Genomic DNA, 72,089 nt, shown 5'->3' with positions numbered 1-72,089 from the left:
GTGTCTACTAAATAAAAAAAGGATACATCCAGAGAGCTAGAAATTTAAGCTCATTTTCAGAATTACTATAGTGTCAGAGGAATGCAATATTATCTATAAATTTTCTTCTGTATGATAAAGTAAAGGGAGACTAAGAGGATAAAGTTAAAAGCTATCTCTATCCATTCTCCTCCACGCAGGTACCACTGGGTCCACTGCACAACAAACAGTATCTGGTTCTCCTCTGCAATGACAGGAATTTTTTTTATAATTATAACAGGTTTAAAGAAAACCAGTCAAGGTGAATTTGTGTTAATGTGAATAACAAAGGACTAGCTTAGGAAATACTGTGAGAAAGTTGACCGTGCTGTTACACACTATGATCCTGGCCTTACTGAGTAAAGGCAGGAGAATTTCAAGTTAGAGGCCAGCCTGGGGTACATAGTGCAGCCTGTCTCAACCTACTCCCCTTAAGAGAATTGTTATCAGAATTGAGCTATACCCATTTATAAACTCTAAGAGAATATATTGCATGAGTTAGTTGCTTAACAACACATTTATCATTATTTTCAGAATAGTGGTCAGAGGTGACTTTTGTGGAAATGTTAAGGCCAACACAGTCATTACCATTACATTAGTGAAATCAATATTATATAGTCTGTGGGTGCAGTCAAGTGGTAGAGTGCATGCCTCATATGCATAAGATCCTGGGCTTGAAACCCAATGCTCTAAGAGTGTCATTTAGGTTAGAGAATGCAACAGACCTCAGATGATCACACTCCCTGCCAGTTTTTCTCTCTCTGATTTTGTGAGACAGGGTTTTTCTGTGCAGCTCTCCTAGAACTCACATTGTAGACCAGGCTGGATAACAATTCAGAGATCTGCATGCCTCTTCTTCCATCTTTTGGAATTAAAGGCATGACCCACCACTGTCTGTCCCTTCCTGTCTTTTATAGGCAAAGAAGAGCTTTGTAGTCAGCCAAGTGTACCCTGTCCAACAAATGATTTGTAGTCCAACACCGGGTTGCCTCTTGTGCTTACATCACTTATTTTTCTTACTCCGTAGCACAGGCTAGCCTCAAACTTGTTGCACTGCTGCCTCAGCCTTCTAAGTGAAGGCCTACAGGAACGAACCACTATGGCTAGCATATTCTCCCTCCACTTGGTTTCTGCTTTCCCCAACGACAACCACACACTCTTCCACTGTTTACCTTCCGATTTTGCATTCAACTCCTTCCTACTTTACTGGGTTACACACCCTCGTTGTCTGGGCTTAGTGTACATGTGTTATTTATTGGTTTCCTTTGTAACAGCAGTCATTCTGAATGGTCAGCCTTGCAGTAGAGAACTGATTCTATGTTTTCTCATTTTTCCTTTCTTTTTCTCATTTTTGAGTATTTACTGCTGCCTTTCATAAGGTAGGCTTTGCCAATTTCTGGATGGCCGATCAGCTGAACAGCCTGTCAGTGATTCACATGGACCTGGAATATATGATCTGCTTTTACAATTTGAACTTAAATGGGATGAGAATAAGGGCCTGTTGCCAAATGATCTGCAAGATACAGTATGATTTTGTATTCACACTAGTGAATGCCAGCATAAACAAAGAACTGTTGGGAATGATAACTTCGACAGTTAATGTCATGATGAAAACTCATCCAATAGCATTACACACAGAATTAAATGTGCTTGGCACCCTGTTAGCAATCTCCTTATCTGAATTCATTTATTTGGCATTTAAGTTGTGTTAGGATTTTAGTCAACCTCTTGCCAAAACATTTACAACTTACATTTAAAGAATTCTGCAGTTATATCTCAACGTTCATATGTGTTGGTAGCTGTATCACAACTGCTAGAGTGCCAGCAGCTAGTCCTCATAGAAATGCTCAGGATGCCATTGTAGGAGCCAGTGGTCCAAGTACTGATTGCTTAGAATCAGGTCGAATGCCTGAGAAAGAACATCCTGGTCAGTTCAGAAGTCTTGACCTTCTTCTGGCTCTTTACCCATGCTTAGGTGACACCAAGTTAATTTAGTTAGGAAGTTTGCATTAATTACAAAGATCTAAGTGTAGAGAGACCTAGCATGTACTCACAAAAGATAATGATAAATTGGGTATGGCAGGCCACCACTCACCTGCAATCCCAGCACTGAGGAGGCTGAACCCATAGGATGGCCAGTCATCCTGGGGTGCATAAATGAAATCCTGTCCCCAAAACAAAAACTACTGCAGAGCAGCAATAAAAAACAATAATGAGCCATAAGCGTTCTATGATTATGAGGAGGCCATAGAGCGTGTGCTCTGGGTGTATGTTTATAGTAACTTGCCACTTACAAAGCTGTCTCTGTACCCGTAATATTTCTACATTTTCCTATGTTTAAAGTCATAGAACAAAGCATGTGTTTTTCTTCCTTTTATTCATAGACTCTTTTCCTATAGTTTTATTACACTTGAAAAAAGTACAAAATTGTTTGAGTTGGTTCTAGGATATTCAGAAATCGCAAAAAGAATTGCCCAGTAGTCACCTCAGCTTCTCTCGTTTTCTCAGCCACTAATGAGGTTGTGCAAGTAGTGTCTGCATAGGAGAAAGTGACTGTGAACCCACGGGATAGGGTTTTATGGATATGCTGATGGGTAGTTGTACTGTGTGAATAAATGGTATGAACAGTTAATTTATTTGAATTGCGATATTGTTTTCGTTCTTCTTTGAAATATTCACAGAACCAGAATTTTGCAACAGAAATACATACAGAGTGCAAGCCACTGTTCAGTGCATTCCTGCTTGGCTTCGCTTCATCCAGTGCCTGTGCTGGTACCGTGACACAAGAAGAGCCTTTCCTCTTCCAGTAAATGCTGCCTGGCAAATACTCTACAACTTTCTTCACCCTGACATTTCCAGCCCTTTACAACACTCACAAAGGTAGGCTGAGGTCTCCCATCTGAGCCCTTACTACTGCTTTCTGTTGCCCTGGACTCTGCCGTCGCTGCTGCTGGTTCTGCTGAGGCTTCAGAACCCGGACATCTCACTTTAGCCTTGAATATAGTTTTACTCTCATTTCAATTAACAGTTATTATCACTAAGATTTTCAGTCAATTGGTTAGAATTGTGATGCTGTTTCAATCCTGTCTGTTGCTCAGTGGCTTTAACCTATGGGTGCGTTGGGTTTTAATTTAGTGGTTTAGAGTGTTTTTTTTTCTGTTTGTTTTTGAGGATTTTTTGTTGTTTTTCCTTGGGGGGGTTGGGGAGGTTGAAATTTCCTTGTTTATTAGTGAAGTTACGAAATGGTTAGGTGCACAAGAATCCCTCTTCCAACCAAGTATTTAATATTTAAGTATTTTCTTTGATGAACATGTAAGGATTGTTTACAGCCCATTTAACTGCAAATTGAGTTCTCTGATCGCTTCAGTTTCTCATTTCTATGGAATCCTGCTATGACTTGCTACTGATCTTCTGTTGGGAATAGAAAAAAAAAGTCTTTTAAGTTTAGAACCAAATGCAGACACTCAGTTTGAATTTTTACCATTTCCGATGAACTGTCAGTGATTTTCCATCCTTGCACTAAAATGTATTCCTTCTTTGTCTGCTGAGTAGAGAGTATCAGCCCACACCTTACAAAGTGCAAAGAGCTTTGACTAATGCAGATTAGTAAAGAGCGTTTTAAATACGCACGTAAATTGTTCTCAGTAAACTTTTCTGTGCGGCTCTATTGGGAGATATATTCAGAAGTACAAAACTACTGTTGCTCTAACATGTATCTGATGCCATGTCAGATGAGGTCACTGTTAGTTCCGTGATATTGGTGTCCCTGAACTTTCACAGTATGACATAGGGTCTGTGCTAGAATAGTAATGATAAATGTAGCCATTCTTGTTAAGTGTTAGAATTTAATTGAGTACCTCAGTGAAGGAAACACATCCACAGGAATTCCATAATTTTAGTTCTTGCTAAGGAATGCCAGTACTCAATACCAGTATGCACCTTGATTTATAGATTTGACAGTTGATTTGGAAAAAAAAAGATGTGATATGGCTTCTTTTACCAAATTATCAGAAACATCTGCCTCCTGTCTTAGATATAAATGAGTGCTGGGGTAGATTATACTAGTAATATATTTATTAGGAAGTTAAAATTGCTGGAAGGTACTATTGACACAAAATACAGCACTTACCTCAGGAAATAAGGAATAGTTAAGTCTTGAGGCAAACCTAAGTGCTAGTAGCCTGGGAGCACAGACTCAGGTTATAACCACCGGAGGTGATCACATAATATTTTATTTGATACAAAACAAAGAGAAACATAATTAAGTGCATTTATCACATTGATGATCACTGCCAATAAGCAGGCTACAGCAAAACAAGTGGAACTCTGTATAAATCTAGGATGTCTGATAACATGTTTAGCTTTCAGATTGGTAAAGGATGGTGCCCTGCTGAGCATACATTTTAGGGCTGTAGTGAATTTGGTCCCCAACACCCATGTAAAGGCTGTGAAAGGCAGCAAACACCTATAACTCGAGCTCTGGGGAGATAGACACTGTGACTTACTTGCCACTCCTATTATGGTATCATTGAGCTGCAGATTCAATCAGAGACCTTGTCACAAAAAATAGGGTGGAGAATGCCTGGGAAGACACTGATGCCAAGCTTCCCACACACAGAGAAAACATTTGACAGATTTGGATAGTCACAGGCCCATTCAGATAAAGGAGTGAACAGTGAGTGACTTTCAAAGGGAAAGTCTAAGGTAGTCTGGTTAGGTTCTTCACACCATCTTCAATCACGAAGCTCGTTATTGAGACTCAGCCTTGAGGAACTTATGTTTACATAAAGACCTTTAACAACACAAGAGGATTACAAGTCCAAGCCTGTCTTATTTACAGAGTGAGTTCAGGCCAACCTGGCCGCATAATAAAATCTTGTCCCAAAATAAGTAATATAGAGCTTACCTCTAATTCATAGAACTCTGTGGTCTGTCCTTAGCACGATGTAAGAAGAATTACAAAGAAGGTTGGGATGAGCCAGTAAAAATGGCTTCACAAGTAAAGGCACCTGAAGCAAAACTTGACAGCCTGAGTTCAGTCCCTGAGCACGATGGTAGAGAAAAAGAACTACCTCCATGAGGTTGTTTTCTGACCTCTGTGTTTGAACAGTTGGACTATGAGGAAATGGATGCTTTGTCCCCAGTATCACAGGGGGCTGGGGTATGTGAACAGAACTTTGAGCCAACATAATTTACCTATACATGAAGCAGTCCTGTACTAGTAAATACATATATTTCCTATTCAAGTATAGTTTAAATTGGTACAGTTTTACATTGATATATTTGATGCATTGATGACTTATCTGTTATATATATATATATATATATATATATATAATTATATTCTTTTCTCAAAAACAAAAAAATATCAGATTACATTATTCTTTCATTACAAGGTACTAAGAGAAGTTTCCTTATATCTGATTTAAAATTATAGAGGTTTGTTTAACTGTATATACTAAGGAATGGTTAAAGTGGTAAATTTATGGAGGTTTAAAACCACATATTTTTGAAAGGCTTCAATTATACTATTTTGTGTAAGCAGTGATCAGTAAAACCCTTAGCACAAAACTCTCACACAGCTTGCTAGGCCACAAATAAAAGTTGACATTCAGAGGACATGCAGGTGAGAATGACCGTGAAGGTCTGATCCTCCTGCCATAACCACTCAAGTTCTGGGATTACAGAAGTGAGTAACCCTGCCTGGCTCCTTATTTTTATTTTGTGATACCAGGCTCGTTCTCAGGGGTCTGAGTGTGATGTGCCATGTGGTCACTGTGCCATGGGGCTCATTCAGCCCCACCATGCAGTGTAAGAGGTAATTCTGCTTCCTTCTCCTGTTTCCCTTGACCCCATTTGTCATGGCTGTGTTTGTCTTACACATTGCTACATCTTTTACTTCACATAATCATTGTAAGAATTGTCCTGAAATCATGGTATAGACTTTATAGGTGTACATGCTGCATGAATGCCCTGGAGAGAAAAATGGTGTGGCCATTTATTAATTTTGTTTATCATATCCCTAAAGTTTTAAATATATTTTAATATTGCTACATATTGGATACATAAATAATTTTTGTACCAAAAAGTCAAGAACTTGGCATGGCAAAATTTTGACTTTGAATCGTGTTCAGGTTTCATTTTCTTCCTTCTTTTCTTCCTTCCTTCCTTCCTTCCTCCCTTCCTTCCTTCCTTCCCTTTTTTCTTTCTTTAAGATTGGGTCTCATGTCAGGTGGTAACAGTGCATCCCTTTAATCCCGACAGAGGCAGGTAGATCTTTGAGTTTGAGTCCACCCTTGTCTATAGAGAGAATTCCGGGATAGCCAGAGTTACGCAGAAAAGCCCTGTCTCGAGGGAGAAAACAAAAAACAGAACAGAACAGAACAAAACAAAACAAAATGTGCAAGTCTCAAATAAAAATTAAAAAAAGACAGGGCTAGGCCACACATAGGTCTTACTAGCTTCAAATTCATTATGTAGCAAGCATGACTTTGAACTTCCGACTCCCTTCCTTCTATTTCCCTCTTAAGTGGTGGGATTAGAGGAATGTGCAACAACAACATAACCAGTTTTATATGGTGATGGATATCAAACTCAGGGCTTCAGTTTGCTAGGCAGACGTCCTACCAGTTGAGCCATCGCCCCAGCCCTAGTTAGGTTACTTTATTGGACAGTGTCCTAAAAAACAAAGTCTTTAAAAGTAATTACTGAGACAAAAGAATCTAGTCAAAATTACTAATTATCTAGATACTGTTCTATTGAGGCTGTTGCAAAGGAAACATTTGTGAGGAAAAAAGAGTAAAAGACCATGACATGACCTTGTTTAGACTCTGATGTGATTCTTTCAAAGAAGTAGTCTGCCTTAGTTACCATAGTAACAGCACTGTACTAAGTGAACTTTGAAAATTGCTACTGTGCTTTTTTTTTTGTTGTTTTTTTTTTCTGCTGCCTGATTTGTTAAGATGGAGGATTATGCATTAACTCTGCACCTAGAATCATTGTAGGTGAGGATTTAGGTAAGCTATTTAGAAAGATTAATCATGAGGGCCCAGGAGCGGCAGGACACCTGCCTGAGACACCGATGGAACCTGAAAGAAACAGACCGGATAAACAGTTCTCTGCACCCAGATCCCGTGGGAGGGAGAGCTAAACCTTCAGAGAGGCAGACAAGCCTGGGAAACCAGAAGAGACTGCTCCCTGCACACACATCTCGGACGCCAGAGGAAAAAGCCAAAGACCATGTGGAACCCTGGTGCACTGAAGCTCCCGGAAGGGGCGGCACAGGTCTTCCTGGTTGCTGCTGCTGCAGAGAGCCCCTGGGCAGCACCCCACGAGCGAACCTGAGCCTCGGGACCACAGGTAAGACCAAATTTTCTGCTGCAAGAAAGCTGCCTGGTAAACTCAAGACACAGGCCCACAGGAACAGCTGAAGACCTGTAGAGAGGAAAAACTACACGCCCGAAAGCAGAACACACTGTCCCCGTAACTGACTGAAAGAGAGGAAAACAGGTCTACAGCACTCCTGACACACAGGCTTATAGGACAGTCTAGCCACTGTCAGAAATAGCAGAACAAAGTAACACTAGAGATAATCTGATGGGAGAGGCAAGCACAGAAACCCAAGCAACAGAAACCAAGACTACATGCCATCATCGGAGCCCAATTCTCCCACCAAAACAAACATGGAATATCCAAACACACCAGAAAAGCAAGATCTAGTTTCAAAATCATATTTGATCATGATGCTGGAGGACTTCAAGAAAGACATGAACACACTTAGGGAAACACAGGAAAACATTAATAAACAAGTAGAAGCCTACAGAGAGGAATCTCAAAAATCCCTGAAAGAATTCCCGGAAAACACAATCAAACAGTTGAAGGAATTAAAAATGGAAATAGAAGCAATCAAGAAAGAACACATGGAAACAACCCTGGATATAGAAAACCAAAAGAAGAGACAAGGAGCTGTAGATACAAGCTTCACCAACAGAATACAAGAGATGGAAGAGAGAATCTCAGGAGCAGAAGATTCCATAGAAATCATTGACTCAACTGTCAAAGATAATGTAAAGCGGAAAAAGCTACTGGTCCAAAACATACAGGAAATACAGGACTCAATGAGAAGATCAAACCTAAGGATAATAGGTATAGAAGAGAGTGAAGACTCCCAGCTCAAAGGACCAGTAATTATCTTCAACAAAATCATAGAAGAAAACTTCCCTAACCTAAAAAAAGAGATACCCATAGACATACAAGAAGCCTACAGAACACCAAATAGATTGGACCAGAAAAGAAACACCTCCCGTCACATAATTGTCAAAACACCAAACGCACAAAATAAAGAAAGGATATTAAAAGCAGTAAGGGAAAAATGTCAAGTAACATATAAAGTGAGACCTATGAGAATCACACCAGACTTCTCGCCAGAAACTATGAAGGCCAGAAGATCCTGGACTGATGTCATACAGACCCTAAGAGAACACAAATGCCAGCCCAGGTTACTGTAACCAGCAAAACTCTCAATTAACATTGATGGAGAAACCAAGATATTCCATGACAAAACCAAATTTACACAATATCTTTCTACAAATCCAGCACTACAAAGGATAATAAATGGTAAAGCCCAACATAAGGAGGCAAGCTATACCCTAGAAGAAGCCAGAAACTAATCGTCTTGGCAACAAAACAAAGAGAATGAAAGCACACAAACATAACCTCACATCCAAATATGAATATAAAGGGAAATAATAATCACTATTCCTTAATATCTCTCAATATCAATGGACTCAACTCCCCAATAAAAAGACATAGATTAACAAACTGGATACGCAACGAGGACCCTGAATTCTGCTGCCTACAGGAAACACACCTCAGAGACAAAGACAGACACTACCTCAGAGTGAAAGACTGGAAAACAACTTTCCAAGCAAATGGTCAGAAGAAGCAAGCTGGAGTAGCCATTCTAATATCAAATAAAATCAATTTCCAACTAAAAGTCATCAAAAAAGATAAGGAAGGACACTTCATATTCATCAAAGGAAAAATCAACCAAGATGAACTCTCAATCCTAAATATCTATGCCCCAAATACAAGGGCACCTACATATGTAAAAGAAACCTTACTAAAGCTCAAAACACACATTGCATCTCACACAATAATAGTGGGAGATTTCAACACCCCACTCTCATCAATGGACAGATCATGGAAACAGAAATTAAACAGTGATGTCGACAGACTAAGAGAAGTCATGAGCCAAATGGACTTAACGGATATTTATAGAACAGTCTATCCTATAGCAAAAGGATATACCTTCTTCTCAGCTCCTCATGGTACTTTCTCCAAAATTGACCATATAATTGGTCAAAAAACGGGCCTCAACAGGTACAGAAAGATAGAAATAATCCCATGCGTGCTATCAGACCACCACGGCCTAAAACTGGTCTTCAATAACAATAAGGGAAGAATGCCCTCATATACGTGGAAATTGAACAATGCTCTACTCAATGATAACCTGGTCAAGGAAGAAATAAAGAAAGAAATTAAAAACTTTTTAGAATTTAATGAAAATGAAGATAAAACATACCCAAACTTATGGGACACAATGAAAGCTGTGCTAAGAGGAAAACTCATAGCGCTGAGTGCCTGCAGAAAGAAACAGGAAAGAGCATATGTCAGCAGCTTGACAGCACACCTAAAAGCTCTAGAACAAAAAAGAAGCAAATATACCCAGGAGGAGTAGAAGGCAGGAAATAATCAAACTCAGAGCTGAAATCAACCAAGTAGAAACAAAAAGGACCATAGAAAGAATCAACAGAACCAAAAGTTGGTTCTTTGAGAAAATCAACAAGATAGATAAACCCTTAGCCAGACTAACGAGAGGACACAGAGAGTGCGTCCAAATTAACAACATCAGAAATGAAAAGGGAGACATAACTACAGATTCAGAGGAAATTCAAAAAATCATCATATCTTACTATAAAAACCAATATTCAACAAAATTTGAAAATCTTCAGGAAATGGACAATTTCCTAGACAGATACCAGGTATCGAAGTTAAATCAGGAACAGATAAACCAGTTAAGCAACCCCATAACTCCTAAGGAAATAGAAGCAGTCATTAAAGGTCTCCCAACCAAAAAGAGCCCAGGTCCAGATGGGTTTAGTGCAGAATTCTATCAAACCTTCATAGAAGACCTCATACCAATATTATCCAAACTATTCCACAAAATTGAAACAGATGGAGCACTACCGAATTCCTTCTACGAAGCCACAATTACTCTTATACCTAAACCACACAAAGACACAACAAAGAAAGAGAACTTCAGACCAGTTTCCCTTATAAATATCGACGCAAAAATACTCAATAAAATTCTGGCAAAACGAATTCAAGAGCACATCAAAACAATCATCCACCATGATCAAGTAGGCTTCATCCCAGGCATGCAGGGATGGTTTAATATACGGAAAACCATCAATGTGATCCATTATATAAACAAACTGAAAGAACAGAACCACATGATCATTTCAATAGATGCTGAGAAAGCATTTGACAAAATTCAACACCCCTTCATGATAAAAGTCCTGGAAAGAATAGGAATTCATGGCCCATACCTAAACATAGTAAAAGCCATATACAGCAAACCAGTTGCTAAGATTAAACTAAATGGAGAGAAACTTGAAGCAATCCCACTAAAATCAGGGACTAGACAAGGCTGCCCACTCTCTCCCTACTTATTCAATATAGTTCTTGAAGTTCTAGCCAGAGCAATCAGACAACAAAAGGAGATAAAGGGGATACAGATCAGAAAAGAGGAGGTCAAAATATCACTATTTGCAGATGATATGATTGTATTTTTAAGTGATCCCATAAGTTCCAACAGAGAACTACTAAAGCTGATAAACAACTTCAGCAAAGTGGCTGGGTATAAAATTAACTCAAATAAATCAGTTGACTTCCTCTATACAAAAGAGAAAGAAGCCGAGGAAGAAATTAGGGAAACGACACCCTTCATAATGGACCCAAATAATATAAAGTACCTCGGTGTGACTTTAACCAAGCAAGTAAAAGATCTGTACAATAAGAACTTCAAGACACTGAGGAAAGAAATTGAAGAAGATCTCAGAAGATGGAAAGATCTCCCATGCTCATGGATTGGCAGGATTAATATAGTAAAATGGCCATTTTACCAAAAGCAATCTACAGAATCAATTCAATCCCCATTAAAATACCAATCAAATTCTTCAAAGAGTTAGACAGAACAATTTACAAATTCATCTGGAATAACAAAAAACCCAGGATAGCTAAAGCTATCCTCAACAATAAAAGGACTTCAGGGGGAATCACTATCCCTGAACTCAAGCAGTATTACAGAGCAATAGTGATAAAAACTGCATGGTATTGGTACAGAGACAGAAAAATAGACCAATGGAATAGAATTGAAGACCCAGAAATGAACCCCCACACCTATGGTCACTTGATTTTTGACAAAGGAGCCAAAACCATCCAATGGAAAAAAGATAGCATTTTCAGCAAATGATGCTGGTTCAACTGGAGGGCAACATGTAGAAGAATGCAGATCGATCCATGCTTATCACCCTGTACAAAGCTTAAGTCCAAGTGGTTCAAGGACCTCCACATCAAAGCAGACACACTCAAACTAATAGAAGAAAAACTAGGGAAGCATCTGGAACACATGGGCACTGGAAAAAATTTCCTGAACAAAACACCAATGGCTTATGCTCTAAGATCAAGAATCGACAAATGGGATCTCATAAAACTGCAAAGCTTCTGTAAGGCAAAGGACACGGTGGTTAGGACAAAACGGCAACCAACAGATTGGGAAAAGATCTTTACCAATCCTACAACAGATAGAGGCCTTATATCCAAAATATACAAAGAACTCAAGAAGTTAGACCGCAGGGAGACAAATAACCCTATTAAAAAATGGGGTTCAGAGCTAAACAAAGAATTCACAGCTGAGGAATGCCGAATGGCTGAGAAACACCTAAAGAAATGTTCAACATCTTTAGTCATAAGGGAAATGCAAATCAAAACAACCCTGAGATTTCACTTCACACCAGTGAGAATAGCTAAGATCAAAAACTCAGGTGACAGCAGATGCTGGCGAAGAAGCGGAGATAGAGGAACACTCCTCCATTGTTGGTGGGATTGCAGACTGGTACAACCATTCTGGAAATCAGTCTGGAGGTTCCTCAGAAAATTGGACATTGAACTGCCTGAGGATCCAGCTATACCTCTCTTGGGCATATACCCAAAAGATGCCCCAACATATAAAAAAGACACGTGCTCTACTATGTTCATTGCAGCCTTATTTATAATACCCAGAAGCTGGAAAGAACCCAGATGCCCTTCAACAGAGGAATGGATACAGAAAATGTGGTACATCTACACAATGGAATATTACTCAGCTATCAAAAACAACGGCTTTATGAAATTCGTAGGCAAATGGTTGGAACTGGAAAATATCATCCTGAGTGAGCTAACCCAATCGCAGAAAGACATACATGGTATGCAGTCACTGATAAGTGGCTATTAGCCCAAATGCTTGAATTACCCTAGATGCCTAGAACAAATGAAACTCAAGACAGATGATCAAAATGTGAATCCTTCACTCCTTCTCTAAAAGGGGAACAAGAATACCCTTGGCTGGGAAGGGAGAGGCAAAGATTAAAACAGAGACTGAAGGAACTCCCATTCAGAGCCTGCCCCACATGTGGCCCATACATATACAGACACCCAATTAGACAAGATGGATGAAGCAAAGAAGTGCAGACCGACAGGAGCCTGATGTACATCGCTCCTGAGAGACACAGCCAGAATACAGCAAATACAGAGGCGAATGCCAGCAGCAAACCACTGAACTGAGAATAGGAGCCCCGTTGAAGGAATCAGAGAAAGAACTGGAAGAGCTTGAAGGGGCTCGAGACCCCATATGTACAACAATGCCAAGCAACCAGAGCTTCCAGGGACTAAGCCACTACCTAAAGACTATACATGGACTGACCCTGGACTCTGACCTCATAGGTAGCAATGAATATCCTAGTAAGAGCACCAGTGGAAGGGGAAGCCCTGGGTCCTGCTAAGACTGAACCCCCTGTAAACTAGACTGTTTGGGGGAGTGTGGCAATGGGGGGAGGGTTGGTAGGGGAACACCCATAAGGAAGGGGAGGGGGGAGGGGGATGTTTGCCCGGAAACCAAAGAATTATTATTAAGTATTAAATAAATAAAAAAATTGAAAAAAATGGGTCACAATGTATACCGACCTTTCCATGCTGCTATGCAAATGGAATATTTTGATAATGTGACAGGTTTATAACTATTTCATCTTAGTTTCTCAGTAGTCTGTACTTTATGCCTCTGAACAATAAATATGTTGCCCTATTATACACACAGAAAAAAAGAAAAGGAAGTTTCTTTAAAAATATTTCAAATTATAAAAGTATTCATTTTCTGTGTTAGCTGTGGGAAGGTTGTTCATTTGTTTTTGTTAATTTGTTTGTTTTAATTGAAAATTGAGAAATATTTACAAAACATCAAAATAAGTGTGAAATCCATCACAGTAGAATCCTCTGCATTCCAGTAATTTTTCTACAGGAGCAAAGTCCACTGAGAGGTCAACTATGTACAACAAACATACTGCTTAATAATTGTCAGAGCTTTAAGTCTGTCTCATGTTCTCTACACTTAGATTTTTATAACTTTTGCATGAATGGGTGCAGATCTAATGTAATAGATCTAATAAGCTAGTATACGTGATTATGTCTCCTGCCCCCATGAGAAAGTACGTATTGTTTTGCTCTTTTGTTGTTGATGTTTGGGGAGCTATCTTTTTCATTATCCCCAATAGAAAATTAATCTAGTGATGAATTATTGAATAGAAACAAAAATTATGTATGATGATGAGAAGTTCCCCAAAACAGAGTGTACACAAAGTTAAATCTGAAATGTGTGTTGGTAGACATGCACACATGCTCTTGACTCATGTAGCTGACAAGCATTCAACTCCAGATCAACTTAAGTGATTTGGAAAATTAACTTATTTCACATAGAAGCAATCCAATGGGGAATATATTTTTTCTCAGTCGCTTCTTTAAGTGATCTAATGGTGAAATGGGATGTAAACAAATACTGTTATCCTGCATTTTTGTTTATACTAACATTTTAATTCATGTACAATCTCCATGTGCTCTTTCTCTATTTTGTTTCTCTGTGTCTGTGTTTTGCATGAATATATAGGCACACATGTGTATGTGGCATACATGTGAGTGCATGTGCATGTGTATGTGTGTGTGTGTGTGTGTGTGTCTTAAATGGTATTTGTAAACATAGGTAACATGTGTATATATAATTTGGATATACTGAAACTCACGTTTGATTTGTGGATCAACCATGTGACTGATCTACTCACAAATCTCTGAAATCCCATTATATCAAGTGAATAGAGAGAGAAGCTAATAGGCAGGTGGTATCTCCTATTCTACCTTTGTAAGGAGAAAGTATTTTTTGGCAAGAAAAGCCAAACTTCAGCAAAGACATACACACCCCCAAAAAACAGGTAAGGTTATGTCATTTGAAGAGAAAAGATATCAACTGGGAGAAAAATGAGTTTGACACATCTTCAATGCTTGAGAGACATGAGATTGAACTTCAGAAGATATAATGGGATGGGACCGACAGAATCTCTAAGGAGCCAAAATAAGCTAAACACTGGAAATTCTCATTACATGAGAGCTCACGGATTGGTAAGTATGGTAAAAATAATGATAAGAACTTTGCAGACCATATTCAATATCCATATAAGGCTACAATTTGAACAAGGTGAAATGTAGTCACCACTACAGTGCTAACAACTACTTTATCAGTTACAGTGTGAAATACAGAATTTAACTGTAGACAGAAGAGAAGGATGATATCTGAAAACAGACAAGGCTGTGCTGGAACTGAACAGTTTTCCATGTAAGTAACCAAGCAAGAATACAGCAGCTGCCTGATGCAAAAGTGAGCAAAGAGGAATGAACTGCATAGACACTATGTGTACAGAAATACAGGCAATTTGGTAGAATTTTAAGATGTTGAGATGAAAGAATGGGAAGAAATTTCTATCAAGCAAGGCACAATGTCTTGCTCTTACAATACCCACATTTAAGAGACCGAGGGAGAGGAATTAGGAATTTCAGGTTAGCCTGGAATACATATCAAGACACCACCTCTTTTTTCTCTTTTTTTAAATTTAAATCAATAGTCTGATTGATAGAATATCATGAACAATATTAAGAAAACAGAAATTTAAACCTACGCAATCATACTCTCTCTAAGAAAACATGTTCTATAAAGAGACTGGAGGGGTTGGGGATTTAGCTCAGTGGTAGAGCGCTTGCCTAGGAAGCACAAGGCCCTGGGTTCAGTCCCCAGCTCCGAAAAAAAAAAACCAAAAAAAAAAGAGCCTGGAACTATTAAGTTACAGATAACAGCTGCCATATTGAACGATGCATCATGAAGAATTATGGTGTTGTTTGGTTGATTCTTCTTCTCTTTCATGGCTCATTTTACACTTCTTAAGATTTGTTTCTGTCCACATCATTATTGTGCAGACATCTAGATGTTCACTGCCTTTAAATTTATGTATGTAAACCAGTAATTATTTATTTATCCAATGATTATTTGATTTTAATTCATCTTCAAAAATGATGAGTCTTGAGGAAATGATAACTTTATTGTGTGGGTTTGAATATTCATAATGGCAAACAGAGAAAAATCTGGGCCCAACACACACACACACACCCACACACACACACACACACCCACACACACACACACACACACACACACACACACACACACACAGGGTGGTTGGAGAGACTATACCTGTGGCATCAGGACAGCATAGAGATGAGTGGGTGGATCAGTTTTTCTGTATAACATTGATAACTAGTTAATGATAAGAATGTGTAAAAATCGAGATACACTCAAGGTTTTCTTTTCCTTCGTTTGAATGATTGCTTATACAGCCTGTGAAACTGAACTTAAACCGAAGGTAAATCTTCCGCCTGAGCATCATTAGTCCAGGACTACATGTTTCCAAATTCTTTTGTAAATATTTGGACACTTGGCTCAATGCTTAGCACACTTTGAAAAATTCCCTGGTGTTAAGAGAGAAAGTATAAGATATGAAATTATGTGAGAAAAAAATCTTTTCTAAGCTTTGATTTTTGTAACTGCAGACTGACTTTGACTCTGAAGTAACTGAGGCTTTAAAATACTAAAAAATTAATATCTCTCATCTACAATAATCCTAAAAATTGCTTACTGTTCTGTGTTTCTGGAGATGAGGGTCAATTATGTCAATTGCTCTTTGTGGCAGGAGAACGGCTTGACTGTCAAATGCTTTGCAAATGCCAAGTTCTCTGAGGTCCCTGGAGAATGCTTCCTTCTGTTCACCCACATTCTTCTCTCATTGCCTTAGCTATCTTCACCAGTCCATCTCTACACACCCCCATGTACTTCTTTCTGGTGAACTTATGTATCCTGGAAATTGGTTACATGGGCTTTGTCACACCTAAGGTGTGGAGAGCCTTGTACTTACGACTCTCTCAGGAGGGATGTACCACACAGATGTTTTTCTTCACACTTTTTGGTATAACTGAGTGATGCATATTGGCACCCATGCCTTTGCCCAGCGTATGGCCCAGCTTCACTATGCAACCCAAATGAGTCGCGGTCTGTGTGTCCATTTGGCAATTATTTCATGGAGAATGGGATGCCCTGTAGGTTTGGGACAAAACTACTTGAGGCCCAAATCTAATCACCCATCAGGAGTTGATAATCTCTTGGTCTATACAGCAGTGACATTCATGCTGAACACCATCATCTAAAGCCTAAATAAACAAGAAGTCAAGGCTGCATTGAGAAAAACTCTGGGTCTGAAGAAAGTTGTGATAACAAATAGGTAATTGAGGATCACAAAGTGCTTTTTCAAAAAGGTGCATAGTCTGTGAAAGAAAGAAAACAAAACCACTGTGCTCTTTCTGGCTGTCTTGAAACAAACTTTTAGAAACATAACTTTGTTTTAGAGTGTTCTCTACATTCACCACCATTCTTAATTGCAAACAGTGGTAAAGTACGATTACTATTAAATAAGTTTAGTAGATTAGTCCAGTACTTAAATATATTGATCTGGGCAGAGTTTAAACCACATGCTAATGTCTCAGGGTCCTTGAAAGTTCTCTGTATCCTTTCTTAGCTATTTGGAGATCTTCCAAGAAATACTTCCAAGTGATCTCAGCTCATTTTGCTACAATTCCATACTCCTCAGTACATGTAAATTCATTTCACTGGACTGGAACTCCTAAGTAGTTCTCAGGGGAGTGAATTGTTAGACTCTGCTTTGTGTACCATTTGGTCAGTCCACATGTCAGATTTGGGCACCCAGCGCCTATGATTTTGGAACAGGAGTAATCATTCTTCCCTTTTATGATTTCTAACAGGGTGTTGGAAAAGAATTTCAGCCAGGTGATTCTCAAAATCAACATCATAGTTTCAGATAAACACAAACACACACACACACACACACACACACACACACACAAACACATCTGCATGCATGCACACATTATAAAGGAAAATAAGTGAGTTTACAAGTGACAGAAGACTAATATAAAAGGTCAGCTAGTGTTAGAAAATTAGATACTGGTTGTTATTCCCCAATAAAATAAAATTAGAATCTTGGGTCTTTATGTGTATAATGAAAGAAAAATAGAATTCCATTTTGGTGTGCAGACAATATGGAAGATTTTAAAATATAAATTACAGTGATACTAAAACTAGAGTATTGTTTGAGTCATGAGTCACCCAAACATTAAGACATTGATTATATTTTCCTCAGAAGTCTTGTTTTGAGTCTACTTAGAGGTAGGAAGGACCATTAAGGCCAAAGTTTTGGAAAAAAAAATGACCGAGAAACTGAAAACAAAGCCTAAAATTTTGAAGAGACACACAGTCTTTTCATAGTATTTAAGTAATTCTTCTAAAACTTCTATTACTTTAAAAGGAAATCCAATAGAAAAATACATTAAAATATTTTTTAACTATCAAAGGAAAATAATTTAAAATAATTTCATTGCTCCCTAATGGGGCGATATTAAGATGCCAGGTGTCCACCTAGTGCTGAACTGAGACAAAAAATGCAGGAAACAATTTTTGGTTTCTGCATCAAGTACATACAATCTCAACCTAAAAAAGAAAAAAAAACGCTAGGCAAATCCAAAATCAGAGACATTCTACCAAAGTAATTATTTCTCTTCAAAGGTCTGGTCATAGAAGATAAAAATAGTAATGAATTATCACAGAATAGAATAACGTACAGTATGTAATAATTGAATGTCAATGGATTTCTGGATTGGATATGGGCATAGAATATAGAAAGTGTACAGTAGTACAAACATTGCTTTTATGATTTGGTCAACCTACTGTGGTACTTGTAATATGTTTTTTTTCAATTATCTAATTTTTGAGAATTAGTTATTAGATGGATTATGTAATATAAAATTCAGGAGTGGGGTACGATACAAAAGAGTATTGTTTCCTATCAATTAAATCTGATATTTTTCTGTATACTTTGACTTCTGCTTATTTTTTGTATTTATTCATTTTATTAATTTCTTTATGTCTCAAATGCTGCCCTCCTTCCTATTTTCCCCCTCAGAGTCCCTTACCTCAACCCCCATCCCTTTCACATTTCTTCTTTTAAAAAGACAAAACAACAGTAACTAAGGCATGTTTACTCCCTGAATAGCCATTCATTTGAACATGTATTAGAAAGTCTACAACATTGATAGTGCAGATATCAGAAATAGTTCCTAAAATGATCTTCAAAAATTATATATTCTCCAGTTATCAGCTATCAGCTATCAGGTATCAGCTTGACAAAACTGGAAGAAATCCAGAACATGAATATCCTTGTTCATATATACATAGAGAAAAATGATCAGACAACAAGAAAAACAGATAGCAGCATTCCTGGATTCAACAGAAGAGGACCTCAGTTCCTGTAATATATTCTGCATGAGTTTAGAGACTCTATGAGCTAATACTTGAAAATAAACACCTACAATATCCAACAAAAACTAACCACAAACTGCAACCTTTATAAAAGTTAAACAAATATGTGGAAAGTATAATTTTTCAGCTATGTATGAGTATACTAAGGTATATTATATGTATATTAATAAAATTTAAATTTTATTACTGCAAATTTTTATTACAATTTTTTAAATAAATAGATTTAAAGTGACTCAGGTGATTGCTAACTTTTTCTGGCTTTGATTATTATGGATCAATACAATTTTTATTTGACTGTGATTATCACTTTGAATATTCACGTAAATCAAATGATTTCAACAAGGAACAGCTTAGTACTTTTTGTTGTACTTATGTAAGTGTATTACCTGCTTGTCTACATGTGAGACATATGCATGCCTTCTGCCCAGGAGGTTGAAGAGCATGTGAGATTCCGTGATGCTGAAATTACAGCCACCTGTAAGCTGTAACATGGGAGCTGGGGATTGGCCCTGGGTCCTCTGCAAGTACAGATAGTGCTATTAATCACCGAATCATTTCTTCATATTCAGCAAACGCCATTTTTTTTGTAAATATAGTGCCTAAGCTGCCTGTCTTCTGCATAGACCACTGTTGTCTCAAATGTGATAATTTAATATTAAATTCACAGAATTGCTTCTTACCTTCATATATATATATATATATATGTATATATATATATATATATATATATATATATATATATTCTCACACAGACAACACATTCACACACACACACACACAACTGCATCCTTCCTTCAAGTAGACCTAGTTATTTATATAGTTATTTGTTTATTTATGCACTTTACATACTGCACTCTGGCCCCCTCTAGTTCACACTTCTCACAATCTATCTCCCAGCCCTTTCTCCTCTAAGGAGTTTCAGACCCCACAGGGTTATTCTTTCATGATGCATGTCCAGTCTCTGTGATGCTAGTCACATCCTCTGCCACTGAGTCCAGACACATCAGTCTAGATGGATAGGGGTGGGGAGGTTGAGGTCATATACAGAAAGAGGCCTAGACCTGGGGTAAGAATGTTGCCCATGAATCAATGGGTTTTTCCTTACTTGAGACTCACAGCCTCAGTGATATCCACCTGAAGAGCCCTCCTCCTGTAGCCAGAGAGCAACCAAAATGGAGTGATAGAGACACTAACTTTTGACCCAAAATGTATTCTGACCACAGGAAATGCAGGGTCCGTGCATAGAGCAGAGAGTGAGGAATGGTCATCCAATGGTTAGTACAGATTGAGAAGTCCCCCATGGATCAGCACCGATCCTTGACACTATTAATGACACTCTGCTATGCTTGCAGACAGGAGTCTAGTCTCAGAGACTCCACAAATCTGCTCACTCAGTCAGATGCAAAAACCCATTAGTCAAACCACAGTTGGAGCTTGGGGATTCTGATGGAAGAATAGAATGAAAAGGATTATGGCCTCTAAGGACATAGGCACTCCACAGTCTTTGTCTTCATGCGGATACCTAACAACTAGAATTGGAATTTCCCAAAACATATTGTCTGTTGATGGGATATCTGTTTCTTTAAAATTCATTTATTTACTTACTCACTTTACATCCAAAAATCGGTGCTCCGTCTTCATGGGATGGCAACACTCATTTTCGATGGCACCTGTAAAAAGACAAAGCTACACATTTGCTACCTATGTCCTGGGGGCTCAGGTTCTGTCCACTTTCACTCTCTGATTGGTAGTTCAGTCTTTGGCAGATCACAAGAATCACTGTGAGTTGACTCTATTATTCTTCCTGTGGAGTCCCTCATATCATCTGGGCCTCAATTCTTCACCTGTTTTTCTTTGTTTTTTTTTTGTTTAAGATTCCCCAAGCTCCAGCTAGTGTTTGGTCATGAATCTTTACACTTGTTTCTCTCAGCTGTTGGGTGGAGTCACTCAGAGGACAGTTATGCTAGGAATCTGTCTACAATCACAATAGAGTATCATTAATAGTGTCAGGGATCGGTGCTTGACCACGAGGTAGTTCTCAATCTATGCTAACCATTGGTTGGACGTTCCTTCCATGTCTGTTGTATCTATATTTGTCTCAGAAGATCTTGTAGGCTGTGTTCATTTTGGTTTGAACGTTTTGTGGGTGTGTTTTCTTCCGTGTCACATCATTGGGAGTCATGCCTGGCTACAGAAATGGCAAATTAAGGTTCTGCATCTCTATTGCTAGACTCACCCCAATAGACACCCTGGGGATTCGCCTTTTACCATTCTCTGGAAATTTCTAGAGATGTGCACCCCACACTTGTGATTTCCATTCCCTTTTCCCTGCAATCACTATACCTAATTCTTCCAAACTCACTATACTTAATTCCTCCAACATACTCCCTTCTCTACCTCCCCTTCTATTCAGTTTCCTCCCTCCCTCCATCCGCCTCAATATCTATTCTGCTGAATGCATTTTAAAGTCAATATTTAGGAAAAAACACTAAGCAAGTATAGGATGTATTCCATAAGTACTTGTGGTGGAAGTTTAGGCAAGACATGAACATATTTAATTTTATAGAGGCCAAAATTACAACATATATTGTTAGAAGAGACACTGTCTACATTATATTCAACATGAAGGAAAACCATTTATATATTCTTTTAAGTTATACAAGAGAATCTATTAAAAGTGTTACACACATCACACAACTTTATTACTTTGAAAACTCTCTTTGTTGCAAATATTTACACAATGAAAAGTACAAAGGTTTAAACTCATGTGAGTATACTTTGTTGTAAAGTTAAAGTTTATATATACGGGTTGATGACAACAGCCATCTCAGATTCACAGGGGATAAATACATCAGGGAGTTCTCTATTACCTTACCTGTCTTCTTTCCTTTATTCCTGATGAAGACTCATCTCATCGGCAGCCCCTGCTGTGAGAGATAGATCATAAAATGCCTAACGGTCTACAACCCAGAGTACATCGATAGAAAAGATAAAAGACAACATCTCCAAATAGTATATGCAATCGAAACTTTCTTGTAGTTTTAAAAAAAAATTCAAAGAACAAACCACATCCGAGGTTATAACCACATATTGGAAACGGTAGCTGTAGGAAGCATTCAGGGGATTTTAAACATCTGCACCTAAGATCGAAACTGCCTCCGTCAACATGAAGATTTATTCCTTTGGCAAGAAAGTCAGTCTTTCTCTTGACAGTCGTGCAGTCTGTCCTTCACTAGAGTGATGGCCATGCTATATGAATGTGTACAGATAAACACATACCGGTTTTCACATCTTCAAATAATATCAAGAAGAACCTGAAAGAGAATATATAATGTTCCAGAGAAAAAAATACATGAATTTAAATTAGCCAGCATTAATATGTTGTTAAAATTTTCTGCCTACAATATTTTAATAATTTTGACTCTTCCTGCTATAAATGAAAAGATGGTTATGTAATGTCTACCAACCCCCAAAACCTGTAATATTGTGAAAACTGTCTTATTTCTCCATAACTTGGGTATTTGGTCACCAACCTTCTCATTGCCTATCTAAATTCTGTTCCTCAAATAGATCAGAAGACTATGTGAGGGTGTCACTCTCATGTAGAAGACCAAGGAACTTTCTGTACTTGCATGTATTTGCTCTTGGGAACATGTAAATGAAACTTTCAGTTTCAAAAACTAAAACATGGCCGTTGAATGGGACACACATGGAAAATAATCTTCCTGCCATCAGTGAACATTAGCACACTGGTAACAGCACAGACAATAAAATAATGTAATAATCCTGGAATAGTAATAATAATAATAATAATAATAATAATAATAATAATAATATAATGATGATTATTTTAATAATAATAATAATAATAATAATAGAATAATCCCCTCAAGGGATCACAGACTAAGTAAAGTAAATATTGAGACATGTTTTTCAAGGGTTATTTTACCCATGAAAGCTATTTTCACTAGGACAGACTCCTCATACATGAAAATCACTCAACCTTTCATGACTTCACAGAGAGATTTGAGAACCAGGGTGGTCTTTTCTTAGGACAGGAGAAAGATTTGCCAACTTTCCAAAAAGAAAAGCAAACCAGACAGTCTGTGTGAGGATGGTTAGCTTGTGCATGACTAACACACACACACACACATACACACACACACACACACACACACACACACACATAAACACACATATCCACACACACACAGACACACACACATACACACAGACACACCAAGAGAGACACAGACAGACAAACAGACAGATACACACACACAGATACACACACATACACACACATAAACACACATACACACACATACACACAGAGAGACATACACACATACAAACACTCACACGCATAAAAATACACACAGAGAGACACAACACAGGAACACACATACACACACATAAACACACATACACACACATACACAGAGATAGACACACACAGATGCAAACACACACAAACACTCACACACATAAAAATACACACACAGACACACAGACAGACACATAGATACACAGACAGACACACAGATACACAGACACACACACAGACAAATAGACACACACACACACACACACACACACACACACACACACACAGACATCTCTGATGTATGCTTCTTAGAGTGTCCAGGTGCAAAAGGATGAAGTGGCCTCTGGAACTAGTCGGTCAACAGAATCTTGGTCTGCCTGCAAGTGAGTTGGGGGTTGCTCCAAGGTATTCAGTGTCACAACTCTGTTAGAAGGTATTCAGGGACGCGCTGTGTGCATATATTTTACTCAGGTTGAACAAGGGCTACACAAACCTTGAAGAGCGGGAAGGGGTTTTCGGGTGGATTTACATCGATGGAGGCTTAAGGTACCAGAAGGGCTCATTTGCTTGAGCTTTTATAATCTTTTTATAATCTCTGTCCCAGCATCGGTCTGTTATTCAGGGATCTCCATTTGACCTCCTCAGAAACCGACTCCACTGAATGTGCCCCATCCCAAAACCTGAGGTTCCACTTGCTTGATTTCAAAAGATTGAAGGTTCGGACTCTGCGTTCTCTATCAGATTAAATACTCGGGAGGTTGTTCTCTAGACGCCATGAACTAACAAGTGCATCCATTGAGTTTCTGCATTAACCTATATGTCCCCCAGTTCTGGCCGGTTCTCTCTGCACAGCTCTATCCCTCCTTCTTCCCCACCAACCTTCAGCTCCTGTCTCAGTCGTCAGCACTTCAATCACAGTATCTGTTACAGTTTTCCTTTCAGAGAGGTTGATGCTTTCCCTCTCACCGGCCTTCTCCTTTCCTTTGTCCTCTCTCCATTTGTGGATTGTAGATAGAATATGATTTGCCTCACACCTGATACCATCCATAGGTAAACACGCGCCATGTTTGTGTCTCTAGGTCTCAGCTCGCTCTCGGGCTGTTTTTTTTTTTTTTTTCTAGTTTCAACTATTTTCCATGAAGCTTCATGATATCATGACCCCATCCCCATGAGGATATGCCCCACTCCCATGATGTCATGCCCCACCTACACGATGTCATGAGCCACACCCATGATGTCACGCCACCATCCCCGTGATGTCATGCCTGTGCCCCTTGCAAGAATGGTTGTATATATTCACCAGGTAACATTCTGAATGCTGCACTGTCACCACACTCCTCCAGGCTCCCACCATTTACAGTCCCTCTTTCTATCCTCTCCCCATCTTCTCTGAGCGAGTGGAGTGCCCTAATGGGTGCACCCTCTCCCCTGGCACATCAAGTCTTTGCAGGGTTAGATTCATCATCTCCCACCAGGTCCTGAAAACGAAGCTCGAGTAGGAGAACAGGATCCAAAGACAGGCGACAGGTTTAGTGAACCCTCGTGAAGACCACTGTGCTCCTCTGCCTCTTTCAGTCCTTTCCTCAGCTCTTTGGTTAGACTCTCTGAGCTCTATCCGATCTTTGGCCGTGCACCTCTGCTTCTGTGTCAGTCGGCTGCTCGGTGGAGCCTTGCAGAGAACAATAATGCTATCTTCCCGTCTGCAAACATGTCAGTGTTTGAGGTTTGCCCGTAGGATAAGTCTCACATCCGGCTACTTATCCTTTGTCCATTCCCTCATTTCTCTTCCATCTCTGTACCTGTGTCTCTTATAGAGAGGGCAATTTCTGTGTCAAAATTTTGGGGGTGGCTTTGTGTCCTTATCCTTCCACTTTTAGTCCTCTGTGGCTATGGAAAGTGACCATTTCAGTATTTGTATCCCCACTGCTCCGAGTCTCAACTAAAGTCACCCTCATACACGCTAGGGTAGCCTCACCAATCCCAGATTGCAGGCAAATCTTAGAGATAGCACCCACCCTGGACAGTCACTGATTTCTCTTTATTCTCTTGGCCCTCTGTCCCTCTTGCTCGTCTCTCTCAAGAAATGATTCTCAAACCCCATTTCCCGTCCCATCCCCTCAGCCACCCATTCCTTTCCTTCCATCTGCCTCCTCTCATTATTTTATTCCTCCTTCTGAGTGAAATTCAATAATTTTTCTTGGGTCTTTCTTCTTGTTTAGCCTCTTTGGTTCCTTAGATCTTAGTGTTTGAATTCTGTACTTTATGGCTAATACCCTCTTTTAAGTGAGTATGTACATGTTGTTTTGGGACTCAGTTACCTCATTCAGAACAATACTTTCTCATTCCATCTACTCCACTGCATCTTCACAATGCCCTTATTTTTCATAACTGTGTAGTATTCCATAGTGTAAATGAACCACATTTTCTGTAGCCATTCTTTGGTTGAGGGGCTTCTGGGTTATTTCTATTTTCTGCTCATTATGAAGAAAGCAGTTAGAACGTTATGGAGCAAACGTCCTTGCGGTATGGCAGAGGTTTTTTCAGATATAAGGCCAGGAGTAGTATAGCTGGGTCTTTAGGAAGAATATTCCCCATTTTCTCAGAATACACTGGATAGATATGCAAAGTCATTATTCGAATTTGATCTTCCCCCAGCAAATGTTATTTGTATCCTGATATTTATCTGCTTCCTCAAAGGAGGTTGCCCCTGACTAGTCCTCTTTCATGGATTAAGGAGATCGCATATGAACCTTCTGTCCCTTTTAACTGTTCTTTAAATGTTAAAGCCTATGACAGTGAGCCAGAGGGGAAAGTTGATACTGGAGTACTGAAGGTGTGGTTAGGTAGAGAGTCAGAAGAGGGTAAGAGAGGTATAGTTTATTACTATATAATAATTTAATATTCTAACATAATATATTAGTATCAATTATATTTTATTATGATATAAATATATAATAATATAATGTATTAATAAAATATGACTATATTATTTATTTTAATAATATTCTTTAATATGTTAATATAGTATATTATTAATTATAGTATTATAATGATTGTACATATCACTTTAATATATTAATTTATTATAATAATATTTTATATATGTGTATATATATATGTATTTATATACAATATAAATATATATGTGTATATATATATACTGCATGGTATGCAACATCCACAAAGTTAACTCCAGGTGGAGCTCGCACGTTAATGTGAAATGCTGAGGGCAGAATATTTTTTTTTCAGTTCAGTTTGCTTATATAGTGGATCACTTTGATGGGTTTTCATAGATTGATCCACTCCTGCAGCCTCAGGAGGTAGCCTACATGATGGCACTGAATGGCGGTTTTGATATGCCCTTGGATTTTATTTTCGAGCATTTTACCTAGTATTTTTTCCACCAATGTTGGTAAGGGAAATTCTTCTGAAATTCTTTCTTTGTTGTGTCGTTTGTGATTTATGTGTCAGGGCGACACTGGTGTCATGGAATCATTTTGGCGTTTTCCTCCTGTTTCTGTTTTTTTGGTGTAGGTTGAGAATTCTTTGAAAACCTGGTAGGAGTCTGCACTCAAACAATCTGGCCCTTGGGCTCTTTCAGTAGGGAAACTTAATTACTGTTTGTGTCTCATTAGGTGTTGTAGAGCTATTTACAGAGTTTATCTTACCTAAATTTACCTGTGGTCAGTGCAATCAGTCTACACAATCATCCACTTTAAAGTGAGAACTAATGATTATGTGACTTTCATCATTGTACATTGATACGGCTCCCTGTTCATTTCTGAATTTGTTATTTGGATGCTCTCTCCTCCTATTACATTATCTGTCTGAGGATTTGTCTGTCGGATTGATGTTCCCAAGGAACCAGCTCTTGTTTTTTTTTTTTGTTTTTTTGTTTTTTTTGTTTTTTTGATCTTTGTATTCTCTTTGTTTCTGATGGATCACTCTCACTCTGAGTCTGATCATTTCTTGCTGTCTCCTCCTTTAATATGTATTTGCTTCTTTTTATTTTAGAGATCTAGGGTGTGCTGGGAAGTTGCTAGTGTGGGGTCTCTCCGGTTTCTTTATAAAAGCACCCTGTGCTGCATATGCAGGTATGTTTGGAGAAGTTGTGCCTTCATTTTCATTAAATTCTAGGAGCACTTTTTGTTTTTCATCTCTTCCGTGAACTGGTGGATCTTAAGTTGCCAGCTATTGAATTTCAATGAGTTTATACACTTTTTCTTATTGTTGAAGTCCAGTTTTAATCCATGGTGATCTGAGAAGATCCAATGGTTAGTGCAGTATTTCTGTATCCATTGTGGCTTCTTTAGAGTGGGAGAACATGTTCATTTTAGGATAAGGTTCCATGAGGTACTGAAAAGAGAGTGTGTACTTTTGTGTTTGTGTGAACTATTCTGTAGATATCAGTGAGGTCAATTTTATTGAACCCCGTGTTTGTTAAATCATTTATTTATTTATTTTTTTAATTTCTGTCTCAATGGCCTGCCTTTGGTGAGATGGGACATTGATGTCACCCACTATTAATGTGTGAGGTTCGATGTGATATTTACGCTTTAGCAATATTTCTCTCACCAATATTTCTGCTTTTTGTCTTTGGCCTATAGACATCCAGAATTGAGATGTCATTTTGGTGGATTTTTCCTCTGATGCATATGAAGTATCCTTCCCCATCTCTTTTGATTACTTTTGGTAGAAAGCCTGATTTGCTGGATGTTAGAATGGCTACACCATCTTGTTTCTTGTGTCCATTAGGTTGGAAATCTTTTCCAACCCCTTGGTCTGAGGTTGTGTCTATCTTGGTTGCTGGATTGTGTTTCTTGAGTGCAACAGAAGGATAGATCCTGATTTTAAACCCATTGTGTTAGCCTGTGTCCTTTTACTGTTGAGTAGAGGACATTAATGCTTAAAGGTATTAATGAGATGTTGCGGGAGCAGGGTTTTTTTTTTTTTTTTTTTTTGCTTGCATGTTTTTTTGGTTTTTGTGTTTTCGATTAGGATGTTTGAGTATGTATGTGAGTATTACATCTGTTCAGTAGGGTGCATGATTTTTTTTGTTTGTATTTTTTTTGTGTTTTTGGGGAGCTATTGGAGTATGCATGTGAATGTGAGATCCTTTCTGTAGGTTATGCTGTGTAATTATTAATTTCTAGGGGGAGGCAGAGATGTTTCAATTTCTGAAAATCCATCAATATAATTCACTATATAATGAAACTGAAAGAGAAAAATCACATGATAATCTCATTAGATATTTAAAAAGCTTGCAAAAATATTCCAACCCACCTTCATGTTAAAAGGGTGAGAGCAATCAGGGATACGAGTCCTATGCAGAAACATAATAGAGGCAATGGACAGCAGGCCGGTACCCAGCTTCAACCTAAATGGAAAGAAATGTAAAGCAATTCCATTAAAGTCAAGGACAATGTAAGGCTGCACACTCTCCCTAATTAGTATAATATTTGAAATTATATCTAGGGTAAAAGCATAGTTCAAATTTGGTTCTGAAATGGAGTATTGCCAAGGCCTGTGAAGGAGGAATGGCACAGAGCTTTAGAAATCCTGGGGTATGGCCCACTCTTCAGCACAGTCTCGTTGGACCTTGGTGAGTCATGAACCCCACGAGGATATCAGGCAGAGTGGTGCTCAGTTATTGCACTCATCCTCTCTTAATCTAAGAAGTGCATGAAAATCCTCATGGAGCTTTCTACCACTCAGAGGGCAGTGCCATTGGCATTTGCAATAAGAGTGATACAGGTCTTTTAGCAATTGCCTCTGGGGTAGATCATTGCTTCTATCATTGCCCGAGGAAATGTAGAATGATTAGCGAGGACCACAACCCATTAAAAGCTTTTGGAAAAATAAAATTGTTTGTGAAGCTGGCTAAGATCTTTTCCCTACTGACTCTGATATAAAAAACAATGAATGGAACAATTTGTAGTTCGGAAAGGCTGGGATCTTTTAAGGTCAGGGATCAAGAACTATGGCGGCACAGGCTAATGGTGTGACTGTCACAAATGCTGGACTGTTGATGACTGCTTTCTGAACCAGTTTTACCCTCAGCTTCCTGATAGGATTTAATAAGGTTTGCCAATCACAGATGTGCATTCTGATCATTTAAAGCAGATATAACATTTTTATACAGATGTTTAGATTTCTGTTTCTAAAAGATTCTTACAAGTATCCTTTTAAGGATAAATAATACAATACTTTACCATTTCTCTGTGAATTCAAATTGCTTACTTATGAAGTTACGTTGACCTTGGGAGCAATTTGTTTTCTTTAGGTGTACTATATAATGTTTGTTCTAATACAGTACTGGGTATCACTCTTTTCATCACTAAGCAAGAGAAGAAAACTAGAATATGATCACATTTGTAATACAATATTCAATAAATTAAAGGTCTATAGGGAAAATACTGCCCGTTGCGAAACAGAGAAAACCTAGAAAATTGAACTGTATGTCACAGGAATAATCCTGGGAGTATAAATATTATCTAGAAGAATCACCTCCACTCCATCTTCCTAAATCTTTTCTACCCGTGACATGCCCCTGACTAACTTTCACCATTCAGAGCATGTAACCACTAATGAAGAAAAGAGAAGTATCTAACTTTATAGAGAGATGGAGTACGTAAATGTTTCCACTGTGACACAAGAGACTCTCCTGGAAAAGGCACTCTTGAAACTGGTCAATGTAAGGAAAGCTGTTCAGCATGTAGGCCATGGGCGTTCTAAGAGACATTATCATTAGGCCCTCTCTGAAAAATCTCTTGTAACCTAGAGAGCCCTAGCTACTTTTGTGAGGTCACAAGTGTTGTCCTGATAGCATCTGCCTCTCAGATATTTCTTCAGTACCCCTAGAGCTTACTAATTGGCCTTTAATTCAGAATAAACAGACATTTTTGAAGGGAGAACAAAGAGGATGAAGAAATCAGAGATGTGCAAAGAAAGCTTCCCTTCTGTTTTGGTATCAAAAAGGAAGAATTACCTGGTCCATTTGAGAGCTCAGTGAGTCTGGGGTAGGTGTTTAGTGGGTTCCCTGAAGAGACAGCCTTCATCTCAGCTTTCCACATATGGGAATGAGGACATGGGAGCCTCTCAAAATCATCTGGACTTACCTGTTCTTATGGTTCCTGGAAGTCAGAGAGTTTATATCATTCATTTCTTTATTCCAAAAGCCAAGGGATGGAAAGGGCACAGTTGTTTTCCTGAGAGTGCATGGCCTTTATTCTTTTTGACAAGAAGAAAAGGGACTTAAAGAACACGGGAAGGACAAGTTTTATAACCCTAGCTCTGTGTAAACTCCTCCATGCTTTAGATTCCTATAGTGCAGTTTGTGCCTGACCCTGATATCTGGAATAGAGAAGAGCTTCTATTTTAAACATCATCATCTCAGTCCTTCAACTATTATTTCTATGACTGTCATTACCTGATAGTGACTCATTAGATTTCTGAGTCAATAGCTGTAACTAGCTGGTAGTTTTCTTTTCTTTTATTTCTTATATCTTTTATTTTTTACAAATTTTATTTCTTTTTTTAAAATGTATATTTATATATTTATATTTAAAATACTGTTTCCTTTTAGAATTTCCTCCCGTACGATCCCTAACAGGTCCCTCTCCACTTCTTCTATAAACCATCCCATTACTGTCCCTTCACATTCCCTTTAAATGCAAGTCAAACCAAGGGAGGACCAAGGGCTTAACTTTCCTTTGGTGCCCAACAAGGCCATCCTCTACTACAAATGCAGTTGGAGCCTTAGGTCTTTCCATTTTCCACCTTTGAATATTGGTCTCATACCAGAAAGATCTGGTTCATTGGCATTTTTGTTCTTAAGGGTTGAAAGCCTTTTCAGCTCTTATTATCCTTTCTCAGAATCTACCAACTGGAACTCCATTTCCAGTTTACTGGATTGCCATTGACATTCACATTTGTATTTGACATGCTCTAGCTTTGTAACTCAGGAAATATCTATATCTGTTTCCTGGCAGAATGCATTTCTTAGCTTCATCAATGTTATCCAGTTGTGGTGGTTGAATATATATATATATATATATACTTTAGGTGCTTCCTACACCTATTAGGTTAGGTGGAATGATTACATGGATTCTGCACAACTAGGTCAAGAATGTAGAGTTTGCAAATGAGTATATCAAAGAGACTCCCTCCTGTACTTATGAAGGTATTGAGTTGAGGTTTCACTGTTCCTCAAGTCTTTCTTCCCCCTGCCCATGCTCCTGTTTCTTATATATGACATTAAGGAAGAATCATGGCAACACATCTAAAACCTTCAAGTCTGGCCATGGGAACACAGGAAGTAGATAATGTAGTACAGATATCAAATGTGAATAGAGAAAAGAATTGTATACTCCATGTGATCCTTTGCTTTATTGATGTTGGTAATTTTTGAATAACATAAGGATTTGGGAATTTATAATTGAAGTAGTTACACCATATTTACACTGTTATTCTCAGTCTATAGATGGGCCCAATTTGTTTCAAAAATCATAGCAGAGAATGGAATTTGAAAACAGAATTTTTGAGTACATATTCAGGAATATTTATAATGTCCCCTATGAAGGAATGTACAATAGGAAAGTGAAATACAATATTCATTCAACGAAAGGTGTGTAGGTAAAGTACTGGCCTTTATAAAATTAAGAAAACCTAGAAAATTGAACTGTATGTCACAGGAATTGACCTGGGAATAAAAATATTATCCAGAAGAATCTCCTCCACTCCAAGTTCCTAAATAATTTCTATCCATGCCATGCCCCTGACTCATTTTCTCCATTCAGAAGTCACTAGCTTTAGAGAGATGGAGAACGAAAGTTTCCACTGTGTCACAGGAGACATACCTAAATTGGCACCCTCAAAACTGGTTAATGTAAGGAAAGCTGTTTAGAGTCAGGCCACGGCAGTTCTCAGTGACGTCATCATTAGGCTCTCCCTGAAAAATCTCTTGTATCCTTGAGAGCACTAGCTTCTTCTGTGATGTAATAAGTGTTGTCCTGACTGCAAATGCCTCTCAGATATTACTTCAGTACCTATAGGTTTTACTAATTGGCCTCAAATTCAGGGGAAACAGTCATTAGGGAGGGAGAACAAAGACGATGAAGAAATCAGAGATGGGGAGAACGAAGCTGGTCTTCTGTCTTGGTATAAAAGAAGGAAGAAATACATCATCCCTGAGAAATCTCACTGAAGCCTTGGTAGGAGTGGAATATGTAAGTTGAAGAGATAGATTTGATCTGATCCTTCCACACATGGGATCAGGAGCTGGGAGCCTCTCAGAAGAATCTGGAATTCCCTGCTTCTAATGGTTCCTGGAAGTCAGAGAGTTTATATCATTAATTTCTTTCTCCCAAAAGCCAGGTGTTTGGAAGGACACTGTTCTTTTCCTTAGAGCTCATGGATTTTTGTTCTTATTGCCCAGAAGAAAATGGTCCTAAGGAAGAAGTGAAAAATAAGTATACTTTCCTCAGCTCAGAGTAAACTCCTCAATTATTTGGATACTTATAGAGCAGTAAGTGTCTGATACTGGTATTTGGGAGAGAGAAGTGCTCCAAATTTGATCTTCATCATCTCAATCTTTCCACTAGTATTATTCTGACTATAAATCCCTGACAGGAACCCTTTGGATTACTGACTCAATAGGTCTGATTAGCTGCAAATTATCTTTTGTTTTTTTTTCCTTTTTTTTTTTAGCAAATTTTATACCTTTTTTTTTTTTTGGTTCTTTTTTTCGGAGCTGGGGACCGAACCCAGGGCCATGCGCTTCCTAGGTAAGCGCTCTACCACTGATCTAAATCCCCAGCCCCGTATATACCTTTTTTAATTGGATATTTCTATATTTACATTTCAAATGTTATTTCCTTTCCCAGTTTCCTGTCCTTAATATTCCTAGCTGGTCCCCTTATCCTTATCTATAACCTTTACTGTGCTTTGACATTCCCTTTAACTAGGGAGAACCAAGGGCTTCTCCTTCCATTGATGATCAACATCGCCATACTATGCCACATATGCAGTTGGAGCCACAGGTCTGTACATAAACAGTCATGGAATATTGGTTTAATACCAGAAAGCCCTGGTTAATTGAACTTGTTGTTCTTATGGTGGTTGAAAGCCCATTCAGCTCTTGTAATCCTTTCTCAACATCTACAAACAAGGGGTCTGTATTCAGTTCTCTGGTTTGCCACTAGCAATCACTTCTGTATTTGACATGCTCTAGCTGTGTCTCTCATGAAAGATCTAAAACCATTTATTGGCAGAATGCAATTTTATCTTCATCAATCTTATCAAGTTTTTGTGCCTGATATATATATATATATATATATATATATATATATATATATATGTATATGTATATATACACACATATATATATATACATACATACATATATATATGAATACATATATACATATATATATATAAGTGAATACATACACACACATATATACATATATATACATATATACATATATATATACATTTATATACATACATATATATATATATATATATATATATATATATATATATATATATATATATATACAATTTTGGTGGATCCTACAACTAGGAATTTTGGTTTAATATTTGGATGGATTCTGCATAACAAGGTGAAGACTATAGGATCCACAAATGACAATTGCAAATAGACTCCCTCCTGTTTTTTATAACCTATTGAATTTGAGGTTTCGTTGGACCACAAGCCATTCCTATCACTGCCCATCACTCAGAAACTGATGTGTGGCCTGAAGAAAGAATCATGGTAAAACATCCAAAACCCTCAAGCCTATCCCTGGGAACACAAGAAGGTAGATATTAGAGGACTGATATCTAATAGAACTTCAGAACCACATTCTATACTCCATGTTGTCCTTTGCTTTACTGATGTCTTGTAATTAATGGATAAAATATGGATTTGGGAGTTGATCATTAGAAGAAGGTACACAATATTTCCACTCTTATATTCACTCTATAGCTGAGCCACGTTTGATACCAAATTCATTGCAAAAAATGGAATTTGAAAAATGAAATTTTGAGTACACATGCAGGAACATATATAATGTCCCCTGTAAATGAATTTACAATCAGAAAATATAAAACAATATTCACTCAATTAAAGTTCTGTAGGGAAAATACTGGCACCAGCAAAACAGGGAAAACCTAGGGAATTGAACTTTATGTCACAGGATTTGACCGGAGAATAAAATTAATCTCCAGAAGAATATCTTTCCTTCTGTGTTCCTAGATCTTTTCTACCCATGACAAGCCCCTGACTAACTTTCTTCATTCAGAGCATGTAATCACTAATAAAGCAGAGAGAAGGCTCTAGCTGTACAGAGATGTAGCATGTAAATGTTTCTACTGTGTCACAGGAGACACTACTGGAAAGTGCACAACCAAATCTGGTCAATGCAAGGAAGCTCTTGAGCAGGTAGGCTATGGCAGTTCCATCATCATTAGGCCCTCCTTGAAAATTCTATTGTGTCCTGGAGAGCCGTAGCTTCTTCTGTGATATCACAAGTTTTGTTTTGACAGCAACTACCTCCTTCCATATGTCTATGGTTTAGTAATTGGCATCTAATTCAGAGTAAAGAGCGATTTGGGAGAGAGAACAAATAGGAAGAAGGGATCAGAGATGGGGATGAGGAAGCTGGCCTCTTGTCTTGGTATAAAAGTAAAGGTGAAATAAGTGGTTTTTGGAAAACACCCTGAGCAGATGGCTTTAGTTCTTTTGTTCTTCTATGGGTTAACCGAGCTCTTGGAGAAGTTGGTGAACATCCTAAAGACCTTTTGGCAGATGGTAAAGTTTCTAGACACCCCTTTTTGTATTTCAATGATCCTAGGGATTGTATGACTAAAGGTAATTGTTTCCTAGGATGAGTGCTAGAGCAAGATAGATTTTTAGGTGCTTTAAAAGACATGGAATTTTTCTGATATACTTGGACTAATGGCACAAGGTCTAAATGATTTTTTTTTCGATGTGGACTTTCCCTCAGACCTTTGGTAATATAAAAAAAAGCGTTTTATATGTTTGAAGTCTAATTTGCACAATGACAAACCACTTTGAGCATGGAGAACACTTTCTGGAGCCCTAGACAGGAGTGAAGAAATTCTCTGAAACCCTAGGGTAGACGGTGAACATGCCTTTTTTGTAGAAGGAGGAGTTACTTGAGCATCTTGGGACAATATGGAATGTCCAGCAAGTCCTTTCAAGGAATGGCATCTTTGCACAATTCCTTCATATTTTTTGGAAATTCCATGACCCTTTGGACAGATGGAGAAGGTTAGGACTCACCTGAGGAGAAAATGTAGCTTTTGCTGTCTCTTTGGCTGCAGAAGATGGCACAAGATCCCTTTTGGCAGAAGGGGGATGTTTGAAACTATCTTCTTTAGAGGAAATTTCTCAAGACTACATCAGAAGGATCAAATCTTAACCTTTTTTTTTTATAGAAACTGGATGCCTGTGGTCCACTTTGGTACAGGGAGAATGTCGCCTCTTTATCCCCAGAGTGGACATGTTAAATAAATCTACTTAGGTATATGGGGATAGTTCTAAAACATGCTGTTCAGATGCAGTAGATCCTAAGACATCCTTCTCAGATGAGGAAGGTCTTAATGTACCGTGTATACGTGTAGAATCCTTACTGTGATATCAGAATGGAGAGTATGTATTAGAGCTACCTCTGAAAATGTGACCTCTCCCTGAGCATCATAGACATATTCTAGATATTGTTTTGTAACTGTGGAAGTTCCAAGAGAAATTTCTTCTGCTGGAGAAGTGGAAACCGACTTTCCTATAGAAGTGTCAGGTTCCCTAGCCTGCTTGAGAGGCAAAACAGGCTCTAAAGCCCCTTCAGAAGATGAGGTAAAATCCAGAGCTTTTGAGGTATTTGGCAGATGTTCTGGGTCTGCTTGTGGGTATAAAGAAGGAATGGCAATCTTTTCTGAATATTTGGAAGAGTGTGTAGCATCTTCTGTAGTTGGGGAAGATGGCTGATTTTGAGGAGATAAGGAAGTTCCTATAGCCTACTGTGGAATTTGTGGAGGTCGTATTCATTCTTTTACACTAATGGAATACAAGGAATCCCTCTCCTCAGTTGTTGAGGATGCTACAGACTCTGGTGTTCGCATTTCATGGTTCACATATGTTTGGGTCCATAAACTTCTCTACAGATGGAATCTGTCCTAGAATATCTTTTGTATATGTGTCACATCCACAAGACATTTCTAAAGATGTGGCTATGGGTAGACCTCCTTTTGTAGAAGTTTCTTGTCCCACAGTCTCTTTATGAGATAGAGTAATACTCAGAGAATACTGCTCAGTTTTGGGAAGTTCTAGCATCTCTGATGTATATGTGGAAAATTTTGGAGCCTCTGCTTTCAGGACAGAACGACTTAGAGTCCCCTGAGGAGGCAGGGGATATTTTATCTTCTCTGCACATTGTATAAATATGGAGTCTGCATGGCTCATTGACAGTGTGTTTTGATAAACTTGGCTTTTTGGGGCCTAATGGGATGTCAGGAGGGTCCCTTCAGTGGTAGAGGATATTTGAATAATTCTCTATTATATAGGGACATTTGAAGTACTGGGGGATATGGTGAGGCTGCTAGAACATATTTTTTATGTGCAGAAGGCACAGGAGTTCCATCGGTGGATTCAGAAATTTCTACCACATCTTGCGTGGGTGTGGAACTCTCAAGAGCCCCTTCTGAAACTGTCAATGGTCCTTCATCTAATGGTGTACATGCAGAAAATTTTGTCTCTTCTTGGGCTGGTATGTGTGTTATGAGGTTCACTTGGGTATTTGTAACTGTATTTTGTACGCCTTGGATCATAAGTGATGATTTAAGCGCATTTTTAATAGTGGAGGACTTTGAATGTCCTCTTGGCTTAATAGGGTAGTTCTGCAATCCGCTTTGTCAGCAGAATCAGGTTTCAAACTCATTTTACCCGAGGCAGATTTCATAAGCACGTTGGTGGAGATAGGGCACATCTTTGACTGTCTTTGTGAATGGACAGAGCTCTCTGCCCTGCTTTGGCAGCTGGCAAAGGTATTAAAGTCTCTTCTGGAGAAGGGGCAGGACTTATTCCACTTGTGGAATATGAGAAATCACTGAGATTACCTTTAAGAGAAGAAGATTTCCAGCCCTTTTCTTTCTGATTGGGCCTGTTGTACCTCCCCTTAACCAGAGGCATCTTCTCAAACAAAATTTGGAGGAGAACTGGAAAGACTGAGGACCTGTAAGATAGGGAGTGAACATTTGAAATCCTTTGGAAAGTCTGTGGGACAAGAGCTGAACACCCAGAAGAGTGTGCAATACTGAGACCTCAGCGAGGAGACCCTGCTACTTCTTCCCACATATGCTCAGATCCCTAGCCCAAGAGGAAACTGCATAGTGCCACTGGATACATGAATATAGGAGCAGTCAATCTGCAGGAGCCCTGCAGTCCAAACTGCAGCTGAATCTGAACTTGTCCAAACAGTGTTCTACACCCAAACGTCATGAGCGGTGGGGAAGTATTACACTGTCAGAGGGGCAGAAACCCGTGAGAACTCTGCTCAAATTCCTGACTCAAGAAAAAAAAACACCTAGCTCCATCTGGGCCTCCTGTGCATAGGAACCTAGGAGCAGTAGGGTCAAGACACTTCTGGTTGCAGCCCTTATGGAAAGCTGAAACAAGTGAGTTCAGGCCTGAGAGAAGAGGTGATTCCAACTTTTCTGCTTGAAGCAAGCTCACTGGTTGACTCAGGACATGCAAAGGCAGAACTCCTCTGGGATCAGGCATTTCCAGTTTCAAGCTGGCTCCTGAACCTTGCTGATTCCAGCACAAAGCTCCCTTCTCCTAGAAACTGTGGGAGAGAGAGCTGATCACCCAGGAGTGTGGGCAATACTGAGCATACAATGCACACAGACTACCACTTCTGCCCACAATTACCCACATCTCTGGCCCAAGACAAAATTGCATAGTGACTCTGGAATAGAGGAGGAGTAAATCTACTGGAGCACCATGTTCCAGACTGTGCCTGGATCGGAACTGATCTTGTCAAACAGCTCCCTGTACCCAAATCATGATGGTGGGGTAACTAGAGCCTCAGAGAAGCAGACACTCCTGGGAAATCAGAGGAGACTACTCTCTGCCCAGATTCCTGACTCAAGAGGAAAACACCTTGTACCATCTGTGCCCCCTCCCCCCACAGAGGGACCTAGGAGAAGTATGGGAAGTTCCTTCTGGTTCCCGCCCACAGGGACAGCTGAAAGTAAGTAGACAGGAGCAACTACATGCCTGAGAGCAGAATACTCTGTTCCCTTAACTGGGTAAAATAAAACAGGAAAACAGGTCTACAGCAGCCCTGACACACGAGCCTACAGGACGGTCAAGCCACTGTCAGAAAGAGCAAGACAAGCTAATTCCAGAGACCACCTGATGGCCACAGGAAAGCACAGGAACACAAACAACAGAAACCAAGACTACTTGGGCTCAACAGAACCCAATTCTCCCATCAAAACAAACACTGGATATCTAAACACACCAGAAAAGGAAGATCTAAATTTAATTTCACATTTATCATGATGATGGAGGATGTTAAGAATAGTAACTCCCTTAAGAAAATGCAGGACAATAGAAAAAACTGAAGTAAACAAATATAATGCAAGAAAGAGGGAACACAAAACTACCTTAAAGAACTACTTGAAAAAGAGCATAACAGGAGAAGGAAATAAACAAAACCACCCAGGAGTTAAAAATGGAAATAGAAACAATAAAGTAAGCACAAGGAAGATAACCCTGGAAATGGAAAACCTAGGACAGAGACCAGGAGTCATAGAAGTGAGAATCACCAACAGGATAAAAGACATAGAAGACATAATCTAAGGAGCAGAAGAATCACACAACTGTCAAACATAATGTAAAACAGAAAAGACCTAGCTCAAAACATAAAGGATATCCAGGACACAATGAGAAGATCAAACCTAGTCTTAACAGGTATAGAAGAAAGTGAAGACTGTCAACATCAAGGGACAGTAATATCTTCAACAAAATTATAGAGTAAAACTTCCCTAATCTAAAGAAAGAGATGCCCATAAACATACACAAAGCCTACAGAACTCCAAATAGATTGGACCAGAAAAGGATATTCTCCCATCACATAATAGTCAAAACACCAAATGCACAAAACAAATAAAAATGTTAAAAACTGTAAGGAAAAAGGTCAAGTAATATATAAAGGCAAAGTTATCAGAATTAAATCAGAATTCTTTTCAGATACTATGAAAGTCAGAAGATCATAGACAGATGTCATACAGACACTAAGAGAATAAAAACACCATCCCAGGGTACTGTATCCATCAAAACTCTCAATTAACAAAGACGGAGAATCCAAGATATCCCATGACAAAACGAAATTTACACAATACCTTTCTACATATCTAGTCTTATAAAGGACACTAACTGGCAAGACCGAACACAAGGATTCAAGTAAAACCATAGATAAAGCAAGAAATTAGTCTTTTCACAACAACACATAGAGAAGAGAAGCACACAAACATAAACTAACCTCCAATTATGAAAATAACAGAAAGTGACCATCACTATTCCTTAATATCTCCAACATCAATAGACTCAATTCCTCACTAAAAATACACAGATTGACACACAATATGTAATGAGGACCCAGCATTTTGCACTACAGGAAACACATTTCAGAGACAAAGACAGACACTACATCAGAGTAAAAGGCTGGAAAACAATTTTCCAAGCAAATGATCTGAAGAATATATAAAATCGACTTTCAACCAAAAGTCATCAAAAAGCATAAGGAAGGACACTTCATATTCGTCAAGGGAAAAATCCACCAAGATGAACTCAAAATCATAAATGTCTATGCTCCAAATACAAGGGCTCCTACATACACATAAGAAACCTTACTAAAGATCAAAGCACATATTGCACCGCAAAAAATAATAGTATAAGATTACAACACCCCATTCTCATCACTGGACAGATCACAGAAGCAGAAATTAAACAGAGATATAGACAGACTAGCAGAAGGTATAAACCAAATGGACTTAACAGATATTTACAGAACATTCTATCCTAAAACAGAAAGATAAACCTTCTTCTCACAGCCTCCTGGCACTTTCTCCAATATTAATCATATAATCAGTCAAAAAGCAGGCCTCAAAGCATACAGAAAGATAGAAATAATCCAACGCATCCTATCAGACCACCATGGGCTAAGGCTGTTCTTCAATAAAAATTAGGAAAGAACGCCCACATATACATGGACGTTAAACAATTTTTTTACTCAATGATAACTTGGTCAAGGAAGAAATAAAGGAAGAAATTAAAGACTTCTTAGAATTCAATGAAAATGAAGGTACAACACACCCAAACTCTTGGAACACAATGAAAGCTGTGCTAAGAGGAAAACTCATAGCTCTGAGTGCCTGCAGAAAGAAACAGGAAAGAGCATATGTCAGCAGCTTGACAGCACACCTAAAAGCTCTAGAACAAAAAGAAGCAAATACATGCAGGAGTAGTAGAAGGCAGAAAATAATCAAACTCAGGGCTGTAATCAACCAAGTAGAAAAAAAGGGACCATACAAAGAATCAACAGAACCAATACCCGATTCTCTGAAAAAATCAACAGGATATATTAACCCATAGCTAGACTAAGCAGAGGATACAGAGAGTGTGTCCAAATTAACAAAATCAAATATTAAAAAGGGAGACAGAACAGCAGAATCAGAGGAAATTAAAAAAAATTACTGTACTACAAAGCCTAGGTTCAAAAAACTTGAAAATCTGGAAAAAAAAAGACAATTTTCCAGACAAATACAAGATACCAAACCTAAATCAGGAAAAGATAAACCATTTAAACAACCCATAACTCCCAAAGGAATACAAGCAATCATCAAAACTCTCCCACCCAAAAAGAGTCCAGGATTAGATGGGTTTAGTGCAGAAATCCATCCAAAATTCATTGAAAAATTCATAACAATACTGTCCAAACTATTCCATAAAATTGAAACAGATGGAGTACTACCAAATTGCTTTCATGAAGTCACAATTACTCTTATAACTAAAACAAAGAAAGACTCAACAAAGAAAGATAACTCAGACCAATTTCTCTTATCAATATCAACACAAAAATACTCAATGAAATTCTTGCAAACCTATTCATACAACACATTAAACAATCATCTACTATGTTTAAGTAGGATTCATCCCAGGCTTGCAGGGATACTTTAATATACAGAAAACAAACAGCATAATTCACTATATAAACTCCAAGATAAAAACCACATGATCCTTTCATTAGATGCTGAGAAAGATTTTGACAAAATTCAACATCACTTCATGAAAAAAGTCCTGGAAAGCACAGGAATTTAAGGCCCACACCTAAACATATACAGCAAATCCGTAACTAACATTAAACTAAGTGGAGAGAAACTTAAAGCAATCACACTGAAATCAGGGACTGAACAAGGGTGCCCACTCTCTCACAACTTATTCAATATAGTTCTAGACATCTTAGTCAGAGCAAGCAGACACTGAAGGAGGTCAAAGGGATATAGATTGGAAAAGAAGAAGTTAAAATAGCACTGTTTGTAGTTGATAGGATTGTATACTTAGTGACCTCAAACATTCCACAAGAGAATTACTAAGCCTGATAAACATTTCAGCAAAGTGGCTGAGTATAAAAATAACTCTGCACAAAGCTAAACAAGCAGAGAAAGAAAGTAGGGATATGACACCCTTCACAATAGCCCCAAATAATATAAAATGTCTTGGGGTGACATTATCCAAGTAAGTAAAAAATATGAGGATATGAGCAGAACCTCAAGTCTCTGAAGAAAGTGAAGGAGATTTCAGAAGATGGAAAGATCTCTCATGTTCATGGACTGGCAGGATTAATACAGTAAAAATGGCCATTATATCAAACGCAACCTACATATTCATTCCAATCCCCATCAAAATTCCAATCCAATTCGTCAAAGATTTAGACAGAACATTCATTGATTCATCTGGAATAAAAAAAAAAAAACACAGAATAGCTAAAACTGTCCTCAACAATAAAAGGACTTCCATGGGAATCACTATCCCTAAACTCAAGCAGTATTACAGGGCAACAGTGATAAAAAAAAAAAAAAAAAAAACTGTATGGCGTTGTGACAGAGGCAGGCAAATAAACCAGTCGAATAGAATTGAAGACCCAGAAATGAACCCCTACAACCATGGTCACTTAATTTTTGAGAAAGAAGTCAAAACCATCCAATGGAAAAAAAGACAGCATTTTCAGCATGTGGTGCTGGTTCAACTGTGGGTCAGTATGTAAAAGATTGCAGATCAATCCATTCTTACTGCCCTGTAGAAAGCATAAGTACAACTGGATCAAGGACCTCCACTTCAAACCAGATACACTCCAACAAATAGAAGACAAAGTGTGGAAACATGTCAAACACATGCTCACTGGAGAAAATTTTCTGAACGAAACACCAAAGGCTCATGTTCTAAGATGAAGAATCAACAAATGTGATCTTAAAAAAACTGAAAAACTTCTGTAAGGTACAGGACACTGTTGTTAGGATAAAATGGAAACCAATAGATTGGAAAAAGATCTTTACCAATCCTACAACTGATAGACAGCTTATATCCAAAATATACAAAGAACACATGAAGTGAGACTACAGGGAGACAAATAACCATTTGAAAAATGGGGTTCAAAGCAAAACAGAGAATTCACAGCTGAAGAATATCAATTGGCAGAGAAATACCTAAAGAAATATTCAACAACTATAGTATAAGGGAAATGCAAATCAAAACAACCCTGATATTCCACCTCACACCAGTGAGAATGTCTAAGATCAAAAACTCAGGTGAGAGCAAATGCTGGAGAGGATGTGGAGAAAGAGGAACACTCCTCCATTGTTGGTGGGATTGCAGACTGATATAACCATTCTGGAAATCAGTGTAGAGGTTCCTCAGAAAATTGGACATTGAGTTATCTGAAGACACAGCTACACCTATCTTGGGCATATACCCAAAAGATGCCCCAATATATAACAAAGACATGAGCACCACTATGTTCATAGTAGCCTTATTTATAATAGCCAGAAGCTGAAAGAACCCAGATGATCTTCCACAGAGGAATGAATACAGGAAATATGGCACATCTAACCAATGGAGTGTCATTAAGAGATACATTGAAATGCTAGCACTCTATACAACAGGGTTTTAGAGTCCCTTAGTGAGAGAATGGTCTTTTACAGCAAGGTCTTCATTATCAGACTTTGATTTAACCCATCTACCAAAGAAGTGAAATTATCCCAGACATAAAATAGTGCCTCTCCAGAAACAGCTTTTATCCACAAATACGCATCTACTTCTATTTCATAATTGTCATGTTTATATGGGTTTAGGATACAATATGTTCTGATTTATTAATGATATTTAAGTATTATTTGGGGTAATTTTGAAATTTTCAAAGGAACAAACCTATTTTATGATTGTATTCCATACTACTTGTAATTTGATCTTGAAGTATTTCATGAAAACTGAAGTATCGAAAATGTATATCTTCCCACTTAAAATTTATAACATCCATCATGTGAAACTCCCGCTGAACCTCAGTGGATTGATTTCTCTGAAAGCATTTATAGACTCTCCTACTGCATTATTGCAACTCTACAGAAGCTTCACTCCCATAGTGGCAGTTCCAGATCAGATGTAAACAAACAATTTTCTTTGCCTTGGAAAAGATTTAAAATATTTTCATTAACTTTTTATATGAAACTAGTAAGGATTTTGAGAAAAGGGGGCAGACAGGCCCCAGAAAGTATGTTTTTAAAATTCTTTTCTTAAAATTAGACTTTTTCATGCAAAATATTTGAATTATGATTACCGTCTATTCCCCCCTTCTATTCCTCTCCTGTCATCTGTATCTACATCCTTCTGACTCTCACTAGAAAACAAACCATCATCTAAGGGATAAAAATAAAATGAAAGTTATTGAATTGGAGTAGAACAAAACAAGCATATAGAAAAGAGCCAAAACAAGGTTCAAGAATCAGATACAGACACGGAGACCCAGACTTCCATTCACACACTCTGGAATTCCATGGAAACATAAAACCAGGAAAAATATATACACAAAACATACAGAGCAAAAATTAATAGATAAATAAACATAAAACAAAATGAAAAAGACATTCTGAAGAAAAAGTCCTGACCCATAATGAGACAAGGATCCTCCAAAGATGATGTTCAGTTCCCTTAGTGCTTTATACGCAGTCTACCCTTAAAATTAGTTTGTGTACCCAGTGATATTCCCTTGGAGAAAACTAAGTTTTCATTTTCACATGATTATCCAATGGAGATAACTTCCAAATTAGAGATAAGGTGATATGCAGGCCTTGGGTTCTTTCAAGGGCTTACTAATAGGTAAGGAGATCTGTGAGGTGCTGTCCACTGAGCATGATACAATTGTGGCCCTCCAGAACTCAAAATACTTACATCTATCTGAACAGACCCTATATAATATTGACACTGCTTATTCAAAGGAACTAAGCGAAGTGCTGGAGAATAGAGAATGATGTAGCCATGGGTGTCTTACTTCATTGAAGAAGATTTTAAGAGACTAAAATTTACTATGAATTGGTGTCTCAAAGTAACACCAGAAATTACACTGTTAACGTCTCACTAACACAACTGCCTAAACAACAGCTGAGGAAGAGAGGGAATGGGGAAGAATGGAAGTTTAGTTCTCTTTCTGTTTAAATTCCTTCTTCCTCTTCTTCTTCTTCTTCTTCTTCTTCTTCTTCTTCTTCTTCTTCTTCTTCTTCTTCTTCTTCTTCTTCTTCTTCTTCTTCTTCTTCTTCTTCTTCTTCTCCTTCTCCTTCTCCTCTCCCTCTGGTTTGATGTGTAGGTCCTTGATTCACTTTGACTTAGGCTTTGTACATGGTTATAAAAATGAGATAATTTGCATTCTTCTTCATGCTGATTTCCAGTTGAACCAGAATTATTTTTGGAAAATGCTATGTTTCTGCCTTTGAATGGTTTTTATCTACTTTTCCAAATATCAAATGATAGGTGTGTGGGTTCATTTCTGTGTCTTCACTTCTAATCCACTGGTCTATCCATCTGTGTCTTTACCAATACCATGCAGTATTTATCACTATTGCTCTGGAATACTGCTTGAGTTCAGGGGTGATGATTCCCCCAGAAGTTCTTTTCTTGTGGAGGATAGTTTAATCTCTTCTAGTTTTTTCTTATTCTAAATAAATTTGGAAATTTCTCTTTTTATCTCTATTAAAGAAGTGAGTAGGAATTTTGATGGAGATTGCATTGAATGTGTAAAATTAAATTGATTGGCAAAATGGTCATCTTTACTATATTAATCCTGTCTATCCATGAGCATGTAAGCTCTTTCTATCTTCTGAGATAGTACTCAATTTCTTTCTTCAGATACTTGACGTTTTGTCATACAGATCGTTCACTTGCTTGAATAAACTTAAACCAAGATATTTTATATTATTTGGGACTATTGTGAAGTGTGTGATTTCAATATTTTCTTTCTCAGCCTGTTTATCCATTGAGGAGAGGAAGGCTACTGGTATGTTTGAGTTAATTTTATACCCTGACACTTTGATGAAGTTATTTATCAGGTTAAGAAGTTCTCTGGTGGTACTTTTGGGTCACTTAAGTATATACTATCATGTCATCTGCAAATGGTGATATTTTGATATCTTCCCTTCCAATTTGTGTCAGTTTGACCCCCTTGTGGTCTGGTTTCTCTGACTATAACATGGAGTCCTGTTTTGAATGAGTAGGGAGAGAGTGGGCAGCCTTGTCTAGTCCCTGATTTTAGTGGGATTGCTTCAAGTTTCTTTCCATTTAGTTTGATGTTAGCTACAGGTTTCCTGTATATTTCTTACACTCTATTTTGATATGAGCCTTCAGTTCGTGATTTTGCCAGGACTTTTATTCGCATGGGTTGTTGAATTTTGTCAAATGCTTTCTCACCATCTAATGAAATGACCTTGTGCTCCTTATCTTTGAGTTTGTTTACATGATGGATTACATTTATGAATTTTCCTATATTAAACCATCCTTCCATCCCTTGGTTCAAGTCTACTTGATCATGATGGATGATTTTTTTGATGTGTTGTAATATTCGGATTGCAAGAATTTTATTGAGAATTTTTTCATCAATATCCCTAAGGGAAATTGGTCTGAAGTCCTCTTTCTGTGCTGAGTCTTTGTGTGGGCTAGGTATAAGAGTAATTGTGGATTCATATAAGGAATGTGGTTGTGCTCCATCTGTTTCAATTTTGTGGAAGAGTTTGGACAGTATTAGTATGAGGTTATCTTCCATTCTCATTTCCCTGCTTTCCCTATACCTAATTCCTGCAAAGGCCACTCCCTTCCCAACCTCCCCTCTCATTCAGTTTCCTCTCTCCCTCCCATCCTCCTCAATATCAATTCTGCTAACTGCATTTTAAAGTCAATATTTAGGAAAAAACACTGAGAAAGTATAGGAAGTATCCCATAAGCAATTGTGGTTGATGTTTTGTCAAGATATGAACATATTTAATTTAATAGTTGTCAAAATTACTACATATACTGTTAGAAGAGACACTGTCTTCATTACCTTCAACATGAAGGAAAACCATTTATATATTCTTTTAAGTTATACAAGGGCATCTGTTAAATGAGTAACACACATCACACAACTTTATTACTTTGAAAGCTCTCTTGATTGCATATATTTACACAATGAAAAGTACAAAGGCTTAAACTCATGTGAGTGTACTTTGTTTCAAAGTTAAAGTTTAGATATACAGGTTGATGACAACAGCCATCTCAGACTCAGAGGGGTTAATTACATAAAGGCATCATCTATTACCTTACCTTTCTTCTTTCCTTTATTCCTGATTAAGACTCATCTCATTTGCAGCCCCTGCTGTGAGAGATGGATCAGAAAATGCCTGAGAGTCCACAAACCAGAATCCATCTATAGGAAAGAAAAAAGACTACATCTACAAATAGTACACGCACTCAAAACTTGTTTGTAGATCTTAACACTTGAAATAAAATGCAAAAAGAAACCCATTTTCTAGGATATTACAATATACAGGAAATGGTACCTGTAGGAAGCATTCTCAGGGGATTTTAAACTTCTGCACCTAAGAATGAAACTGCCTCCATGAAGGTGAAGATTTTTTTCTTTGGCAAGAAAGTCAGTCTGTCTCTTGACAGTTGTGCAGTCTGTTCATCACTAGAGCAACGGTGATGCTTTATGAATGTGAATAGATAAACACATACCAGTTTTCACTTCTTCAAATAATTTCAAGAAGAACCTGAAAGAGAATATATAATGTTCCACAGATGAAATATGGGAATTTAAATTAGCCAGCATAAATATGTTGTTAAAATTTCTGCCTTTATTAATTTTGACTATTTCTGCTATGAATAATAAGATGGTTGTGTAATGTCTACCAATCCCCAAAGCCTGAAACATTGTGGAAAACTGTCTTATTTCTCCCCAACTTGGTTTTTGATCACCCTACTTTTCATTGCCCATCTAAATTCTCTGTTTCTCATGTAGATCTGAGGACTATGTGAGGATGTCACTCTCATGTAGAAGACCAAGGAACTTTCTGTACTTGCATGTATTTACTCATGGGAGCATGCAAATAAATCTTTCAGTTTCAAGAACAAAATCGTGGCTGTCCAAGACCCACATGAAACAAAATCTTTCTTTCTGCCATCAATGAACTTTAGCACACTGGTAACAACACAGATAACAATATAATGGAATAGTCCTGTAATAATAATAATAGTGATGATGATGATGATGATGAGGATGATGATGATGATGAGGATGATGATGATGATGATGATGACGATGATGATGATGATGATAATGATGATGGAAAAATCCCCTCGAGGGATCACGTTATAAGGAAAATAAATGTTGAGATGTGTTTTTTTTTAAGTGATATTGTATCCAGGAAAGCAATTTTCAATAGGACAGACTCCTCTCACATGAAAATCACTCAAACTGTCATGGCTTCACAGAGAGAGTTGAGAACCAGAGTGGTCTTTTAGGACAAGAGAAAGATTCGCCAACATTCTATAAAGAAAAGCAATCCAGACATTCTGTGTGAGGATGGTTAGCTTATGCATGGCTAACACACACAACATATACACAAACACACAAACACACACACAGACACATATGTATGTACACACACACAGATACACAGAGACACACAGAAAGAGACATAGACAGTTAGACAAACAGACATTCACACAGAGAGACTGACAGTCACAGACAAACACACAGACACAGACACACATACACAGACACAAACACACAGACACACACACGTATACACACAAATATACAGAAGCACAGACACAGAGAGGATAACCAATAAACAGATACACACACAGACACAGACAGACACACACACACACACAAACACACTTATGTACACACACACACACACACACACTCACACACACACACACTCATCTCTTGTCTCCTACCTAGAGTGTCCAGGTGCATAAAACGTGTGAAAGGATGAAGTGGACCCAGGAAACAGTTAGTCAGCAGAATATTGGTCTGCGTGCAAGTGAATTTTGGTGTCTTCCAAGGATTTCAGTGTCACAGCTCTGTTAGAAGGTATTCAGGGACACGCTATGGTTGTGTGCATATAATTTACTCAGGGTCAAGAGGGCTAAACGAACCTTGGAGAGCAGGAAGGGGTTTTTGTGTGCACTTACATCAGTTGCAGGCTTAAGGTACCAGGAAGTCCTCTATTGCTATATCTTTATAATCTCTGACCCAGCATCAGTCTGTTGTTCAGTGATCTCCATTTTACCTACTCAGAAATCGACTCCACTGAATGTGCCCCATACCCAACCCTGAGGTCCTACTTGCTCGATTTCAAAGGATTGCAGGTTCATGTTCTGCATTCTCTGTCAGAATAAATCCTCAGGAACGTGGCCCTCTAGACATCATGAATTAACCAGTGCTTCCATCGAGTTTCTGCATTAACCTGTATGTCCTCTATTTCTGGCCGGTTCTCTCTACACCCCGCTATCCCTCCATCTTCCCCTCTGAACTTCTGCTCCTGTCCTCAGTCGCACTCACTCACTCACAGAACCTGTTCCAGTTTTTCCTTTCAGATAGGTCGATGCTTTTCTTCTCAAGGTGCCTTCTCCTTTCCTTTGTCCTCTCTGCATTTGTGGATTGTAGATGGAATATGATTTATCTCACAGCCGATACCATGCATAGGTAAACACCTGCCATGTTTGTGTCTCTAGGTCTCATTTCCCTCTTGGGCTGATTTTTTTTTCTAGTTTCATCTATTTTCTCTTTGGCTTCAGGATATCATGCCTCGACCACTATGATGTCATTCCCCCACCCCTATGATGTCATGCCCCACCCCCATGATGTCATGCCTTGGCCCCTTGTTAGAATGGTTGTATATATTCACCAGGTAACATTCTGAATTCTGCCCTGTCACCAGACTCCTCCAGGCACTCACCATTTACAGTTCTTCCTCCTATCCTCTCCCCTTCTACTCTTATTGAGTAGAGGACCCCTCTGGGTACACCCCGTCTCCTGGCACATAAAGTCTCTGCAGGACTAGACTCATCGTCTCCCACTAGGTCCTGAAAACGCAGCCCGGGTAGGAGAACAGGATCCACAGACAGGCAACGGGTTTACTGAACTCATGTGAGAACCATTGTGCTCCTCTACCTCTCTCAGTCCTTCCCTCAGCTCTTTAGTGAGACTCACTGAGCACTGTCTGATATCAAGCCCTGTGCCTGTGCATCTGTATCAGTCGGCTGCTCGTTGGAGCCTTGCAGAGGACAATAATGCTACACTGCCGTCTGCAAACATAAGAAAGGACCATTAATAATGTCAGTGTTTGCCGTCTGTCCATAGGATAAGTCTCACATCCGGCCACTTTTCCTTTGGCCATTTCCTCATTTCCTCTTCCATCTCTCTCCGTGTGTCTCTTATAGAGGGGGCAATTTCTGGGTCAAAATTTTGGGGATGTGTTTGGTTCCTTATCCTTCCACCTTGGGTCCTCTGTGGCTACAGAAATTGACCATTTCGGTGTCCGTATCCCCACTGTTACGAGTCTCAGCTAAAGTCACCCTCATGGACGCCAGGGTATCCTCACCCATCCCAGATTGCTGGCAAATCATAGAGATAGCACCCACCCTGGACAGTCACTGATTTCAGTTTATTCTCTTGGCGCTCTGTCCCTCTTGCTCAACTCTCCCAAGAAATGATTCTCAAACCCTACTTACCTTCCCATCCCCTCAGTCACCCAATCCTTTCCTTCCAACTGCCTCTTCTCATTACTTTGTTCCTCCTTCTGAGTGGAATTCAAACATTTTTCTTGGCCCTTTCTTATTGTTTATCCTCTTTGGTTCCATAGAACTTAGTGTGTGAATTCTGTACTTAATGGCTAATACCCTCTTTTAATGAATATATACATGTTATTTTGGGTCTCAATTACTTCATTCAGGACAATACTTTCTCACTCCATCTTCTTGACCGCAGCTTCTCAATGTCCTTATTTTTCTTTCTTTTTTTTTTCTTTTTTTCAGAGCTGGGGTCCTTATTTTTCATATGTGTATAGTATTTCATAGTGTAAATGAACTAAATTATCTGTAGCCACTGTTTGGTTGAGGGGCATCTGGCTTATTTCTATTTTCTGTTCATTATGAAGAAATCCACTAGGAACATGATGGAGCACGTGTACTGTCTGCATGGCAGAGGTCTTTTCAGATATAAGACCAGGTGTAGTATAGCTGGGTCTTTAGGAAGAATATTCCCCATTTTCTCACAATCCACTGGACAGATATTGATAGCATTATACAGATTTGCTCTTCCCAAGCAAATGCAATTTGTATCCTGATATTTATTTGCTTCCTCAAAGGAGGTCTCCCCCCACCTACTAGCCCTCTATCATGGACACTGGTGATCACATATGAAACTTCTTCCCATTTTAACCGGTCAGTAAATGCTAGAGCCTATTACAGATAGCCGGAGGGGAAAGTTGGTACCGGAGGTATGACAGTGGGGTTAGGTAGAGAGGCAGAAGAGGGTAAGAGGGGAAGGGAGAGTACTGAAGAAAAAGAGGAGGAAGTAATGATGGAAACAATCCATGTGGCCTGAAGAATGCACATGTAGCAGGGGTTTTATGGTTGGAGTATAAGTTATGGTAACGTTGGATCTACCCAATACACGTTTATAGATTATAATTATAATAACCAAATTGTGTGTTTTCTTTATGGGTCATTGGGTTTGGAAATTCCAACAAGTTTTCCTCAACAGTATTTCTGAATCAAATTTTCTGTTAATAGAGATCACCCCTTGTAGGGGCTCTAACCATTGCTCCATAGTCCAGTAGATACAGCTGTTTCTTCCTCAGTCATGTCTCTTGTATTTTCTGTGGATATCTGTTTCTTCAGTGATCCATGCCCAGTGTTCCTTTTTCTCAAGGTTTTCAATGATCTCACCCAGAGGAGTTTCAGGTTTCTCAACTTGTTCCACTTAGTTAACTGCAGCTTCACAATGTCCTTATTGCTCATACCTGCATATTATTCCACTTTAAAAATTTTCTGATAACAGTGAACCGTCGTGAGTAGGCTAAAATTTCCCAAGAAAACATTAAACATTCAGTCTCTAAATCTAGATCTCCTCATCCCATTATGCTTGCTTTGCCTGAATGGCCATGGCATGAGCAGTTTTTTCTTAGGGACATCAAAGCCATTTCCTTCTCCAGTAATGGCTGCCATCCCTCTGTCACAGGTTTTTACCCTGGTTATTTTTGGTGATTGATGTGATTTAGAAATTGTAACACCATCTGCATGGTAGAAAGCCAGAGATGTTTCAGGTTGACCCTGCTTCCACAGCCAATGATGTCACATGTGCACAATGAGCAACCATGTGACACCCAAACAGCAAGATGATGTCATCTTTGACTCCACATGTGACTGCAAGATTGCCTCTTCTCCTGCATGCACCTTGGCAACCATGTCATCCTGACTGCAAGATAGGAACTTTGAATCTACACCCAAAATTAAGATGGCCTCTTTAACTCTCTTAATCCTACCCGTCTGTGAGCATGGGAGGTCTTTCTGTCTTCTGCTACCTTCCTCAGTGTCTCTTTTCAGAGACTTGGAGTTCACACCAGATATGCTTCTGATGTGCTAGGTTAGAGTTAATTTATATTTCATAATATATATATATATATATATATATATATATATATATATATATCCATTGTGATTGGCATGTCTTCCATAATTTCTTCTCAGCCTCTCTGTCATTTGCATGGCATATTATTTTCATTTAATTTTTCATCCATCCACTTGGCTGAAGGTGTTTTTCATATGTAGGTCATTTCTGGTAAAACTTTTGGATCACATATGTTCACTATTATATGATGTGTGAATGGCGATACACTGAGTTCTCCTTTTGCGATATCATCCCCTTGACATCCTTTGGTTGTCTTATTGCTCTAGCTGGGAATTTAAGGACTTTACTGAAAGGATGCTGCGAGATGTGCACTCTGTTCTCATTCTCCAATTTAGTAGAATTGCCTTTTGCTTCCCTACCCCTTATTTAGATATTAACTGTTGGCTTGCTATATTGCATTTTATGTAATATTTTTTGTATTTATTTTAGTATTTTATTACATTAGGTATGTGCCTGACATCCCTGGTCTCCCTGAGACCTTAAATATGGAATGACGATGGATTTTGTCAAAAGCATTTTCAGCATTTAAGAGATAGTCTTGCATTTTTTCCTTCTTTCTTTAATTCTGCTCCTTCACACCATTGAGTAATAGTGAATATTAATAATATTAATAAATCATATTAAATATGTTAATAATTAATATATTATTTTTGATATATTAATGTAATATATCCGTTACATTATTATATCAATATATTAATTTAATATAGTAACATAATATATTAATATTAATTATATTTACCTTATTCATATAATAATTTAATGTATAAATACATGTTAATATTAATATAGTATATTAATATTAGTTATATATTATGATGTTAGGATATAACAATTTAATATGTTACTTTATTAAAATATATATGTATTTTATTAAAAAAATATATATTATGATATGCAACTACCAAAAAGTTAAATCCAAGGGGAGCTCCCACGTTAATTTGAAGTGCAGAGGGCACAATTTTTTTTTCAGTTAAGTTTGTTAATATGGTGGATCACTTTAATGGGTTTTCATAGATTGATCCACTCCTGCATCCTCAGGAGAAAGCTTACATGATTGCACTGAATGGCAGTTTGAAATGCTTTTCATTTTGTTTTTGAGCATTTTACCTAGTATTTTTTCCACCATTGTCTGTAAAGAAAATTCGTCTGAAATTCTTTCTTTGTTGAGTCATTTTGTGATTTCGGTGTCAGGGCGACAGTGGTGTCGTGGAATCTGTTTGGTGATTTTCCTTCTGTTTCTGTGTTTTGGAGTAGGTTGAGAATTCTTTGAAAATCTGGTAGAAGTCTGCGCTCAATGAAACTGGCCCTGAGAATTTTTCAGTGGTTAAACTTTCAATTACTGTTTGTGTCTTTTTAGGGGTTGTACAGCTATTTACATAGTTTATCTTACCTTAGTTTACCTGTGGTCAGTGTTATTCATCTACACAAACATCCATTTAATTCACAGATTCTAATTTTGTAGAAAGCAGGTTTTTGAAGTGAGACCTAAGGATTCTGTGACTTTCATCTTTGTCTATCAATGTGTCTCCCTGTTCATTTCTGATTTTGTTATTTGGATGCTGTCTTACCTCGTATTACATTATCTATTTAAGGGTTTGTCTGTCTGGTTGATTTTCCCAAGGAACTAGCTCTTGTTTTTGTTAATATTTGTATTCTTTTTGTTTCTGGTGGATCACTCTCACCCTGAGTCTGATCATTTCTATCTGTCTCCTCCTTTAATATATGTTTGCTTCTTTTTATTCTAGAGATTTCATGTGTGCTGGGAAACTGCTAGTATGGGGTCTCTCCAATTTCTTTATAAAATTGCTCTGTGCTGCATGTGCACTTTCCTCTTAGCACTGCTTTCCTTATGTACCTTAAGTTTGGAGACGATATGCCATCATTATCATTGAATTCTAGGAACCTTTTTTTTTTTCAAGTCTTCTCTGAACTTGTGGTTCTTCAGTTGCAAGCTATTGAATATCCATGAGTTTATAGACTTTTTGTTATTGTTGAAGTCCAGTTTAAATCCATGGTGATCTGAGAAGATCCAATGGTTAGCACAGTCTTTCTGTGTCTGTTGTGACTTGTTTATTGAGGGTGAAAATGATCAGTTCAGGATAAGGTTCCATGAGGTACAGAAAAGAAAGTGTGTACTTTTGTGTTCATGTGAAATATTCTGTAGATATGAGTGAGGTCAGATTAATTGAAACCCCTGGCAGTTATATATTCTATTTTTATTGTTTTATTTTTAGTTTCTGTCTCAATGACCTGCCCTTGGTGAGATGGGACATTGATGCCCCCACTATTAATGTGTGAGGTTCGATGTGATATTTGAGCTTCAGCAATATTTCTCTCACCAATGTTGCTACTTTTGTCTTTGGGATATAGACATCCAGAATTGAGATGCCATTTTGGTGGGTTTTTCCTCTAATAAATATGAAGTGTCCTTCCCCTTCTCTTTTGATTACTTTTGTTTGGAAGTCTTATTGCTGGATGTTAGAATGGCTACACCATCTTGTTTCTTGTTTTATTTCTTGGAAAACATGTCCCAACACCTTAGTCTAAGGTTATGTCAATCTCAATTGCTGGAGTGTGCTTCTTGAATGCAACAGAATGACAGATCCTGTTTTTACATCCATTATTTTAACCTCTGTCCTTTTGTTGTTGAATAGAGGCCACTAATGCTTAACGGTATTAATGACCAGTGATATTAACTTCATGCTATTTTGATGTTGTGGGTGCAGGGTTTCCTTGCTTGCATGTATTTTGGTTTTTTGTTTTTTGTTTTTTTTTTTTGGGGTGGGATGTTTGAGTGTGTATGTTAGTATAAAATCTGTTCTGTAGGGTGAATGATTTTTTTTTGTTTTCATGTTGTTTTTGTTTTTTTCGGGGGGGGGTTGTTAGAGTATGCAGGCGAGTACTTCCGTAGGTTATGCTGGGTAATTTTTAATTTCTAGTCGGAGGTTGGGATGGTTCAAATTCTGAAAATCCATCAGTATAATCCACTATAAGTGAAACTGAAGGAAAAAAATTACATGATAATCTCATTAGATGCAGAAAAAGCAATTCCAGCCCTGCTTCATGATAAAAGAGTGTGAGTGATAAGGGAGACAAGTCCTATGGAGAAACATGGTAAAAGCAAGGGAGAGGAAACCTGTAATGACCGTCAAGCTAAATATAAAGAAACTTAAAACAATTCATTAAAGTGAAGGACAAGGTAAGGCTGCCCACTCTCCCTATTCAGTATAGTATTTGAAATTCTATCCAGGGTAAAAGCATGGTTCAAATTTGGTTCTGACATGGAGTATTGCCAAGTGCTGTGAAGGAGGAATGGCACAACATTTTAAAAATCCTGGGGTATGGCCCACTCTTTAGAACAGCCTCATTGCTCTTTGGTGAGTCATAGCCCCAAGGACCAACTGTACTGAGAACTTCATGCAGCGTTTCGCTCGGTTGTTCCCCTCATATCTCTCTAATTCTAAGAAGTACATAAAAATCCTCCTGGAGCTTACCACCACTCAGGGAGCAACATCATTGGCATTTGCAATAATAGTGGTCGAGGTCTTTTAGGAATTTCCTCTGTGGAAGACCAGTGCTTCCACCATCACCAAAGGAAATGTAGAATAATTAGTGACGACCAGCACCCTTAAAAAGCATTTGGAAAAATAAAATTGTTTGTTAAGCTGGCTAACATGTTTTAACTACTGCCTCTGATGTAAAAAAAAATTACGTAACAATTTGAAGTTCGAAAAGACAGGGACTTTTTAAGGCCAGGGATCAAGAACAATGGTGGCACAGGCTAATGGTGTGACTGTAACACATGCTGGACTGTTGAGGACTGATTTCTGTCCCAGTTGTACCCTCAGCTCCCTGATAGGATTTAATAAGGATTGACAATCACAGGTGTGCATTCTGATCATTTAAAGTAGATATGACATTTTTATACACATATTTAGATTTGTGCTTTTTAAAAGATTCTTATTAGAGTACTTTTAAAGATAAATGATACAATATCAACCATTTCTCTGTAAATTCAAAATGCTGCCTACAGTGAATGGAAACCGAATGAGAAAACTACTTTGCTTACTCTTTGTTACTCTATAACAAATTGCTTACTTATGAGCCTTGTTGGCCTTGGGAGTAATTTGTTTATTTTACGTGTACTATGTAATATTTCTTCTCATACACTATCACTCTTTTCAGCATCAAGCATGAGAAGAAACTAGATTATCACATTTGCAGTTTTACATGGCTTGAAAGATTTCACTAGGATATCAAAGTTATTTGCTGTGGTTTGCCCTGAAGTTATCTGTATTTTGATGCTAATTCCACTGCCCCAAGGACAGCTGCCTACTCATGTACTCAGAACTCAGGTGACTTCACCAAAACCACCTCCCCATTGAATTTGTAAAGTACAGGTGTGGGGCAGGTACGTGATAGAAGGAGGCTTTGGGAGTAATTTGTTTTCTTTACTTGTACTATGTAAAGAACTTTTCTTTACCATGTAAAGAAGGAGGTCATTGGAGGAGAAGGAAGAATGGGTGAGAGAGATGTTTGAAGAAAGAGGAGGAGACTGGAGGAAAAAGGGGAGATAGGAAGAGGAGAGGGTGAGAAGTCATGGCAGGTGAGGTTACTATTATGGTCTGTGTATTTACAGGTTATTATTAATGTTCCTAAGGGATGGATGGTAAAGGGCTTTGTATATTTAAGTGCGCAATTATATCTTAGCAATTGGGTCAAAATTTTTGTGATGTGTGTCTTCTATGTGAGGGATTGAGTATAGGAAAGTGTGTGGCGGCAAGGGACACTGGGCTGACAGGGAGTAGGGATGTGTTTTCACCAAGATATCTACCTATTATATTAGGACACTACGGTGCTAGTGATAGCATGGTAAAAGACAAGTTTTCTTTTTTTTTTACAACAACAGATGGCAAAACAAGGTGATGGGCAAGAATCCACTAGTAATCAAAAAGTTGAGAGAACCTTTTTATTTTCTAAGTAAGAGGACACCTGTGCCATATTAATTCTTGATAACTTAAGAGCAGAATTTAAAACAAAAATGGGGAAGCAGCAAGGGCTGACAGGCTGTTGGTCCCCTGCTGTGTGATAAGTAATGGCAGTTCAGAGAGTTAAGAGATTAAAGCTGCTTTTTAATGAGAGTTGTTTAGTAAGTCTTTCAGGATACACATTTTCTTTTTAACATAGGCTCCACAGGGGAATTTTGTGTGGGAATCCTAGTTACACAAGATACTTCTTCTATTAAGGTATTTTTAACAAGTGATTAAGTTTTATTTAAGAAAGAAGAGAGTAGAGAGATTACCTGAATCAGGTGGGGATTTTCATCTACTGCTCAGAACTTAGGGAAAAATTAGGCACTACCAAGTAGAGAGTTTTGATGAAATGTCTGTAACAACAGGGAAAGTGAATGCAGACATATATTGTAGAAGTTATTAACGATAAAGAAAAATCTGTGGCTTCAGGTAGAGAGCTTTACAGACTGAGATATTTTGGGCAAAAGTCCTGGTTTGAAGTTTTCTTATTGATATTAGAATTGATAGAAGGTATTTGATTAGTTTTATGAATTATCCCACTATATGGCTCGTTGATGACGCTTAGCGATGATTTGTGGTTACTTTTGATATTTACGACAATAGCAAGTTCAAATTCTCTTAACATGGGCTCCATGGGAACTTTGGGTTTATTTCCTGATATCACCAAGTACTGAGTTATATCAGGCTCATTTTATACATAAATTCCTTTTTTAAAAAATGTTTAATCTTCAGGATGGGTGTGACTTTGAGTTTTATGCTTATATTATTACTCTGGGAGAGAGTGCAAGATACAAGCTTCTCTGGTTTCAGATTAAGAAACAGAGTATTTTGGAAGAAAGATTTTGTCCTTGTGTTTTTAAAAATTGTGATTAGGATTCTGGAAACCTCACAGAGTCATACTGATCAGGTTTGATATCAGTAGACGGCTATCAAATATATATTCGGGAGAATCAAACAAAAGATATATCGATTCTTAACCTTTTTCCTGAGAGTTGTATTTTGTAGAGTGTACCTACTTGGAATCCTGGTTTCAGTGAATTTCAGCTGGGTCCAGTCAGGACATATCGGCTATCGCATTTGTTTCATTTTTCCTACCCCCTACACGTAAGGATATCTCTACGCCCATGTACAACTTGAAGAAGTTATGGTGGATCCGTTGTCTCAATTACCTGGAATTTGTGGGGTGGGGCTGGAAGTGGTTATTCTAAAGATGTTTTTATAAAGAATTGAAAATTGGTTGAAATTTAGCAGGGAGGAATAAGCTAGATTTAGTTACAGTCATAATCGTATTTGGTAACTAAGCTTAATCTTATCTTTGTTTGGGTATAGAAATAATTTGAAAAAATTTTAAAATTACAAGAGCCAGTTCTATTATTTTTGTCATTACACACTTCTGAGTTGATTAAACCTGTGAGTTAAGATTGAAATATTAAAGTCATGCATCTGACTTTGTAAGAGTACTATCAAGAAAAAATTAAGATATAAAGACAACAGTCCAGATTGTCTTAGATAGATAGATGCTTTTCAAAAATGTAAGAAATCCACAAAATTTGAGATTTAAAGTTATTACTTATCTTTTGTTGAGTCATATCTTCTCCTAACTGTTCCCCTTTGGCAAATTTAATGAAGAATTTGAACATCTCTACCTCCAAATGAGGCAATACTTTGTGGCTAGGCAGTCACTGGAAAAAAATGCCTGTTTCATATGCAGATTAATGCTATCCAGAAAAGGACAAATTATGCAGAGGATTTGAGGGATAAACCCTGCCAATACAGGGTAATCAGCCCTTCCAAGTCCGCCTTTCAATAGGCTGTCAGTTGATCTTGTGTCAGAAGGCTGAAGACTTAAGCTCACATGTTGCTAACAGGGGATTGTGCTATTGGAGATTTGTCTCTACAACCTCTCAGTTCTAGAAGCCCTCTAAGACATCCTATGTGTATAGATATTTGGTCACTCTCAGATTTCTGACGGGGTAGGAGACTGATTATAGCCTCATTGCTTATCAGGCTGTATAACTCTGAATATACATATTTTACTGGATAGTTATCAGATAGTATACAAGCTAGCCAAGACATAATATAGATTTTAAGCCTTTCTGAAGCTGGAATGAAGAACTAAATGCTCTTTCTAACTGATATAGTGACAGACTGGGTTTTGAGTATATCAAATGCTTTATAAATTGTAGAATAGTAATAATCTTACTCAATTGATATATATAAATGAAAAGTCTGTTTAACTGGACAAAAAGGGGGAAACGTTGTTTACACTAAAGTTATCTGTATTTTGATGCTAATCCACTGCTCCAAGGACAGCTGCCTTGTCCTGTACTCAGAACTCAGGTGAATTCTACAGAACAGCTTTCACATTAAATTTGTGAAGTACAGGTGAGGGGCAGGTACAGGATAGAAGCAGGCCTATCATTGGAAGAGAAGGAAGTATGGGCAGGAATGAAGTTTGAAGGAAGTAGAAGAGACTAGAGGAAAAAGGAGAGACAGGAAGAGGAGAGGGTGAGAAGCCATGGCAGGTGAATTTAAGATACTGCTCTGTGTATTTACTGGTTGTTATTATTGTCCCTAAGGTATGGATCGTACCAGGCTTTGTATGCTTATGTGGGCTACTATATCTTATCAATTGGGTCAAAGATTATTGTGTTGTGTGTTCTTTCATGTGAGGTTTTGAGTGTAAAAACATGTGTGGCAATAAGAGACACTGGGCAGCTGAGAAGTGGTGATGTATTCAACCAAGATATCTTGCAGAGACTTGGGAAACTACAGTGCCAGAGATAGCGGGATATAAGACAACTTTTTTATTTTTATATTTTTGCAACAACACATTCACTTCTGTATTTGACATGCTCTTTTTGTGTCACTTAGGGAAGATCTATATCTGGTTCCTGACAGAATGTGCTTCTTAGGTTCATCAATCTTATCTAGTTATCTAGTTTTGGTGGCTGATATATATATATATATATATATATATATATATATATATATATATATATATATATATATATATATATGTGTGTGTGTGTGTGTGTGTGTGTGTGTGTGTGTGTATATATGTGTGTATATATATATATCAGTGGTTCCTACAACTATGAGATTACATGCAATTTTAACATGGATTCTGAGCAGGTATGTCAAGAAGGTAGAATCCACAAACGGCAATGCCAAATAGACTCGCTCCTATTCTTATGACCCTAATGAAGTTGAGGTTTCATTGGACCTCTAGTTCTTCCCTCCCTGCCAATCCTCCTGTATCTTATCTTTGGAATGAAGAAAGAATCATTTTAAAACATCCAAAACCCTGAAATCTCACCCTTGGAACACGACAAGGTTGATATTACAGAGATCATATCTAATGGGACTACATAGTCCACGCTGTCCTTTGATTTACTCAGGCAGTTATTTCTTTGCATAAAATAAAAATTTGGGAGTTTATCATTTTAAGTAGGTACACAATATTTACACTGTTAAATTCACTTCATAGCTTAGCCACGTTTGTTGCCAAAATCATTGCCAAAAAACTGGAATTTGAAAACAGAATACTTGAGTACACATTCAGGAATATCTATAAAGACCCCTTTCAAGGAATGAACAATTAGAAAATGAAATATAATATTCACTCAATTAAACATCTGTAAAGAAAAAATGGCCTGTGGGAAACAGGGAAAAAATAGGAAATTGATCTGTTTGTCACAGGAATGGAACTGGGAATAGAATTATTATCCAAAAGAATCTCCTACATCCCATGTTCCTAGATCTTTTCTACTCAATACAAGCCCCTAACTGAGTTTCTCCATGTAGAGCCTGTAACCACTGATGAAGCAAAGAGAAGTTTCCAGCTGTAGAGAGATGTAGTACATAAATGTTACCACTGTGTCAGAGTAGACATTCCTGGAAAAGGCAAACTCGAATCTGGTCAATGTAAGGAAAGCTATTTAGGAGGTAGGCCATGGCAGTTCTCACTGACATCATCATTTGACCCTCCCTGAAAAATTTCTTGTACCCTGGAGAGCCCTAGGTTTTGTGATGTCACAAAAAACTGCATCACATATATTCCTGCAGTACCTCTAGGGATTACTAAGTGGCCTCTATTTCAGTGCAAACAGCCATTTGGGAAAGAGAACAAAGAGGATGTATATAACAAAAATGAGTAGAAGAAAGTTGGCTTTCTGTTTTAGTTTGAAAAAAATGAGAAAAAAAATATGTGGTACATGGGAAAGTGCAGTGAGTGCCGTGTAGGGTTTGTGAGGGTTCACTGAACACATGAGCCTTCCACATATGGGATTCAGGAAGTGGGAGCCTCTTAGTAGCAACTGGATTTCCTTGCTTGTTATGGTTCCTGAAAGTCAGAGGTTTTTTTTTTTTTTTATCATTAATTTCATTATTCCAAAAGTCAGGTGTTGGGATGGGTACAGCTTTTTTTTTTTTTTTTTTTGAGAGCACATGGCTTCTGTTTTTTCTTCCAGAAGGAAAACGTCCTGAGGAGGAAGGGAAAGACAAGTATTGTATCCTCAGCTCAGAGTAAACTCCTTCGTGTACATGATTTCTACACTGTAGTTTGTGTCTGACACTGATATCTGGGAGGGAGAAATGCTTCTAGTTCAGACTTAATCATATCAGTCTTTCGACTAGTGTTATGCTGACTACCATTCCCTAACAGTGTCCCTCTAGATTTCTGAATCAATATGTCTGATTACCTTGCAGTTTTATTTACTTTTATCTCTTTCATAATTTTTTTTTAATTTAAGCTAATTTTAATATTTTTTGGATATTTCTATATCTACATTTAAATGTTATTTCCTTTCCCAGTTTCCTCTCCATAAGAGACCTAAATGTTTCCATTCCATGACATTTAAACCACCCTTACTCTCCCTTGACATATCCTTGAACTGGGAGTCAAACCTAGGGAGGACCAAGGTCCTCTCCTTTTTTTGGTGCCCACCAATGCCATCCTCTGCTACATATGCAGTTGGAGCAATAGGTCTGTCCATGTACAGTCTTTGATTATCTGTATAGTACCAGAAAGTTCTTGTTCATTGTTCTGATGGGGTTGATAGCCTCTTCAGCTCTTGTAATCCTTTCTGAAAATTTATCAACAAGAGGTCCGTTTATAATTCTCTGATGTGCCACTAGCATTCACTTCGGTAACTGACATGCTCTAGTTGTGTCTCTCAGGGAAGATCTATAACCTGTTACTGGCAGCATGCACTTCTTAGCTTTATTAATCTGAATTGTATCTAGTTTTGGTGTCTGATCTATTTATCTATCTATCCATCTATCTATCATCTATCTATCTATCTATCTATCTATCTATCTATCTATCTATCTATCTATCTATGCATATATTTATCTATCTATCTCTGCCTCTGTCTCTAGCTCTATCTCCTCTCTATCTCTATATATCTATATCTATTTATCTATATCTATTTTTATATATATGTACATATATTTGATGGCTTATACATCTATGAAGTTAGTTGAAATTTTAACATGGATTCTGAGGTCCTAGGTCAAGAATGGAGAATCCACAAATGCCAATACCAAATATACTCCCTCCTGTTCTTATGCGCCTATCGAAGTTGAGCTTTTACTGGGCCTCAAGGCATTCCTCTCCCTTCCCATCATCCTGTATCTTTTGTATGGCCTGAATAAAGAATCATGGTAAAATATCTAAAAGCCTGAAGTCTCACCCTTGGAACACAGGAAGGTAGATATTCCAGAAATGATACCTAATGGGACTACAGAACCGCATGCTATAGTCCATGCTGTCCTTTGATTTACTGATGTCAGGTAATTTTTGCATAAAATAAAAATTTGGGAGTTTATCACTTGAAGTAGGAACACAATATTTACACTATTACATTCACTCTTTAGCTTGAGCAGCTTTGTTGCGAAAATCATTGCAAAAAACTAGAATTGCAAAACAGAATTTTTGAGTACATATTCAGGAATATCTATAATGTGCCCTATCAAGGAATGAACAATTAGTAAATGAAATACAAAATCCACTCAATTAAATATCTGTAGGGAAACAATGGCCTTTGGGAAACAGATAGAACTTAGGAAATTGAACTGTTTGTCACAGGAATGGAACTGGGAATAAAATTATAATCCAGAAGATTGTCCTACATCTCATGTTCCTAGATCTTTTCTACACATGCGAAACCCGTAATAACTTTCTCCATTTAGAGCATGTAACCACTAATAAAGCAAAGAGAACTGTCTAGCTTTAGAGTGATGTTCTACATAAATGTGTCCACTGTGTCAAAGGAGACACACCTGGAAAGGTCACCTTAGAATCTGGTCAATATAAAGAAAGCTCTTTAGCAGGTAGGCCATGGCAGTTCTCAGTGACATCATCATTAGGCTGGCCCTGAAAAATCTCTTGTATACTGGAGATCCCTAGCTTCTCCTGTGATGTCACAGTGTTTTCCAGACTGCAACTGCCTCTCAGACATTCATTCAGTACCTCTAGGGTTTATTAATTGGCCTTTATTTCAGTGTAAACAGCTATTTGTGAGGAAGATCAAAGAAGATGTAGATATCAGAGATGGGGAGAAGGAAGTTGGCCTAGGAAGTTTTAGTTTAAAAAACGAAGAAATATGTGGTACATGGGAAAGCACAAGGAGTGCTGTGTAGGGGTTGTGAGGGTTCACTGAACACATAGCCTTGATCTGAGCCTTCCCCATATGGGATTCAGGAGGTGGGAGCCTCTCGGTAGCATCTGGATTTCATTGCTTGTTATGGTTCCTGGAAGTCAGAGGTTGTTTATCATTAATTTCTTTATTCCAAAAGTCAGGTATTCGGAAGTTTACAGTTGTTTTTCTGAGAGCTAATGGCTTTCATTCTTTTTCCCCAGGAAAAATAGTCCTGAGGAAGGAGGGACAACAAGTATTGTATCGTCATGGCATCTCAAGGTAAACTCCTCCTTGATTTGAATTCCTATAGTGCACTTTGTTTCTGACACAGATATCTGGGACAGAGATGTGCATCTAGTTCAGACATCATCATCTCAGTCTTTCCACTAGTATTTCTCTGATTACCATTCCCTGACAGTTACCCTTTAGATTTCTGTATCAATATGTGTGATTCATTGACAGTTTTCTTTTCTTTTAACTCTATCATTTCTTTAGGAATTTTTATTGCGTTTCTAATTGGATACTTCTATATTTACATTTCAAATGTAATTTCCTTTCTCAGTTTCCTGTCCATAAGAGCCCTAACCTGTCCCCCTCCCCTTTTTCAATAACCCCCCTTACTGCCTCTTGACAGTCCATTGAACTGGGAATCAAATCTAGGGAGGACCAAGGGCCTCTTTTTTCATTGGTGTCACGAAGGCCATCTTCTGCTACATTTGCAGTTGGAGACATTGGTCTGCCCATGAGCAGTCTTTGAATATTGATTTAGTACCAGAAAGGTTTCGTGTATTGGCATTGTCCTTGTGGGGATTAAAGCCCCATTCAGATCTTGTAATCCTTTCTCAACATTTACCAACAAGAAGTCCATTTTCAGTTCATGGGTTTGCCACTATCATTTACCTCTGTATTTCACATACTCTAGCAGTGTCTCTCAGGAAATGTCTATATATGATTCCTGGCCGATTGCAGTTCTTAGGCTCATCAATTTTATATCATTTTGGTGCCAGATGTGTGTGTATATATTATATATATATATATATATATATATATATATATATATATATATATATACACACACACATACACTTTTGGTGGCTCCTACAGCTAGGTGGTTCGGTGGAATATTAACATAGAATCTGCCAAACTAGGTCAAGAATGTAGAATTCAGAAATGACAATGTCAAATAGACTCCCTCCTGTATTATGAACATATTGAGTTTGAGGTTTGACTGATAAACATGTCATTCTTCTCCCTGCCTATCCTCCGGTATCTAAGGTTTCTACTTAAGGACGAATAATGATAAAACATCCAAAACCCTTAATTCTGGCCATGGGAACACAGGAAGATAGGTAGTGCAGAATTGATATCAAATGGGACTAGAGAACCGAATTCTGTAGTCCATGTTGCCCTTTGCTTTTCTGATGCCTGGTAATTTTTACAAAAAAGAAGCTTTTAGGAGTTTATTAATTGAAGTGAGTACACAGTACTCACACTGTTATGCTCACTCTATAGCTGGGCACACTTTGTTGCCAAAATCACTTTGTTGCAGATAATGGAATAGGAAAAAAGAATTTTTCAGTACACATTCAGGAATATTTATGAAGTCCCCTGTCAAGGAAAGTACAATAAGAAAGTGATATACAATATTCATTTAATTAAAGGTCTGTAGGGAAAATACTGGCCTTTGTGATACATAGATAACCAAGAAAATTGAACTCTATATCTCAGGAATGAACCTGAGAATAAAAATATTATCTAGAAGAATCTTCTACACTAGATGTTCCAAAATCTTTTCTACCCATGCCAAGCCACTCACTACCTTTCTCCATCCCAAGTTTGTAACTACTAATAAAGCAAGGAGAAGTCTCTAGCTTTAGAGAGATGGAGTACATAATGGTTTCTACTGTGTCACATGAGACATACGTGGAATGGGCACCCTTGAATCTGGTCAATGTAAGGAAAGATGTTTAACAGGTAAGCCATGGCACATCACAATGACATAATCAGTAGGCCCTCCCTGAAACATCTATTGAAACCTGGAGAGGACTAGCTTCTTCTGTGATGTCACAAGTGTTGTCGTGACTGCAACTCCCTTCAGATATCCCTTCAGTACCTCTAGTGTTTACTAATTTAACTCTAATCGAGAGTAAACAGTCATTGTGGAGTGAGAAGGAAGAGGATGATGAGATCAGAGATGGGAAGAAGGAAGGTGGTCTTCTGTCTTGTTATAAAAAAAGGATGAAATACATGGTACTTCGGAAAGCTCAGTGTGTCCTTGTAGGAGTTGAGTAGGATCACTGAAGAGATAGACTTGTTCTGAGCCTTCTGCATATGGGAATCTAGAGCTGCGAGCCTCTCAGAAACATCTGGACTTCGCAGTTCTTATGGCTCCTGGAAGTCAGAGTTTTTATATCATTCATTTCTTTATTCCAAATGCCAAGAATTTTGAAGGTAACAGATGTTTTACTGAGAGCTCATTGCATTTATTCTTTTTGTCAATTATAAAAAAGGTCCTAAGTAAGAAATAAAAGGCAAGTATTGTGTCCTCTGCTCAGAGTAAACTTCTCCATGCTTTGGATACCAATAGTGCAGTTTCTCTCTTACACTAATACCTTGGAGAGAGAAGTGCTTCTAGTTGAGACTTCATGATCTCAGACTTTCCACTAGTATTTCCACTGACTAACACTTTAGATTTCTGAGTCAATTGGTGAGATATACTTGCCGGATTCCTTTCTTTCATTTCTTCCATTTTTTCTTTATTTTTTTAGAAAAACTCTCAAAACTCATCCTGGCTGACAATGTAGATTAGACGCATCAGATGAAATGAATTGAAAAACTCTCCTGGGAATGAAAGTGGTAAGGAAATCACATTGATGTATCCTAAATGCAGTGCTAAGAGCAATATTCAGACTAGTCTGTGGAGATGCTGCTGTCATCAGAGACCACAGACAATTAGTGGAGAATGATTCAGCATTAAACTGGGAATGGAAGATGATGGTTGATATTTTTCTAGTAGATCTCACTACATTAAAAAGTGTTTCTTCCAGATAACTGAATGATTATTGTAAAGCAAATCCCGGAATGAACTTATGAGACCCACCATCAGCCTGTCAAATAATGTGCGAAAGAAGAAATCTGTGTCTCTCCAGGGACAAATTGTTGCTTTCAAACCAACAGTAAAGTGTCCATTCTATGAATGATACATTGATATATACACATTATAGAAGGATGGATCCAGAGTTTCTTCAGGTCCATGAATGAGGTATTCAGCAGTTGACCTGGATCAGAAATGAAGGTAATTTTTGCCAACTCTTCAGACTTGAGCTCATTCACTAGGATCCCCATGATTGAAGAAAAGAACAAACTTCAGACAACTTGTCTCAGATTTTTATATAGTTAAGATTTCCTGGTCTTGGTCCTAGGAAGGAAGGATATCTTGCTTTCCAATTCTTGTTTATCCTATAATCCTCTCTGCTGCATTCATGCAAATAGATTACTGTGCATTTCTTTAATAGGTTACAATTGCTATTTTAATTATGTTGCCAAGAACTATAGAAAAAAAGAAGGACTGTATCAAAGCATCATATGAAAATCCGACTAAGGTAATGTGGCCATTGGAAATTTGTAACTGACCTGAAACTCTTACTAGAGACAAAATGCCATAAAAGGTCTTCTCTAGATATCTGGTGTAGTAGTTGGTGTTCCCCAACAGACAGTAAAGGATGAATCTCTCTGTACAGAGAAATCGGACTAGTCACAATGATCACAGACTATGGAACACATAATTTAACAATGACTGACTATTTTTAAAGTCCTAGAATCCATTAGTTTATATGTCCAAAAGGCAAGATGTCTTATCTGGTCATTGACATATGGATAAATATTCAGTATGCAGGTTCTAATGTCTATGAGGATTTGGTATCACTGTGAGTGCAAAAATGAAAAAGTAAAGGCTTCTTTCTTCCATGTTTTCTACGGGGATTCAAATAGAATGCATGGTTTAGAATACATTGGGTTTGCCATTCTCAAACAGACCAATATCTTCAACTAAACATTCTTTTCTTGGAAGCTGCACCCTGTCAGCATGGCTCACGTGTATGTGAACTGCAAGATCTAGTCTGGGAAGGCGGTCCTGTTCATCGATCCAACCTGCCCCTAATACTGAAATACCCAAGACTTCCTCAATCAACTCCTTTGCAAACATGGTCTTCTGGGATTTGAAGACATTACATCTACTAACAACACCAATGAAATTCAAGATTACTTTCAACAGCTCCCTGGAGTGAGAATAGTTCCTTGGGTCCTTATATGTAGAGAAAGACTGCATAGGCAGACACAGTGATCTAATCTACCTGCAACAGAATTAAGAGATGATGATGTGGCTGAAGCAGATTGGAGCTCTGCATTTATTAAAGGGATGGCAGTAAAAGCCCATGCTGACAGCAGACATTCAGACATGCTGAAGCCATGCTGAGACTTGATGTTTGTCACAGATGATGTCAGTATTTTCTTATGACTGGGATTTTCAACAAATTGGCTTTCATTCTATTCCTCATTCCAAAAAATCTTTTGCTGTAGGCCTCAAACCATGGGGCAGGGAAACTTAAGAGACAACAGAGGATTGATAATCCAGTCTTCATTCACTGACTTGTCTCTACCTCTAAGTCCATGTTTCACAATCCAGTGCATTTAAATCTCCAGGGAATCAGTTACTGTTTCTCTACCATGCTGGTCTGCTGAAGTCATTTTACAGAAGTCCACTTCCAAGTAATTATTAAAGCAATGAATATTTTGAAGTTGTTTATGATCTACACACAGGCTTTTTACGCCCCAAGCATGTACCATCCCACTTCTGCATTTGTAGCTCTCAGCCAGTGTTCTCGACCTATCCATCCAGCAACCCTTAGATTCCACACTATGTATGAGGATAATATTTGAAAAAACAGAAGAATAGCTGTAGCATAGTTGTTCTTCACTGAAGCCATATTAACACAGACGGCAGAGCATATGATGTATTCATCTCTGTTTGTAGTGTTTAATTCCCCGTAAAGTCCCAAACAATTGAGAGTTGATTCTGTCAGAGTATCAGCAAAGTCAAATAGGAAATGCAAAATTTCAGAATTCTCCTGCCAAAGATGTTTGTGAAAGAAGTTGTTTGCAAAACACTGTCTTAATAAATTGATTCCATTCTCACTTTGATATTTTGCTTTGATGTCTTGAAGTGACGTTTAATTATCACTGAAATGCAGGTCCCCTCTATAGTCTCCAGTAAGAAGAAATCATTCCTCAAAAGGATGTATCTGCAGATGCCTGAAAAAATAATAGAAAGAATATTTCTTGATAAAGATCTAGGTTAAAGTTGAAACATCCTACCACAAAGATACATATAAGAAGTTCATTTGACATTGACCTTATATTATGCAGAAATTCTTCACATATTCCCTCTATCGTTGGGGTTTAATTAATCTCCAATGAATAGTTGACAATGAAGAGTAGCCTTTAGAATCATTTTACCCTTTTCAGTAATAGTTTTAAGCAAATGGAACACTAAAAGATCACAAAGAAGAAATGGTTATAATCAAAAGATACATGTGGGACAGTCTAACTCTCATGGTCAAGATGACTTTGCACATGCTCCTTATGGTCATGGATTGCTCTCATAATACTCTGCAGAAGGTTGTTCCTACTGCCTCACTTTAAGGTCCAGGAATTCCAAGCTACCAGAGCTGTTCAAGTTCCCTTACAATGCACTTGAAAGCCACATATGCTTAGGAACTTTTGATGTGCTTTAGCTCTATTGTCAGGTTTTTTTAAGCCTCTACCAAATAGCAAGCTGTCCTTTTTACCCCCTTCTCAACACCTCTAAATCTGCCCTAACTCAATTTATCAATTGACATTAGTCATAGCTCAGCACCCCAAATATGCACTCATCTTACTGTGTTTTTAACATCCTGCCTGCTACACCAATGGCCACTCCATACTAGATCTCACATGACTGGTAGCTCTTGCTCCACCCTAAATCCTTTCTCCACCCTTGTGTCTACTAGCCTGTTGGTAGAAATCCACACAACTGATTGGCCAAGAGCATCTTTATTGAACTATAGAGAATCAATTTGGGAACAGGACCTTCAGTGTTCGCAGGATGATTCCCGATCTAAGAATCAAAACGATAGCAAACAAGACTCAATCCATGTCTCTGGTTTTGGGACGGAGATAGAGCACTTAGATTCAGAGTTGAAATTTAAATAATTATAATATATAAGTAGTATTAATTATGCCAGGATAAAAGGATCCAAAAAGTGGAAATGGGCAACATTAAAGGCAAGAGAAAAATCCCTAGTACAGCGAACAATGTGGACCTGTTAGAAAGACTGGTCTCTTTCCAGCCATCTGAATTTGTACTTGAAATTCTTCTAACCACTCTTGATCTCTGCATGTAGAAAAGAACAAAAAGAAAAAGAAAACAAAATAAAACAAAAAATCATTAAAATGAAACCAAAAGCAAAAGAAATAGCTAATCAACCCAATCCTAAAAGAAGAGGACTGAGTGAAGATTGCTTGAGGTCCTCATTTTTAACTACAACTACAAGTCACCAATAGCTTTCAATGCAAAAGTTTGTCATTATTTTATTTGAAACTTCTCTGTGGGTCAAAGAAACAAGGTTTATAAGCTGCAACAACAGGAAAGAGAAAAAAATCATACTGTAGAGCTCAACACTGATATTACTATGGTGACTGTGGGCAATGCAGAGAATATTGGTGTTTGACAATGGGTCTTGTGGTTTTCTATATGCTGGCAATATCTATGACTCTGAAATGAATTAGAGTCATCACCAAATCATCACTAAATGAACTGCTCCTTTCTTTGGAGCACAAGATCTGGCAAACTGTTGACTGACTATGATTTTTAACTTGGATCTAGCCTCTGTGGTAAAGCTAAGGCTTCTGATGGAAAATCCTCCACCAAAATACTGGACTATCAATTGTGCTGCCAGCCAAAAACCAAGTCCTGACTCTACCCTGCAATCCAGAAGAGGTTTCAAAGTGTCAAACATAACAATATTTTAATTGTGGCTTTGTCTTTTTTTCACTTTTTATTTTAAATAAAGTGTGATTTCTGGCATAATTCCTGCTAATTTCTTCCTCACATAGAACTTCACTTTTGACCTCAAATTCCATTCATGAAGGGGTACTCTTATCTTTCGTTGGCTAAGTTTTCTATTTTGCTTTTATGGCTTGCTGTGATTGCTTATTGTGACTGTCTAAATGATGCATTATTGAGCAACTGACTCCATAAGAATGGCTTGCGGGCATCAGTATTTTGCATTTTCTTGATGGTTAGTTTATGTAAGGTGACTTAGCCCACTGTGGATGGTAACAGCACTAGTAAGCTGAGGAGGTTACAGAGAAAAGGTAGCTGAGCAGATTAGTAAGCAGAGTTCCTCTTTATTTTCATGCTGCTGCCTTGTGTTCTTTTCTTGGATTCCATTGATTATGAACTGGAACTTGTGAGGTGAATTAAACCTTCAATTTCCCACACTGGCATTTTTATGTTTACTATAACATAGTCATACTAACTGGAACATTTGGCACTTTCTTGAGATCTGATCCGATAGTCCATCCTCCTGCTGGCATGTAACCTACCCTTTTAAATTAATAAATAAATCCAAGTCA

At 38.0% G+C, this 72,089-nt stretch overlaps 2 long non-coding RNA genes across 4 annotated transcripts in view; both read left to right on the top strand.

Annotated features, from left to right (window-relative positions):
- LOC134484658 (uncharacterized) overlaps positions 1 to 2,899 on the top strand; it is a 13,238-nt gene extending 10,339 nt beyond the window's left edge. The window contains exon 3 of the long non-coding RNA XR_010062248.1: positions 2,700 to 2,899. This is a non-coding gene — a long non-coding RNA (uncharacterized LOC134484658). The remainder of the gene's footprint in view (positions 1 to 2,699) is intronic.
- Positions 2,900 to 29,855: 26,956 nt separating this feature from the next.
- On the top strand, positions 29,856 to 71,541 carry LOC134484661 (uncharacterized). Of its 3 annotated transcripts, none has more exons than XR_010062257.1 (3): positions 29,856 to 30,442; positions 64,637 to 64,694; positions 67,184 to 67,449. It is a non-coding gene; the product is annotated as an uncharacterized LOC134484661 (long non-coding RNA). The 3 variants fall into 3 exon arrangements; XR_010062259.1 differs by lacking the exon at positions 29,856 to 30,442 and adding an exon at positions 31,923 to 32,650; XR_010062258.1 differs by lacking the exons at positions 29,856 to 30,442; positions 64,637 to 64,694 and adding exons at positions 66,360 to 66,682; positions 67,463 to 71,541 and having other exon boundaries at positions 67,184 to 67,271.
- Positions 71,542 to 72,089: the final 548 nt, after the last annotated feature.

The sequence above is a fragment of the Rattus norvegicus genome (genome assembly GCF_036323735.1).
Source record: "Rattus norvegicus strain BN/NHsdMcwi chromosome Y unlocalized genomic scaffold, GRCr8 chrY_unlocalized_25, whole genome shotgun sequence".
In the NCBI taxonomy this organism is placed as follows: domain Eukaryota; kingdom Metazoa; phylum Chordata; class Mammalia; order Rodentia; family Muridae; genus Rattus; species Rattus norvegicus.
Note: the sequence above shows the minus strand (reverse complement) of the source record. Positions and strands in the feature narration are given on the sequence as shown.